Raw genomic sequence first — 72,089 nt, 5'->3', positions numbered from 1 at the left:
AACCTTTAAAATGTCAGGATCCTGCTGGTGAAAGGCAACCCCTGCAGTGTAGGCCTATCCACTACCATGGACTCTTCTTGTGCACCATTCAAACCCTCAACCCATTTCACAGCTGCTGCATATGAAATGCTCTGTACAACCCTGACTTTTGCCACCTCATTCTCGTTCACCCATTCGGAAGATGTAGCTTCATGGTTCGCAACATGTCACATATTCATCACTTTCATAACACATAATAAGATGCTTCATCATCCTTCCCTGCTGCTCATTACTAGTTTATTTATTTATTTTTATTGAAAATGTCTGGGATCTTTTATTACAGCTCATGAAACACTTTACATGTTGCTTTTAAATTTTTTTGTTCAGTATATCTCAATCTCAAAAATAATTCAATATATGGAAAGTTGTAGGTATAAAATCAAGACTTCTCTCAAACCTGTATGGCAGATTGAGGCAAGAGGATGGTCAGTTTGTCAAGGCCGATAATAACCTTTTCACAAAAAAATATTTTATTATCATTATTCATAATACAAAAACCAACTTACATTGCTACATCAAACATGTCTAACGAAACAAAACACAGGTATTAACAAGAAAATACTCAAACCTACAAAAAATATCAATAAAATACAAAAAATCTTATTATAATGATTTAGAAAGATGTTATTCTTGTTGTTATTCACTAGGGTTAATGTTTTAATAAGATAGTTGAATTCAATCAGAAAAATTTGTAATTTTGGTATAGAATTTGGGAATTTTTGTTTGAAGTATTTGACAACAAGAATAAAAACATGTACAATCATTTCAGTGGTCTTGTTATCATCGCAATAGTAACATACTATACATTTTATGTCAAAAACATAGGCAGTGTTCATAATGGTAAATATGTATGTTTCAAGGTTTTCCCAAAATTCTGACACAAATTTACATTCAAAGAACAAATGAGACAGATTCTCACCTTCTTTTTCACAGAAAACGCAGATATCATCAATACCCACAAATTTGGATATCATAGAATTACATGGATATATCTTATGTAAAATGTTGAAGTGCACTTCCTTAACATTGTTTGGTATACAGTATTGCTCACTGCTCGTTACTAGTATTATGCAAGCAGCACAAATGATGACGTCAAGTGGTATGGTAATGATTAAACCTTCAAAATAAAAGCCCGCATTGCTAACTTGCAATGTGGATTTGAAGAAAAAATGTGTTAAGTATCTACTAAAATAAACTGAAGTTACAAAAAAAAAAATATATATATATATATATATATATAAAATTAAGGAGCAACAATAAAATAATAATAGCGAGGCTATATACAAGGGTTACCGCTACATAGTCAATGTGCAGGAGCACCGGTTAGTCGAGGTAACTGAGGTAATATGTACATGTAGGTAGAGTTAAAGTGACTTTGCATAGATAATGAGCAGAGAGTAGCACCAGTTCAGGAGTCTTATGGCTTGGGGGTAGAAGCTCTTAAGAAGCCTTTTGGACCTAGACTTGACTTGGCGCTCCGGAACCGCTTGCCATGCAGTAGCAGAGAGAACAGTCTATGATTGGGGTGGCTGGAGTCTTTGTACATTTTTTGGGCCTTCCTCTGACACCGCCTGGTATAGAGGTCCTGGATGGCAGGAGGCTTGGCCCCAGTGATGTACTGAGCCGTACGCACTACCCTCTGTAGTGCCTTGCAGTCGGAGGCTGAGCAGTTGCCATACCAGGCGGTGATGCAACCATACTCTCGATGGTGCAGCTATATAACTTTTTGAGGATCTGAGGACCCATGCCAAACCTTTTCAGTCTCCTGAGGGGAATAGGCTTTGTGGTGCCCTCTTCACAACTGTCTTGGTGTGTTTGGACCAAAGTAGTTTGTTGGTGATGTGGATACCAAGGAACTTGAAGGGCTCAACCTGCTCCACTACAGTCCGGTAAATGAGAATGGGGGGCGTGCTCAGTCCTCCTTTTCCTGTAGTCCACAATCATCTCTTTTGTCTTGATCACGTTGATGGAGAGGTTGTTATCCTAGCAGCACACGACCAGGTCTCTGACCTCCTCCCTATAGGCTGTCTCATCATTGTCGGTAATCAGGCCTACCACTGTTGTGTCGTCAGCAAACTTAATGACGGTTTTGGAGTCATGCTTGGCCATGCAGTCACGGGTGAACAGGGAGTACAGGAGGGGACTGAGCACGCACCCCTGAGGGGCCCCCGTATTGAGGATCAGCGTGACAGATGTGTTGTTAACTACCCTTACCACCTGGGGGCAGCCCATCAGGAAGTCCAGAATCGAGTATCAGTGAGAGGTGTTTAGTCCCAGGGTCCTTAGCTTAGTGATGAACTTTGAGGGTACTATGGTGTTGAACGCTGAGCTGTAGTCTATGAATAGCATTATCACGTAGGTGTTCCTTTTGTCCAGGTGGGAAAGGGCAGTGTGGAGTGCAATAGAGATTGCATCATCTGTGGATCTGTTAGGGCAGTATGCAAATTGGAGTGAGTCTAGGGTTTCTGCGATAATGGTGTTGATGTGAGCCATGACCAGCCTTTAAAAGCACTTCATGGCTACAGATGTGAGTGCTTCCCAGCGGCAGTCATTTAGGCAGGTTACCTTGGTGTTCTTGGGCACAGGCACTATGGTGGTCTGCTTAAAACATGTTGGTATTACAGACTCAGTCAGGGACGGGTTTAAAATGTCAGTGAAGACACTTGCCAGTTGGTCAGCGCATGCTCGGAGTACACATCATGGTAATCCGTCTGGCCCTGCGGCCTTGTGAATGTTGACCTGTTTAAAGGTCTTACTCACATCGGATATGGAGAGCGTGATCCACAGTCGTCTGGAACAGCTAATGCTCTCATGCATGCTTCAGTGTTGCTTGCCACGAAGCGAGCAAAGAAGTTATTTAGCTTGTTTTATAGGCTGTTGGATTATTAAACTGTTGTTACTTCGACATTGTCTGCATCTGGGTCTTACCTTGAAACGTGATAGTTTAGGCCAATCCAAACCATATACTGGGGTTCACTGGTTGCACAGGATTCTTTTCCTTTGCTCAGTACTGACTTAGAGTTCGGAGATCAGGTTAGATTACCTCTTAAACTGTATGCCTATTTACTATTTACCAGTCCATTCCCATGCAGGCCAATAGTTGCGTACCATTGTCCTCAAACTAAACATACCATAAACCATCCCCATATGGGGAACACAGGATTTGATGAAAACAACACTTTGTAAACCCAAAATTACAATCTTACCAACCACTGGTCAACATGGTAGACCGGTGGTGACAGTACTTAGGAGAGGTGACATCATTGCACAATGTGCTAGCCATCACTGCCTAATCTGATAGTCAGTCAACATGAATCTGTAGCAACTTTTGTCTGAACTGAAAACTGTAATAACGAGCGTAATGGAGTGATGATTGCTTACCGGCAGAAAGCAATAGATCTTTATAATGTTCAATGCAATGCCTAGTTTATGTGAATCAAGGTGGGTCTATAGTCTGCTTTTCAATCCATTCATGCTTTTGGGGGGGGGCTTTGCCTTAATTTTAAGGATACAGTCAGAAACCATGGCAACCGTATCAAATAGAAAATACTTGACTACTTATCTAAAGGCCCTGAGATACATTTAACCTCAAAGAGGAGAACATCAACAAGCATCTATATGCAGTTATATCACAGTAAATAAGGATCACACAAAACAAACACAGTCTCACACACATATACAGCAAATTTACATGCTCACAGTGCCAGACACAAAACTTGCATTCACACACACATATTTTTGGATGTTTGTAGGTAACAATGAAGTGACCTTGATATCAAAACACAATACTGTATGTCATACTACTGATATGAGGACAACATATTCATCATTTTATTTGTCACTGCAATGCTGTGAAATGTGTGCTGTGCAGTTTGATTTTATAACATAGCCATGTACGCACACATGCACTTCAATGGCTATGTTGTAAAATCAAGCTGCACAGCACATGTAGCTTATTAGCTCCGGGCCAATGAGGATGAGGATAGAGTTACATAATAGATATACTTGATATTTTAGTTTTTTTAAATAATTCTACTATGCCAATATTAACCATGTACAACCATCCGGAAGTCTCTTGAGTGTGTGCAATCAGTCTGTTATATGAGACTATATAAATATGGGTGCATTCCATTGCTGACGCATGCTAGATCTTACAACGCCTGGATAGGTATTTTACGTATCAGCTAACCACATTATATGTTATAGCAATCTGGTGCTCGACGGCATAGTTTATGACGTGGCACGCAACCATTGGTTGTTGCATGCAATGTCTGAGCAAGTGAACATGACCAATGATTGCATGCAACTTTGTCGACTGTGCAGTCGGGCACCATTTTGCTATAACATGGTTAGTTTATTACTAAAAATCCAATCCAGTCATTTTAAGATCTAGCATGCGTCAGCAACATCTGAGCAGGGGAACATAACCAAGATGTTAAAGCAATCTAGTGCATGCAAAATTTGAGAAGGAAACACGACCAATGGTTGTGTGACAAATCTAAGCAAGGGAATGCGCCCTTTATCTTTGTTGGAAATGTTTTGGGGCCTAACTGGTGGCAGTTGTGAAAAATGTCAATAGTTGGAAGAGTTGGATGACGTCATTATTGATTCAATGTTTTTTATTTTATTCATGGTCGTCGGCTATTTTCTCCTGAAACATACACTCAATGGTCAGTTTATTAGGTACACCCATATAGTACCAGGTCGGATTCCCCTTGCCTCCAGAACAGAACTGGATGTTTTTTGTTTGTCGCACAATTCTCTGTGAACCCTAGACACTGTCGTGTGTGAAAAGCCCAGGAGGCCGGCTGTTTCTGAGATACTGGAACCGGCACGCCTGGCATCGACGAGCATACCACGCTCACTAGTGTACCGGACACCTCCGCAATGCGGGGGGGGGCCATGAGTTCTGGGGGCCCGTGCGCCTGTCATCGATTAATGCGCCTGGACAGTCAATAAATTGGCAGATGCAAACAAATTATCATCTTCAGCAGAAACAGTCCATGAGGGCTTGAACAAAAACATTTGTTTTCGATTTAGTTTGTGCTGGTGAACAGCCGTTTACAGTCCCTTATCTCTGGTGTATCACGGCATACATCATTCAAGACTAAGTTTAAATTGTGTGCAGTGCAATGGACATATTATGCAAAATTTCTCAGGAAAGACTGTTTGGGTTGGCAATACTCAGTATAGAAAACAGTCGGGCCCGCAACCTGGATGTACACATAGTGATTAATACATTTGCACACAAAAAAAGACTTCAGGACACCAGGGGACTCTCTCAAGTTGGAAAAAATAACATTTACCTTGAATTTTGCTGTCCATTTGTGTAGGCTATTAGCCTGCTGAGTTCAACAATAAATAGTAGCTGAATTTATCTTCAAGCCGACAAATTTTTCCCTCATTTTTAGGCTATTTGATGTGTCATTTTTATAAATTGTTATAAATAGCAGATAAATATGGTATATAGTTACATATAGTACACTGCATAATGAAACAATCTTTTACAAGCTATTTTTTTAGGGTGGGCTGACAGTATTATTTGACATTAATTGACTGGTTTGCGTACACCTTTCCATCCAAGCTGGGAGACAGCGTGAGAACGGCTCATGTCATGCAGGTTCAGGTAGCCTATACAGAACAGTTCTATATTCCCAAAAATTACTCTGACCTTGCCAGAGAAAGAGCTTTACGCCAGTGACCATGCTCAAAGTTGCTTAGGTCACTCGTTTTGCCTATTCTAACGTTCAATCGAACGGTAACAGCATTCAACACCATAGTACCCTCCAAGCTCATCATCAAGCTGGAGGTCCTGGGTCCAAACCCACCCTGCGCAATTGGGTCCTGGACTTTCTGACGGGCCGCCCCCAGGTGGTGAAGGTAGGAAACAACATCTCCACTTCGCTGACCCTCAACACTGGGGCCCCACAAGGGTGCGTGCTCAGCCCCCTCCTGTACTCCCTGTTCACCCACGACTGCGTGGCCATGCACGTCTCCATCATCAATCAATCATCAAGTTTGTAGATGACACAACAGTAGTGGGCTTGATTTTAAATGCATTTATTTAATAATTAGTACATCATATTTAGTACTAACCATTTAAAACATGTTATAATTAGTTAAAACATTTTACTATTAATTTCTTACAGATAAAGGGCCCGGTTATAGGTTTATACACCCGTCCGTTTCCAATTCCCCATGGTCAAGACAGGCTCTCTTGCTCGCTCCAGCATGGTTCCGTAAGTTTTCACTCCATGTATAGATCAATCATTTTGCATGTAGACCCTGGGTATGTCTTAAATGTCTTAAGGATAGAAGTGGCCAGCGACGTAATTGTTCACGATTTGGAAAAGACTGTCCAGATTATTCTTCATGGTTACGAATATATAGAAATCACACCATTTAAAGCTACACACTGGCATAAAATAGTTTACATCTTTGCAAGCTTTGGAAAATACATATGAACTGACAGATTTTGTCGCATTTGTACTATCATATTGTTCACATGCTAAAATTGTCACTTTGGAGTCGGGGCTACACGCCATTGAAGTGATTCTTATGGCTTTCAAATCATCGCGCCCGCACACCATCTCTTCCAAAGCATAGGCGGGTAGGGATGTACCACTCCGGGCCTGTTCAATTTGACATAACGCTAGCCGTATCTTAAGCCATTCTCTCATACGCAGGAGAAGAACTCTCGGGTTTTGCATGATAAAGGGGGTTGGGACCACTGTCTGTGAAAATCTTCACAGTTGAATCCTCAGTTGGAATATGTAAGCCATATGTCCATCACTCGTATCCAAAACTCCTTTAAAACATTCAGGGGCCTCACACAAAAGGTCCTCGAGGCGCACAGTACCCCCAGTCCCTGCCACTGAAAAACATCCCCACAGCATGATGCTGCCACCACTATGTTTCACAGTAGGGATGGTGGCAGGTTTCCTCCAGACGTGATGCTTGTCATTCAGGCCAAAGAGTTCAGTCTTGGTTTCATCAAACCAGAGAATCTTGTTTCTCATGGTTTGAGTGTCCTTTAGGTGCCTTTTGGCAAAACTTTTACTGAGGAGTGGCTTCTGTCTGGCCACTCTACCATAAAGGCCTGATTGGTGGAGTGCTGCAGAGATGGTTGTCCTGGAAGGTTCTCCCGTCTCCCTTGAGGAACTCTGGAGCTTTGTCAGTGGCACCATCGGGTTCTTGGTCTCCTCCCGGACTAAGGCCCTTCTCCCTTGATTGCTTAGTTTGGCCAGGCGGCCAGCTCTAGGAAGAGTGTTGGGTGGTTCCATTTAAGAATGATATTATCCACTGTGTTCTTGGGGACCTTCAATGCTGCAGAAATGTTTTGGTGTCCTTCCCCAGATCTGTGCCTCGACACAATCCTGTCTCGGAGCTCTACGGACAATTCCTTTGCCCTCATGGCTTGGTGTTTTGCTCTGATATGCACTGTCAACTGTGGGACCTTATATAGACAGTTGTGTGCCTTTCCAAATCAGGTGAAATCAATTGAATTTACCACAGTTGGACTCCAATCAAGTTGAAGAAACATCTTAAGTATGCACCTGAGCTCAATTTCGAGTCACATAGCAAAGGGTCTGAATACTTACGTAAATAAGCTAACCCTGTTCTTGCTTTGTCATTATGGGGTATTGTGTGTAGATTGATGAGTAAAACATGTATTTAATCCATTTTAGAGTAAGGCTGTAATGTATCAAAATGTCGAAAAAGTCAAGGGGTCTGAATACTTTCCGAATGCACTGTGTATAGCAAGCCACCGCCACGTTATCCACGGTCAGTGGGAGTTAACCATTTTTGTGTACCTAATAAACTGGCCGCTGAGTGTATCTACTTTAAATCTACTAGAAACTCATGGACAACATGGACACAGATAGAGATATGGGAAAAATCATATATATTTTTTAAGATTATAACAAATGTATTACCATTATTCCATAGATTTCCCAAATGTCTGAAAATGTCAGTAACTTTGATAAATTAGTTTTGCAACCCTATCAATCAAAGTGTTAGTAATGATAGACACTATTTCTATTCATATCATGGATGGATTAAACTCATAGGGTTGTGTACACTTATTTTCCAGCCCAGTACTTATTCATTACCATAATAATGATATCTACTATCTTTATTCATAACATGGATGGATTAAACTCAAAGGGTTGTGTGATATGGTATGGTGTATCGATGATGATTTTGGTAAAAATGTGTGAAATTAACATGTCACACTGCATTAAGATGTGGTAATGGAATATACTGTCAAAGGTGTTTATACCTGTAGCTGTTAGCTGATACAAGGTGTGCTGTTTCCAAAGGGGATTTCTTCACACTCTTTATTGTAAAAGAAGGCTTTGGACTATGACAACTCGTCAACACACTGTTTTTATTGGTCAATAAACGAGATCACCTGAGATCATCTAGTGCTGAGGAATTATGTGATACGCTACCGTAAGATACCTATGATTAATGTTTTCATTTTTATGATGGCACCATCTAGTGTCATTTATGCACTTTTGGGAAACAGATTCTGAGAAACCTTGAGAATTTTTCATTACTTATCTTTCGTAGATTATTAATTGGGAGCGTTTGAAGTGAGATAGCTCCCTGTCATAGTTACTTTGAGTTACTTAAATCTAACTTACCCTTCACAAAATCCTGACCTCAAATTTAGGGAGGAGACAAACTGACCTTAGATCAGTATCTAGGAGCAACTGATTAATACTCAGTCAAAGTTCACCCTGTGCCTCTACAATAACACAGCTGTTTACAGTTAGTGCATTCCTCTGGCGTCGTCAATGGTTAAGCTATGGGAGGGTGCACTACAAATCACGTCCTGTCCTCTGTCACACCCTCCTGTGCTATGCACTTTTCTTCATACCTTCCGTCTGCTTCAAAGGGCACTTGAGGCACTCCCAACAACCAAGCTAACGATGAGTGACGTGCATTCATTTCAACGATCAAGTCTGACTCTGCTTTTCACCTGAATGTGTCTTTCCCATGAAAGTCTAAAAACCACACCTAACAACTTTCATTCCTGTCTGATTGTAAGATCTTTGAACTCATACTGTCCTAACACAACTTGTGTCGTGGAATTAATTTGATATGAGGCACTGGTATTTATGGTGTGACATGGGAGCAGTTTTTAAAAATGTATATCCAAATTATACAGCAGGAGTAAAATAAGTACGCAGCTAGCACTTTCGGTTACTTGGAAGTTGTGGGAATTTTATATTTATATATGATTTATATTTTTTATATTTTTAGGTTGCAGGGACGTTCTGAGAACGTTTTAAAAGTATTACTGGGAGTTTTTATTAAAGCTCTAAGAACAGCTCTATCAAATTGAAATATGGCACCTCACCTAGATTTGAGTTAAAGAGAGGAATTAAGCAAGGTTGTCCTATCTCTCCGTACCTGTATTTATTAAATCAACTTTCTGCTTTTCAATGGCAGGTTTTCTTGTCATGGTACTTAATTCAACGGCTGTTGGAAGGAGAGGACCAAAGCGCAGTGTTGGTATGTGTTCATACTTTATTTGAACTGAACACTGAAATAACAAAAATAACAAAAAGAATGAAAGAAAACCGAAACCATCCTGTCAGGTGCAGAAAGACACAAAACTACCCACAAAAATCATGTGGGAAAAAGCTACCTAAGTATGGTTCTCAATCAAAAACAATAGACAGCTACCACTGATTGAGAACCATCATTTTGACCCCACCGGGGGAGATCTTGCGTAGAGCCCAAGATCGAGGGAGATTATCAGTGGTCTTGTATGTCTTCCATTTCCTAATAATTGCTCCCACAGTTGATTTCTTCAAACCAAGCTGCTTACCTATTGCAGATTCAGTCTTCCCAGCCTGGTGCAGGTCTACAATTTTGTTTCTGGTGTCCTTTGACAGCTCTTTGGTCTTGGCCATAGTGGAGTTTGGAGTGTGACTGTTTGAGGTTGTGGACAGGTGTCTTTTATACTGATAACAAGTTCAAACAGGTGCCATTAATACAGGTAACGAGTGGAGGACAGAGGAGCCTCTTAAAGAAGAAGTTACAGGTCTGTGAGAGACAGAAATCTTGCTTGTTTGTAGGTGACCAAATACTCCACCATAATTTGCAAATAAATTCATTAAAAATCCTACAATGTGATTTTCTGGATTTTTTTTCTCATTTTGTCTGTCATAGTTGAAGTGTACCTATGATGATAATTACAGGCCTCTCTCATCTATTTAAGTGGGAGAACTTGCACAATTGATGGCTGACTAATTATTTTTTGCCCCACTGTATATATATATTTATATTTTTGGCAGTGAAATGAAGCTACTCAGGTGAGAAAAAAACTCACCCCTTTGGAAAATATTAATGGACTGTTTGAAAATGTGAAGAAAAAATACGTTTTTAAAAAGTACAAAATAAAAAAGTTTTACATTTTAATTTTTTATTTTTTATTTGGCGTACCATCGACGGCATTGCACGTACCCCAGTTTGGGAATGCTTATGGCATTTGTAATATAATTTACCACAAACATGGTAGTCGTAGTGGTGCTATGTTTAGGTCTGAATCCTGATTGATTAATATTAAGAATACATTTTACAAATAGAAAATAACACAACTGTTTTATGACCAACGATTCTGGTATTATTGGTAGACAAGGGAGCCTGGAAATAGGTTGTTAATTATCAAGATCCCTTTTAATAAAAAAAAACTTCATTTAACTAGGCAAGTCAGTTAAGAACAAATTCTTATTTTCAATGACGGCCTAGGAACAGTGGGTTAACTGCCTGTTCAGAGGCAGAATGACAGATTTGTACCTTGTCAGCTCAGGGATTTGAACTTGCAACCTTTCAGTAACTAGTCCAACTCTCTAACCACTAGGCTATCCCTGCCATTATGGAGTGGTAGCAAAAAATCTGCTTTCCACACTTTTGTAAGATTTCTTGATGCTAAAAAAAATGAGGTGCGCTGCATATAGAAGCAAAGACTGGTTTCAATTGTCAGCCCCTAACTTCTTGGTGTCAATAGCTAATAAGGCATCAAGAATATCTGTTTCTGTGAGTTGCCAAAAAGGATAATCCTGACTACCATTTCCCAAGTCACATGACGTTGACTGATCATCCATCGAGGCAACTGGAGGCTGTGTGTGGGAAGAACAGTCTGACTGACCAAGACCAGTATGGCCACCATTTCTTTACATTTGAGAACCAGCTGAGGAAAAAAATGCTAATTAAAATTAGCACAAATCTTAACTACAGCCCTATTCATTTGAGCTGGAATACACTGAAGAGGAGTTGAGACAGCGAGAACAAGAATTGTGGACCAGCAAGCAGCCGACCCAGATCCTGGGGAGCCACGGTCAGACTCCGACTGGTGGTGAAAATGCGGGTGCTTTCTAGCCATGCTGACAGAAGAATGTCTGTGCTGCAATTAATTAGATCGGGGTCCGTTGTCACTGGAGAGGGTCACTGCAGACCCCATGGATTGTGTGTGTGACAGACCATCGAAGTTTCGAAGCACATATGGATAGAGGGGTGCTGTAGACGTTCTTCAGAACCTCAACGATCACCTGGCGGCTACAGCTTAGACCCACTGGACCAAGAGGGCAAACTACATACAAGTAAGTGGTTTTGCTGCTGGTAGCTATCTAGTAATATAAGCTGAATATCACAATGAATCAAAATTAATTGATCCAAAACATTTATTGGTTTCTGATGCAGCTGGACTCATTTTGTCACTTGACTCATTTAGTCAGTACACTAAAAAGTATTATATAAAACTCCATTATATACATATGTACAAGAGTTAGCAAGATCTATACCACAGTGCAGTTGCGAGCATACAAGGTATTCTATATTATACTACAACATCTGTTTAACTGAATATGGATGTTGTGTTGGCTGAATGTTCCAGTCAGGGTCCTGAATGTTCTTCAGCCGGTGAATCTCGTCTTGTGTTGAAGGGGTGGGTTTTGGGCTCGTACACTTTCTTCACTACCCACTGCCTTTACCTCTTGTAGAAGGTTTGTTTGTACTGCAAGTCTCCAGGAAAGACTTGAAGACAGACCATAAGGATGTGTAAACATACAAGAAACCATGTTAATGGTTGTGTATGTGTTTTGTTACACTCAAGGGTCAATGATTGAGATGGGCTGTTAGCAAAGGTGTGAAAAGTTTGAGGTTGGCTTAACTTGTAGAGGGTTAGGGTTAACTTGTAGACAGTCTAGTCATGTAGGGGTGGCAGGTAGCCTAGTGGTTAGATCGCTGGACTAGTAACCGCAAGGTTGCAAGATTGAATCCCCGAGTTGACAAGGTAAAAATCTGCCGTTCTGCACCTGACTGTTCCTAGGCCGTCATTGTAACGATTATCTTGGTGTGAAGGAGAGTCGGACCAAAATGCAGCGTTGTGATGATTCATGTTATTTTAATAAAGGAAAACCTATACATGAAAAAACTACCAAAATAATGAAAATGTGAAAACCGAAACAGTCCTATCTGGTGCAAACACAGAGACAGGAACAATCACCCACAAACACACAGTGAAACCCAGGCTACCTAAATATGGTTCCCAATCAGAGACAATGACTAACACCTGCCTCTGATTGAGAACCATATCAGGCCAGACATAGAAATAGACAAACTAGACATGAAACATAGAATGCCCACTCAGCTCACACCCTGACCAACCAAAACATAGAAACATACAAAGCAAACTATGGTCAGGGTGTGACAGTCATTGAAAATAAGAATTTGTTCTTAACTGACTTGCCTAGTTAAATCATGGAAAAATACATGTATTGTTGTGTATGAGCACCTACAGTTGTAATGTTAAGTACCCAAGCACTGCTAACAATAGAAAGAAGGGATCGGGAGACAGGCACAGGAATGCGTAATAGTTTTAAAAATGTCTTTACTTAATTACAGCGTGCCATGTAAAGGCACGGGGACAAAGACCAAACAAATACGTATACAAAACACAGGGTTGAGACCCAAACAAAAGAGCGAGGAGTACCTCGAATAAATACACCGGCCCCGAGGACGATCACAGGAACGCAGTGCGGGTTGATCAGGACCTGATGCAGCTGCTGAAGTTGCATCTTTGTCAGAAGGGCCAGTTGCTGCTGTTGAAGTTGCAGTGCATCACTGCAGTCGCCCGAACAGTGTAATGAAAACCTGAAGCAAGGCACCAGCCCTATGTACTGTATTACATACAGTAGATATAAGTAGTAAGTAGCTTTGCACAAGCCTTGGCTGCCTCCTTTTTCTGTTGCGTGAGGCAGCTTGATGTATACATTCACCACCTGGACAGAACACTAGTCTATCGCAGGGTCTATTACATAGATATAGTAAGAAATTATTATCCTACAAAGAATTGATGCTAGTGCCACTACTAACGCAGAACATATCTGGTATCTGTATTTCTGGCCTCACAAGATGTGAGTGTTCAAATATCTTGTATGATATAAAACATGAAAAATGGCCCATAGACACGCACATCCACTGTAGGGCTGTGCTTCTCATACATTCCTGTTGAAGCAAAAACTGGTGACCTTAGAGGTGTCCCTCCTACTCTACTCCACCTAGCTGATTCCATTCTCTGTGAAACCCCAAACAATACATACAGCAATCAGTGGAGTGCGAAGATGACGAAAGAAAGAGAGAGAGAGAAAGAGAGATGTCTCTGAGGCCACACCCTCGGGTGCCATTGGCCAGTTTGGTGTCCCCTCCCTGGAGGTTAAAAACATGGATAGAGAATAAAGAAAGGCGTAATAACAAGTGACTAAACTAGTGACTGATAGACTTCTAAGAGTACCTAGGCGCTAGTAAAACTTTTGAATATCTGTTGCGTGAGTGGACCAGCTTTCAGCTTCCAGAGGTATGTAGCCTGTCTCTCTGCCAAATCATATACGCAAAGTCAGTGTTTTTGATTTAGTATCATAAGAAGGCTAGAGGTATGTAAAGACAAACTTATGTTTAGTTTTTCGTATTTCTCATATCAGAGAAGATTTGAATGTATGTTGTTCGTTGTAACATAGGCTGTTGTGTTAATTAAGATAATGTGCTGTGAAACAAAAGTATGTTGTATTGAATGAGTAAGAATAGAATGTATTGAATGAATATGTTCACAAAATTATCTGCATGTGTGAATGTATTTGTCAGAGCATTTAAATGGGTTATGAGAATTCTGTCATGAATAGGAACTTATATACTGATTATAAATAATGATATGTACATATTTTTTACATTGACATGAAATTTTAAAATATAGTCTAATTTCTTAAAATCATCTATAGATAATGCCTAAGCTTTAAAAAAAACTCTATATTCATAATGTGAGCTGTTAATTTATTTTTTATTTTTTATTTTACCTTTATTTTACTAGGCAAGTCAGTTAAGAACAAATTCTTATTTTCAATGACGGCCTAGGAACAGTGGGTTAACTGCCTGTTCAAGGGCAGAATGACAGATTTTGTACCTTGTAATCAATCTCAAATCGTAGCAGCAGTCTGCTCTTACCTCATGTAAAATGTAGAATGGGAGGCAACAGGGATATGACAGAGTTAGAGCATTCTTTGTGACCTGGTCCCTGATCTGTCTGTGATACTGTCTTGCCAGGCATGACAATGACCATATGAGTTGGCAACACAGCACACGCAGGATACTTTTTCTGTCTAAAGTTATGAAGCACAGCTGGAATCCTTTGCTAGGAATCAAACTGATTATGCATTAGAAATTAGTAACACAACATGATCTACTCTGGATCTCAGTGCCACCTCTAGATTGACATTAGCTGTATGAGTTACAATAACCAATCCATCAATCACTATTCAATAATAGTAATTCATATATAGAGAATTGTATGGCTCTGGGCAGATACTGTACTTCCCAGCTCAGATACCCAGGCCTGCTAATGAAAGGCTTGCTAATGTTTTGTCAAGGTTGTGCTCGCACCGAATAATGTGGGTGTTAGTGGGAGAGAGTATACTCCTTATCATGAATGGCCTGAAGAATGTTGCTTATGTGCAGCTCTGTGTTCTACTTACAAAGGTGTGTATAGGAAAGGTGTGTCGTTGAGGGTGTGTCTGTTTCTCACTCTTTGGGGGCAGAGCAAGACAGACAGGTTTGCGGGCTTAACTAGTGAGTCAGGGATTAGAGAGCACTGGCAGTTGGCACTGTTGGTACAACAACATAATGTGGACAAGGGTTGTTATCTGAAGAGCAAATTCTGCCTATGTCGACATACTACAGTACAGACAGATAGTTCGGTCTGTCGTGTGTGGGTGTTGTGTCGTTGGGCTGCGTCATGTTACAGCAAAATGAAAAATGTCCATTGTCTCTGGGTCATTCTTGAATTGGAGTGACATTTGCATCCATTTATGAAACTCCTCAGTTAGCAAAAATTTGAAAAAATTACCTTGATCTTGGTTTCCGTTTCCGGTGGCATGCATTGAAACATGTGGCTTGCTCATGGCTTTCTTTTGCAAAATAACAATGAATTAGTAGACCTATTTTAAAATAGTTATCAACATATAACACTATATTAAGTTATTACAAGGAACAACTAGCAGCTCTATTTCGCTCCAGCAGCTAGCATAATCTGTCCATTCACAATTCACCTGTGGGAACATGGCAGCTCTCAACACCCGACAACAGAAAGAGTTGGCTACTACTATTTGAAAGATTGCTACTTCTCTTTCCAAAGTCAAGACAGAACTTAATTTATTGATAAGACAGAGAGCACAATTTGCCACTCAGGACTGCTAATGAAGACTCATCCATTAATTTCACGATAATCGTCCTAGTCGTTTACTGACCAACAAGCTACACAGTAACGATCAATTAGTTGATAAAGCAACCATTGAATCTGAAACAGGAGAATTATTATCCGTTTTTTAATTCTCTGAACAGCATATTGCTAGAATGAACTGAATTCCATCTGGTTTGGGACAGACATGAAGGCCATTTTGGCATTCAGTCATAATCACATCATCAGGGCATCCTTATGGTTAAAATGTTTGTGTTTTCAGAAGCGTGAAAGCATTCTCACCCACCTGGAGATCTGATCTGAGTGTATTATCAGTCGTCACGCTAAGATGTTGGTTTTCCTATCCCTGTTGTTTAAAACTGGGAATGGTAAATGTACTGACCTGGTCCCTGATCTGTCTGTGATACTGTCTTGCCAGGCATGACAATGACCATATGAGTTGTCAACACAGCACAAGCAGGATACTTTTTCTGTCTAAAGTTATGAAGCACAGCTGGAGTCCTTTGCTAGGAATCAAACTGATTATGCATTAGAAATTAGTAACACAACATGATCTACTCTGGATCTCAGTGCCACCTCTAGATTGACATTAGCTGTCTGAGTTACAATAACCAATCCATCAACCACTATTCAATAATTAGTGGTTAAAAAAAGATTTAAAGTATTTTTTATTTTATTTATATTCCTGCTCTATAGGCAGATACAGAGCCATATACAGAGAATTATATGGCTCTGGGCAGATACTGTACTTCCCAGCTCAGATACTCAGGCCTGCTAATGAAAGGCTTGCTAATGTTTTGTCAAGGTTGTGCTCGCACCGAATAATGTGGATGTTAGTGGGAGAGAGTATACTCCTTATCATGAATGGCCCGAGGAATGTTGCTTATGTGCAGCTCTGTGTTCTACTTTCAAAGGTGTGTATAGGAAAGGTGTGTCGTTGAGGGTGTGTCTGTATCTCACTCTTTGGGGGCAGAGCAAGACAGACAGGTTTGCGGGCTTAACTGGTGAGTCAGGGATTAGAGAGCACTGGCAGTTGGCACTGTTGGTACAACAATGTGGACAAGGGTTGTTATCTGAAGAGCAAATTCTGCCTATGTCGACATACTACATACAGTACAGACAGATAGTTTGGTCTGTCGTGTGTGGGTGTTGTGTCGTTGGGCTGCGTCATGTTACAGCAAAATGAAAAATGTCCATTGTCTCTGGGTCATTCTTGAATTGGAGTGACATTTGCATCCATTTGCAACCCGTTTATGAAAATCCTCAATGATCTGAAATGTGACAAAATGACCCTGATCTTGGTAGCTGATTTGCTTGATCCCTTTCTACTGCAGCTTTCTTCCCCCCTCATTGGAGAACCTAGGACGCACATTTTTTATTTAAACATTGCTTCCGGGTCCCTAAGATCTGGAAGGCGGAGCATGTCCTTTACTAAGGTGGGGATCCTTCTGACCTAGATAACTACCGTCCAGTTTCTACACGATCTAGCCTTGCAAAAATCTTACTGGCAAACCTTTTTAACTTCAAATGATATTGTTACCAGTCTGTTTTAGACCTGGACATAGAACCGTTTCAGCTGCTATGCTTGTCTTAAATTTTATATAAAATTGCTTAGATCATAGGAATCACTGTCTTTGATACTGTTGACCATCACCTGGTCATTCAAAGACTGTCTGAAATGGGCCTCGACCAGGCGTCTTGCAAGTGGTTTGGGAACTATTTGTCAGATTGGACACAGTGTGTGCTTTCTGATGGTGTCAAGTCAAATTACCTTGATATTACTAAAGGTGTCCCATGGGGGTTGATTTTGGGACCTGTCCTCTTCACTATTTATATAAATAATATTGGTCTATCTGCAAAAATCTGTTACATTAATCTATATGCAGATGACACTGTTTTGTACGCTATTGCCTCTAAGGCTGACCAGGCTATGTAGAAATAGATAATGCCTCTCCCTGAACAGTAGGAGGCAGATTGTACAGGCAACTTTCCTGTGTTACGTCCGTCATTAGATGAATGAGACCAAAGCGCAGCGTGGAAAGTGTTCATGATTTTTAATACTGAACTCCGACAAAACAACAAAATACAATACCGAACGTAAAGTTCTGCAGGGCTGCCTAAGTATGATCCCCAATCAGAGACAACGATAGACAGCTGCCTCTGATTGGGAACCATACCCAGCCAACAAATAAATAGAAAAACTAGAATGCCCACCCAACTCACACCCTGACCTAACCAAATAGAGAAATAAAAAGGCTCTCTAAGGTCAGGGCGTGACATCCTGCCAGTTCTTGACTACGGGGACACCATTTATTGGAATGAAACAGCCACTACTCTTAAACCTTTGGATGCCATGTACCATAACATCCTTGGCTTTATCACAGATGACAGCTTAATACGCGCCACTGTATCCTGTATCCAAAGGTTGTCTGGTCCTCCACCACACTAGGTAAATCCGCTTTTAGTTTTAACATTCCACGTTTTTGGAATCACTTACAAAATTAATTACATTTGAAATCCCTGTTGCCATTAGGGCAGTTTTAAAACCCTGATGATAAATCAGTTCACCGAGGTGTGAATTGTTTTGATTGATGACTTGAATAGCTTGTTTATGATGCCTGTGATGTTTGTGATGTTCTAATGTAATGTACTTGTTACTTGTTATTGTATCTTGTTATTCTATCTTGTATCATGTAGATTATTTTTCAATTATATGTCCTCAGGGCACCAGTGAAAATGAGACCCTGGTCTTAATAGGTTTCCCTTGATTAAATAGAAGTTAATAAATAAATAAACTACTGAAGCATCCAATGATGTCTCCTGAAAGGACTGATCTCTATAATATATAAACAACTTTTGGAAAGTTAGCCATTAAAAAAGTATGGTCTACAGATCTAATTGAATCTAAACAATCCTTTAACTGGAACAGAATATGGAAAAATATGACCTTGGCATCCCGTAATCCGAATCACCAATTTATATATTTTAAGTTTGTTCACAGACTATTTAACACCAAGGAAATGTTTTACAATGAAATTGGCCCCAACTCCCAACTGTTCACTGTGTCCCCTAAATCAGGTAGGCACATTCCGTCATATGATGTGGGAGTGCCCTGCAGTTGAATGCTTCTGGGGCATAGTTACAAAATTCATTTTGAAGTGCATGAATTTAAATATTCAATGCTTTGCATCTATTATGTTACTTATCGATGATAGCCCCTTGAATCTCTCAATCTATCAACATGGGAAACATGGTTTCCGGGTGGGAAGGGAGGATGGGGACTGAGGGCTAGGCTAATGGTTTTGGTTAACTTAATCTTTGTATGCATTTCTTTGATCGTTTCTGTACCTGTGACCCCCCTCATTGGTGTTACCGTCATTGGTGTTACTACTCCTACATGTGGGACAATGTTATCAAGATGTTTTTATTTATTTAAAGCAAGTCAGCTGTCATAATAGCTGATTTAGGATGGGAAATACATTTAAAAAATATATAACCCTAAAGACTTAGGGTTTTGTGTAGAAGTTGGATATATTTCTCTATAACAACACAGTTGTTACATAAGATGACAGGTGACATGTCCTGGTCACCTCAATGCTATAGTTTCTCTGAATGTATATATTACCCCAGTAGAGTGGCTTACCTTGTTCTTGAACACAGCTCCTTATTGTCATACAGTAACAGTATTGTGACCAATACACCACCCTGTGGATGAATGATGGTTACTGAATTTAGAATATTTCCCTTTTTTCCAGATTCAACAAATGTGACAATATCAACATGTCTTATTCCTACTCCAAGAGGTCTTATTCTACCAGTACCGGTAAGTAACTATGTGCCTAGTGAAAGTCTTACACACCCCTTGCACAGTTTTCACATTTTGCTGCCTTCAATTTTAATATGAAAAGGATTAAATCAATATTTATTAAGTTAACTTAAAAAACTTAACTTAATTTAAAAAAAAATATATATATATATATATATATGTAGCAGAATTCTTGGTTGTGAAATGGCTCATTACTCATTGCTAAGAAGCAATTTTTGTTTATTTTTGACCATATTAATTTAAAACAATCACAATAAGGTACTTAATTGTTACCCAGAAATAATTTGAAATTGAGATCTTAAAAACATCTGCATTGGACCTATGAGCATCATAGTGATATCTCTGAGCAGTTTCCATTCTCCCTCACAGCTCACTTAGGAAGGATGGCCATATCTTTGCAGTGTCTGGGTGATATGATACACCATCCACAGATGAATTACCATACTTGACAAATACTCAAAGGGATATTCGGTGACTTGGAATTATTTCGTAACCTCCCCTGATCTATGCCTGTCTGAAAAATGCAGACATGCTTCTAAAGATCATTGGTGGCTCTGAGGTTAAATCATTGTTTAAAATGCACTATCCAACTGAGGGACTTTACACTTTACAGAGACAGGGGAAGTTAGTCTTAAATAATGAGAACCATTTATTTTACAAACGGATGGACCTCATTCAACAATTTGTGGGATTTACCATTAACATATTTTTACCTGAACTTATTTAGGTGTGCCACAAGGGGTTTGGAGACTTTTGTAATCAAGACTTCTTTGTTTTAAATTTTGTATTAATTGCAGAACATTTCTATAACTGTGGAGTAGGCTGTGGAAAAAAATCCCAATGTATTAACTTTCTAGATTGAAATTTAAAGAAGCAAAATGTGAAAACTGTGCAAGCTGTAGACTTTTGCTAGGCACTGTATACAGAATAACACAGCATATGAGCATTTTCCGTGCCACATAGCTAGAATTTCACATTCCTAACAGCAATGAGGTAGATATGACTTTCACAAAGGCTGTCTGTTTTTACTGTTCTTATACACCCAGTGTTCACTCCTCCATTTGTCCGTTCATTCAGCCATGTTTTGTGTCCCAATCCACCCCTAAGCATTGTTAATGGAGCAAAAGCAGAATGGCCATTGTGTGAGGACTGAACAGCAATGACACTAGTTAAATATTAGGGGTGGTTAAGAGTACCTAACTCCTCGGTGGATTTTGACACAGGGTGCGGTTTCACAGTGTCATAACCTCACAAAGGGGTCAGCATTGTAACCGGTGTTGAGTAACCAGAATGACTGGATCAGGTGAAAGACAAAGACTGTCCCTGAGTTAGATGTACTAATAGGACAACAGTAATAGTTATGCACTTTCAATTGTGATAATTATGTCATTATTATGCAGTACTGCTTTTGTTCAGTCAATTGCAATATTTTATATAAGATGTATAGGTCAGTTTGTCAGTGTTTTGTGTCTGTGTGTGGTGTTGTGATGGTTGTAGCTAAGAGCAGCAGTCCCAGCCAGGCGATTGAGGACCCCAAGAAGAAGACTTCTCTGCTAAAGGACAGAAGTTGGATCAGGAGCAACGCAGATCAGGACGAAGCAGTCGAGTGAGACACTGGCATCACACAACAAACACACCACACGAACAAACATACAAACCACACACACACACACACCTCCACCGATCATCTGAATGGAACATTACTGTAGGGTGTGGTAGAAGTTTAGGATGTGACTAAACATGGCTGCTGTGTCATTACTGTTAAATAAAAAAAATATTAGTAGTGGTTGCACAAATAACAGGAAACTGCCTCTCAACATGTCCTCTTCTTTTCTCTCATTTAGCCAGGATCCAAACTTTGGCAGAGTGGTTCTGAACAAATACCGGTCCAATGAGGCTCTTGACAGGTAAAGATTCTTATTTTCTGATACTGTATCTCCCGAAGTCCCTTCCCTCATATATCTCCTCATCTTGGCTTCAACTTGTATATAGAACCATTAAAACCCAAAGCACTCTAATAATATACCATGTCATGGATCTTTCATGAATACTTACCGAAAAAAAACAGCAGCATCCTTCGAGATAATGAAAGAAAACATCTGATCATTACTGAAAGATTGTGGTCTACTTACTACATCATGAGTGTTATTATCCAAGGTTCAATATAATCATAGTAGCTCACATATTCATTCACAGTGCTGAGCCTGCAGACTCAAAATCCCCTCAAACGACAACCACCAAGACATTGTCCTCCGTAGAGGCACTAAAAAAGAGGTATCAATATCACTGTACAACACACACTGTCATCCTCCTCAGAAACCAATATGTGTCCTATACCTAAAGTGCATATCATAAATATTCACTCCCCTTGGATTTCTTCATATTTTATTTTGTTACAAAGTGAGATTAAAATAGATTTAATTATACGTTTTTGTCAACGATCTACACAAAATACTCTGTAATGTCAAAGTGGAAGAAAATTGCTAAAAAATATGTATTCATGAAAAATAAAACACTAATATATATATATATTGATTAGTAAGTATTCACCCCCCTGAGTCAATACCCCAGCAGCGATTATGGCTGTGAGTCTTTTTGGGTAAGCTTGCATTGTAAAATATTTGGCCATTATTCTTTTTAAAGTTATTTATGCTCTGTCAAGTTGGTTGTTGATCATTGTTAAACAGCCATTTTCAAGTCTTGCCATAGATTTTTACACATATTTAAGTCAAATTTGTGAGGCCACTCTGGAGAATTCACTGTCTTCTTGGTAAGGATCTGCAATATAAACTCAGCAAAAAAAGAAACGTTCTGAACAAAATGGAGGGGGGGATGTCAAAATCAAAAGTAACAGTCAGTATCTGGTGTGGCCACCAGCTGCATTAAGTCCTGCAATGCGTATCCTCCTCATGGAGTGCACCAGATTTGCAAGTTCTTGCTGTGAGATGTTACCCCACTCTTCCACCAAGGCCCCTGCAAGTTCCCGGACATTTCTGGGAGGAATGGCCCTAGCCCTCACCCTCCAATCCAACAGGTCCCAGACGTGCTCAGGTGATTGAGATCCGGGCTCTTCGCTGGCCATGGCAAAACACTGACATTCCTGTCTTGCAGGAAGTCACGCACAGAACGAAAACTATGGCTGGTGGTATTGTCATGCTGGAGGGTCATGCCAGGATGAGCCTGCAGGAAGGGTACCACATGAGGGAGGAGGATGTCTTCCCTGTAACGCACAGCTTGGAGATTGCCTACAATGACAACAAGCTCAATCCGATGATGCTGTGACCCTCCTGCCCCAGACCATGACGGACCCTCCACCTCCAAATCGATCCCACTCCAGAGTACAGGCCTCGGTGTAATGCTCATTCCTTCGACGATAAACGCGAATCCAACCATCACCCCAGGTGAGACAAAACCGCGACTTGTCAGTGAAGATAACTTTTTGCCAGTCCTGTCTGGTCCAGCGACGGTGGGTTTGTGCCCATAGATGACGTTGTTGCCGGTGATGTCTGGTGAGGACCTGCCTTACAACAGGCCTACACACCCTCAGTTGAGCCTCTCTCACCCTATTGTGGACAGTCTGAGCACTGATGGAGGGATTGTACGTTCCTGGTGTACCTCGGGCAGTTGTTGTTGCCATCCTGTACCTGTCCCGCAGGTGTGATGTTCGGATGTACCGATCCTGTGCAGGTGTTGTTACACATGGTCTGCCACTGCGAGGATGATCAGCTGTCAGTCCTGTCTCCCTGTAGCACTGTCTTAGGCATCTCACAGTACGGACATTGCAATTTATTGCCCTGGCCACTTCTGCGGTCCTCATGCCTCCTTGCAGCATGCCTAAGGCACATTCACGCAGATGAGCAGGGACCCTGGGCATCTTTCTTTTGGTGTTTTTCAGAGTCAGTAGAAAGGCCTCTTTAGTGTCCTACGTTTTCATAACTGTGACCTTAATTGCCTACCTTCTGTATGCTGTTAGTGTCTTAATGACCGTTCCACAGGTGCATGTTCATTAATTGTTTATGGTTCATTAAACAAGCATAGGAAACCGTGTTGAAACCCTTTACAATGAAGATAGATTTTTACGAATTATCTTTGAAAGACAGGGTCCTGAAAAAGGGATGTTTCTTTTTTTGCTGAGTTTAGATTTGGCCTTGTGTTTTAGATTATTTTCCTGCTAAAAGGTTCATTTGTCTCCCAGCGTCTGGTAGAAAGCAGACTGAACTAGGTTTCCTCTAGGAGTTTGCCTGTATTTAGCTCCATTTTATCCTGGACAAACTCCCCAGTTCTTGCCAATGAAAGCATTCCCATAACATGGTCTTGTGCATACAGTTGAAGTTGGAAGTTTACATACTCCTTAGCCAAATTCATTTAAACTTAGTATTTCACAATTCCTAACATTTAGTTCAAATAAAAATTTCCTGTCTTAGGTCAGTTAGGATCACCACTTTATTTTAAGAATGTGAAATGTCAGAATAATAGTGGAGAGAATGATTTATTTCAGCTTTTATTTCTTTGATCACATTCCCAGTGGGTCATAAGTTTACATACACTCAATTAGTATTTGGTAGCTTTGCCTTTAAATTGTTTAACTTGGGTCAAACATTTCAGGTAGCTTTCCACAAGCTTCCCACAATAAGTTGGGTGAATTATGGCCCATTCTTCCTGACAGAGCTGGTGTCACTGAGTCAGGTTTCTTGGTCTCCTTGCTCGCACACTCTTTTTCAGTTCTGCCCACAAATTTTTGTGATGGCCACACCAATACCTTGACTTTGCTGTCCTTAAGCCATTTTGTCACAACTTTGGAAGTATGCTTGGGGTCATTGTCCATTTGGAAGACCCATTTGCGACCAAGCTTTAACTTCCTGACTGATGTCTTGAGATGTTGCTTCAATATATCCACATAATTTTCCTACCTCATGATGCCATCTATTTTGTGAAGTGCACCAGTCCCTCCTGCAGCAAAGCACCCCCACAACATGATACTGCCACCACCATGCTTCACGGTTGGGATGGTGTCCTTCGGCTTACAAGCCTCCCCCTTTTTCCTCCAAACATAACAATGGTCATGATGGCCAAACAGTTCTATTTTTGTTTCCTCATTTCTCCAAAAAGTACGATCTTTGTCCCCATGTGCAGTTGCAAACCGTAGTCTGGCTTTTTTATGGCGGTTTTGGAGCAGTGGATTCTTCCTTGTTGATATAGGACTTGTTTTACTGTGGATATAGATATTTTTGTACCTGTTTCCTCCAACATCTTCACAAGGTCCTTTGCTGTTGTTCTGGGATTGATTTGCACTTTTCGCACCCAAGTACGTTAATCTCTAGGAGACAGAACGCATCTCCTTCCTGAGCGGTATGATGGCTGCGTGGTCCCATGGTGTTTATACTGCCATACTATTGCTTGTACAGGTGAACGTAGTATCTTCAGGCATTTGGAAATTGCTCCCAAGGATGAACCAGAGGTTTTAGCTGATTTCTTTTGATTTTCCCATGATGTCATGCATAGGGGCCTGAGTTTGAAGGTAGGCCTTGAAATCCATCCACAGGTACACCTCCAATTGACTCAAATTATGTCAATTAGCCTATCAGAAGCTTCTAAAGTCATGACATCATTTTCTGGAATTTTCCAAGCTGTTTAAAGGCCCAGTCAACTTAGTGTATGTAAACTTCTGACCCACTGGAATTGTGATACAGTGAATTATAAGTGAAATAATCTGTCTGTAAACAATTGTTGGAAAAATGACTTGTGTCATGCACAAAGTAGATGTCGTAACCGACTTGCCAAAACTATAGTCTGTTAATTAACAAGACATTTTTGGAGTGGTTGAAAAACGAGTTTTAATGACTTCAACATAAGTGTATGTAAACTTCCGTCTTGAACTGTAGATTTGCAGATGCTATCACAGGGCCAGTGAAATGGTTGTGTTTCTAGCTCTAACAGGCAGTAATACCCAAAAATACATACATAATCCAAAAAGTAAAAAAAATATAAAGAAATAATAAATGATGCAGCCATAAACATGCTTGAAAATATGTGGAGTGGTACTCAGTGATGTCTTGGAGAATTACTTTAGTGCGTTGTTGCAAACACGATGCATGTTTTGGAATATTTTTTATTCTGTATTGGCTTCCTTCTTTTCACTTAGTCCTTTAGGTTGGTATTGTGGAGTAACTACAATGTTGTTTTTCTCCTATCACAGCCATTAAACTCTGTAACTATTTTAAAATCACCATTGGCCTTATGGTGGAATTCCTGAGCGGTTTCCTTCCTCTGCATCAACTCAGTTAGGAGGAACGCCTGTATCTCTGTATTGACAGGCTGTATTGATACACCATCTAAAGCCTAACTAATACCATGCTCAAAGGGATATTCAGTCTCTGCTTTTTAATTTGTATTTTTTTTTATCGGTGCCCTTCTTTGTGAGGCATTGGAAAAGCTCCCTGGTCTTTGAGGTTGAATCTGTGCTTTAAATACACAGCTCGACCGAGGGACCTTACAGATAATTGTATGTGTGGGGTACAGAGATGAGGTAGTCATTCAAAACTCATGTTAACCCCTTTATTATTATACAGAGTGAGTCCATGCAACTTATTATATGATTTGTTAAGCACATTTTGACTCCTAAACATATTTAGGCTTGCCATAACAAGGGGGTGAATACTTACATAACCAAGACATTTTAGTTCTACATTTTGTATTCATTTGTAAACATTTATATAATTATTTATAGAAATACATCACAAATAAATCCATTTCAATCCCACTTTGTAATGCCAAAAAAAATCCAAGGGGGGTGAATACTTACACTGACTGATGACATGCACTTTAAAAGTCATCTGATTGCAGATTTGGTGGGAGTCAGGATGAATTGAGCAAGGGCAGGTCAGTAGGCTTTTCTCCTCCTTTACAGAACTCACACCTTTACTTGTTGCAGTAATATGTTCCCAGTAGACAAAATTGCATTAAAATACGCAATGGTCAGGTTGTGAACTCGAAAAATATGTCTTTACCTGGTTATAATCAATCTGGTTAGCTGACATCACTTTAACCGGAAAAACAGATCCTAACCAGAAAATTACACAATTATGACACCCATGCACAAATTTTGTCCACTCAGTTAGCAGTTATATTATTGTTAATAAAATGGAATTTCCCCTTTTGATGTAGCACCCTGCCTTCAACTTATGGACGTACTAGCACATCCTACACAAAAAGGTAATGTTCGAATATGAACAGAATTGTTTTGTAAGTGGATATTTAGCTGTTGTGAAAGAGATGATCTCCAAATGCTGTCTTTTGTTTGTTACAGTACCTCACCACCGAAGTCAGATTGTCTCAAGACGTAGGTGACCCTATATGACCATGAATTCCAGTTGTGCTTGTGCACTGAATAGTTTGTGTAATAAAATGTATTGTCCATGAAATGTCTCATATTCAGCCTCTACTAATGTAATTTCATTACAGAACCACTGTCTCTAAAACAACAGTCACAGAGGAACCTAAGAAAACAAGGTAGATCATTAGATCATCATTTTTTTGGAGTGGGGGGGGGCAAGCTAGTCATCTATTATGCAAAGGAGCCGTGGCCAAGTTTATTCACCACTTTTATAAACGTATTGCTATCAAAGGTGACACAGTAACATTTTAATGTTTTGATATTCTGTTTAATTCATTCCTTCAGCACCACAACAACTACCACCACCAAAGGTGGAACAACTACTGAGACTACCATCTCCACAAGCCAGCGTGTGAGCAGGTATGGCATTTACACACACCTGGTTTATCTTTACTATTCCCCATCAAAGGATGTACATAAACATTCTTGGTTCTGTTTACAGATCCCCAGTTGTGAAATCACCCACCACCAACACTGAGAGCTTCACCGACCGAGTCTTCAGCTCCAGAAAAGGGTAAACCGCACCCTTTGAAAATAGGGGTGGCAGATAGTCTAGTGGTTAGAGAGGCGAGCAAGGAACGGGAGGGTTGCCAGTTTGAATCCGGGTCGGAAAACTCTTTCGGGAAGTGAGCTGGCAAAGGCTTGCTGTATCAAAATCCTATATGCAATTTTGTGCCCTTGAGCAAGGCACTTAAACCCCCACAACTACTGCTCCACGGGTACCCAGTGTGGCAGCCCTCTGCTCCAACCTTTTCAACCTGTATATGTGTCGGTGTCTTTCCGAGGGGTTGGGACAAGTCAAAATATGGTTTGACCTTGTGTACAATTGACAATTTAAGTAATCTTAATACAACACCGTATTAAAACATCTATGGCCTGTACTATAAATAACCATGATGCTATATATGATAAGCTTGTGAAAGGCCTGTGAGGGATTGCAGGGAGAATATGTTTACTTGTGTTGGCAGAGGACCCAGACAGGCCCATTGATCATACAATCATGTTCCTGCTGCAGCTTCTCACACAGAGACATATATACGAGCACACATAATTTTCTTTTTACCCCCAGTGGTATTTTCTTTTCCCTGCTGCATCCAAGAGGATGTCTTATCATGTCAGTGGTAGGCAGACTGGTGACATAGCTGGCAGCAGGGCTGTAGACTGACATGCAACTTGTTGAGTGAAGCTTTCAAGTACCATTCTGTAGTGTTTGCGTAATTGCATTTGATGCACGATTTAGTTCTGGGGGGAGATGTGTTAAACAAGCGAAGTAGTGTCCTCTCTAACACTCTAAACAAAAACTCTCAGCCCGTTTTTGGTGAGTCTATGGGCCAAATGCCCCCTTCCGAAATTCAAAAGATGTGAGCACTTGTGAAATCATGATTTGAATTATATAAGACACCCTACTCACCACCTTCAAGGCCATGCTGAGAATGTTGTTGCTGTTAATTTAAATACACATATTTTTGAAATACAAAATACTTGTATTTAAATTAAATAAATATATTTTGTAGTTTATTTTGGTACACTTGATCTGTATATTATTTTGTAATTGTATTTTGTCAAAGAAGTCAAAGTGACCACCCCCAAAGTGTAAGATCAGGCTTGACAAGGCTCATAATGACATAATAATTATCCCCCTTAGAGTCTATTGACGCACCGGTGCTGCAATCTAAATAACATAATAAGAAATTCCCCATCAAAATCCGTCAATTTAATCTAGAGATACTGTATCTGTTTTTTTGCATGGACTGTGTCTCAATCTACCACATCCATCTATGGTGGCCTTTCGCATGTGAGGTGGAAGGTGGCCAAGCTACAGCAGTGTTTGTCAGACCATGAAAATGTGTCTTCTCATGAAACGTCTGTAGCGTCGATGTGCCAACTTCTTTTTGTAGCGTCCAAACCGTTTGGGTTACAAACTACTCGGACCCCACTGTGGAAAGGGGAGATTCTCGCGAACACGATGTGTCATGAAAACACATACGAACGATGGTCAGAACGTGACAGTCATGGGAAACATCTGAAGGTAATCAGTACCGGTAAAAAGTGTAATGCAATTATGGAGGTAGTTTTATGACTAACCCCCCAAAATTAGTCAAATATGTGTAAAACAAAACCATATATATACACACTACCGTTCAAACGTTTGGGGTCACTTAGAAATGTCCTTTTTGCAAATCAAATTGATCAGAAATACAGTGTGGACATTGTTAATGTTGTAAATGACTATTGTAGCTGGAAATTGCAGATTCTTTATGGAATATCTACATAGGCATACAGAGGCCCATTATCAGCAGTCATCACTCCTGTGTTCCAATGGCATGTTGTGTCAGCTAATCCAAGTTGATCATTTTAAAAGGCTAAGTGATCATTAGAAACCCCTTTTGCAATTATGTTAACACAGCTGAAAACTGTTGTTCTGATTAAAGAAGCAATGAAACTGGTCTTCTTTAAACTAGTTGAGTGTGTGGAGCATCAGCATTTGTGGGTTCGATTACAGGCTCAAGATGGCCAGAAACAAAGACTTTTCTTCTGAAACTCGTCAGTCAATTAACCTTTATTTAACATGGCAGGTCAGTTAAGATCAAATTCTTATTTACAATGACGGCCTACCCCGTCCAAACCCGGACGACGCTGGGCCAATTGTATATATATATTTCCAGAGCTTTCTTATATCTCCTAGATATAGGACAGACACTCCAAAACCGTAGTCCTTAAGATGTTTTAGCCATTTATGAATTTGTTATTCAATGCATTATGGTAGTGAAGGCCAAATTCAATATTTTATCAAATCATTTGTTTACTTTTTTTTATACCTAAAGGGGTCCTAGAATTCTAAATCATACAGCTGAATGATCCATTGTATGAACATCTTAAAACCAATCCAAATGTCAGCTTAGAACCCCCCTCCCCAGCTGTAGTAAATCTGGCAGAGATTTAACAGTAACAGTAACAATGCAACAGGAACAGTAATGTAACTGCGATGGTAACGGGTAACGGTAGCGGTAACAGTAACATATATCATACATAGAACACCACCTTCAAAGCCAAAAGTGAGCGAGAAGTCAAAGTGACCAACCCCAATGTGTAAAATCAGGCTTGACAAGTGACACAATAACATAGGATGTGTAACATGTGCTATACTGTATGTCTGTATAATCTCCAAACAATATAATCAATTCAATCCATGCAGTATCTGGTTAATAATAAATGAGTTACTGTTGTCTTGGCAGGACTGAGGATCAGTTAGTCAGTAGTCTGATACCAACATCCGTCAAAACTGAATACTTGATCCCAGACAGGTAAGATCTTTGTTTAACAATTTTTTCATCGATAGATAAACATTCACATTATTTTTAAGATTTTAGAAGGCGATTAAAAAACTTTCTCATACTTGATTTGGTCGTGTCCACATTCACCAATGAACTAGTGTAGGAATATTGATGAATATTGGTCAACATATTAATCCATTGCTTCCATGTTTCTCAAGCACGACAAGTGTCTCCAAAACAGACACTGTGACACTGAAAACCACTAAAAAGGAAAGCACTTCTGGGTGAGTTTGAGCAGCGATATGCACTAAACACAAACACACAATGTGAACGACTTTTGCAAAACCGTAATGAAATGCTATATTTCCCTAAAAACACATTCCTTTTCATTCAGAGATGTCAGCAAGAAACCCCCCACTATCCCAAAGCGGACTTCCTCAAAGTAAGCATACTGACCTTCAATTGAAGGCCTTGGATTGGTCCATTATATTCATATTGTCCCTTCTGTCAAATCCATTTAGCTAACGATAATGACTTCGGTGTTCAAATTGATATAAGGGTGTTGACATTGAACATAATTAATAATGTATCTAATTACAGTATAATTATAATCTTCACAGGACCGAGGATGATCTCTTTGATACTCTCCTGCCGACAACCATGAATGCTCGCTACTCCTCCCCTGACAGGTAAGGTCTCCCTTAGGGAGGTGTTCATGTTATTCCAGATACTGCAGGATACTGCACTCAGTATTGAACTTGAAAGGTTCACTGTTGAATCCAATAAACTTCTACAGTACCTGTGTAATATAATACATGTAATTCAGTACAAGCTAGAATGATCTATATTATTCAATATTGAGACGTGATGCTGCGAAGCAAGGTGGCTGTCTGAAAGGAGCCTCCCGATAAAACACTCCCAATTTCATCAAAGTTCGATAAAATAGTCAATTTAGTATCATTGTTTTTGAGGGGAAAGTTGTTTTTATTTGTTTTATCAAAGTATTTCAACAATGTCTGTGTTGAATTCAGCTTCAGCACGTACACGTAGCACAATCACTAACGCAGCGTCTAAAAGGGCTAGCATGGCTGCTAGCACTTCAGCAAGTATGACCTTGAACAGGCAGAACATAGAACCCAGCTCGTTGTCTGTCGGCCTTGCAATCATCCCTACAGAAGGCCATGGAAGAAATGGGTAGAGTCAGCACCATTCTCAAATCGAATGTTCCTCGGGTCATGCAATCTCAGATGGATATGCAAGAAGATGTATTGGGCGTATTTACAGAGGCTAGATGAAGCAGAGGGTTGGATATCAACGCTGGAAGATGACTGATTAAGAAAGCCGAGAACAACGGCAAACTGTATGAGGATCTCCACAGAAGCGTGCAAGACACAGCTAACTGAGACAGGCGCCTTAATTTGAGTTTTGTCATGTTACAGCAACATAAGGATGAGAAAGGAAATATGTGTGTTGAAGCACTGGTAAATGGTAATAAGGTTAATATGTGTATTAATATTTATGCACCAAAAGAAGGATCCTGGGTTTTTCCATAAGGCCATGGGAAAAATAAATAGTGGCGGGAGACTTTAACCAGGTTCAAGATGGTATCCTTGATGAAACTACTTATTGTAAAACTGTACCAAGGAACAGAGCAGCAATACACCTATTAATGAGGGATCTTGGTCTGGTAGATATATATGGTGATGTGTAAATCCTAGGAAGAAGGAATATACATTTCATTCACATAACCATAAATCTCATTCCAGGATAGATTACTTCCTAATTTCCAAGTATGACTAAAGATGTGATAGATTGTAAAATAGGGGTTATTGCTATGACTGACCACGCAACAGTGGAATTATCTATAGTAGTTTAGGCTGATATGGCTAAGAAAAGCATTAGATGGAGGATGAATACGTCCTTATTCCAAGATGAAACATTTAATATTTCCCTCAAAGATCTCAAGTGTTTTTTTTCAAACAAATATTATTTCCACTGACAAATTGATTACGGTGTTGGAGAATTCTGAAGCTTATGTTTACGGGCAAAATAATAGCACACACCAGTAGAAAGAAAAGGGAAGATAGAGTTGAAATACTTGTCTCAAATTAAAGATTTGGGAAAAATAGTTATCCAAGAAAAATATTGAGTCACTATTGAAAAGTCTGTCATCTGACGATTCAATTACATGAGATCTATAACAAAAAGGCTGAATATGCAATGAGGACAAACTATTATGAAAGTGGTGAAAAAGCAGGTAAATTATTGGTTAGACAATTGAAACAAAAAGATGCCAGTTTTGTAATACCAGCTATCAAAAATGGAAGTGGGGAGGTACTGACTGGTACAAAATATAATAACAATGTGTTTTGTGACTTTTATTCAACTCTTTGTATGTCTGACTGTAACTTAGACCCAGCTAAATTGAATGCCTTTTTTTCAAAGAGAGTTTCCAGGGGTGTCCCCAGAACAAATAAAACATTTGGATGCTCCTATATTAGAATCTGAGATAAGAACAGCCATCATATCAATGAAGTCTGGAACGCCAGGATTAGACGGCTTGCTGGTTGAATATTACAAGAGGAACGTTGACGTATTAGCTCCTATATTAACACGGCAGAAGCTCTGGAACTGGAGCAGCTACCTGACGCTGTTAATAAGGCACTAATTTAATTCATTCTCAAGAAGGATAGAGACCCCACTGACCCAGGGAGTTTTTTGCTTTCAAAAGTACTAGCCAGGCTGGAAAAGGTTTTGCCTCATATTATTCACACAGATCAGGTTTGTAAAATGTAGAACCTCCACAGACAATCTTAGAAATGTGCTTCACCTCATGTCAAAAATAGCACTCAGCCTTTTACCTGGATGCAGAGAAGACATTTGATAGGATGGACTGGGGCTTTTTGACAAATACCCTTAAAGTTTTGCTTTGGCCCTGGATTTATCAAGTGGGTTAAGGTATTGTACTCCAATCCAATATGATCGCTTCCTTTTTTTAATTTGTCGAGGGGAACACAGCAGGGTAGTCCTCTCACCTCTCCTTTTTACTACATTTTTGGAACCCTTGCTAAACATTATCATCCGAACACTCAAGTGGTCCACAGTATATAAAAATTGGTTTCATCATGTGATATTTGTAGATCAACTCAAACTGAGCATATCATTTCCATTGTTTATACTTACAGTACTACAACCATCACCAATAAAGAATTTGTCACTGTGGACAGCCCCAAAGGGTAAGTTTTACTGATTTAATCAAATCGATTTCAGCAAAATACTTCTCAATATCAGTAACGGTTCATTATCTGTGTGTGAGGTGAGTAGCCAAAATGTATCCCATCTTTGTTTCCATTTAGGGATGTCAAAACTGTGAAATCTCCGACCTCTACAACTAGGACCATCACCAGGTAAACATAATAACCTCTAAACAAGAACCAGTAGTTAATGATATATTCTTCTTCAACAATGTTGTATTTACAACTTATATGATCAACAGTTACTGTCCTTCATGCAACTTAACTATAGCTTTCTAGGGATTGCATATTGGACCGATAATTGACATCAAATTATAACATTTCTGTTGTCATTACAGTCAGATTTCACAATAACACAGCCATCTTCCTTAATATCGCGTTCTCTGTCTCCCATTCCAAACTGCTCCTACAGTAGGAGTGACGATGTCTCCTCTACCAGGTCCTCTTCCTACACAATCAGCTCCAAGCCAAGGTAATGGTTGTAGAATAGTGTACTACAAAATGCTCTGTACAATGGCCCCTGACTAATATATGGGCACGTTCGAGAGCATCAAATTTGTGATGTGGGTAAATGGGCGCCGATTTGACGATTTAAAAAAAATATATATATTTTAAAATCTTTATTTTACTAGGCAAGTCAGTTAAGAACACATTCTTATTTTCAATGACGGACTAGGAACAGTGGGTTAACTGCCTTGTTCAGGGGCAGAACGACAGATTTTCACCTTGTCAGCTCGGGGAACCAATCTTGGAACCTTTAACTAGTCCAACGCAATAACGACCTGCTTCTTTCTCGTTGCACTCCACAAGGAGGCTGCCTGTTATGCGAATGCAGTAAGCCAAGGTAAGTTTCTAGCTAGCATTAAACTTATCTTATAAAAAACAATCAATCATAATCACTAGTTAACTACACATGGTTGATGATATTACTAGATATTATCTAGCGTGTCCTACGTTGCATATAATCTGACTGAGCATACAAGTATCTGACTGAGCGGTGGTAGGCAGAATCAGGTGCATAAACATTAATTCAAACAGCACTTTCGTGCGTTTTGCCAGCAGCCCTTCGTTGTGCGTCAAGCATTGCACTGTTTATGACTTCAAGCCTATCAACTCCCGAGATGAGGCTGGTGTAACCAAAGTGAAATGGCTAGCTAGTTAGCACGCACTAATTGTCGATGTGTTCCTGGTTCGAGCCCAGGGTGGAGCGAGGAGAGGGACGGAAGCTATACTGTTACACTGGCAATACTAAAGTGCCTATAAGAACATCCAATAGGCAAAGGTTAATGAAATACAAATGGTATAGAGGGAAATAGTCCTATAATTCCTATAATAACTACAACCAGAAACTTCTTACCTGGGAATATTGAAGACTCATGTTAAAAGGAACCACCAGTTTTCATATGTTCTGAGCAAGGAACTGAAACGTTAGCTTTCTTACATGGCACATATTTTACATGGAACATATTGCACTTTTACTTTCTTCTCCAACACTTTGTTTTTACATTATTTAAACCAAATTGAACATGTTTCATTATTTACTTGAGACTAAATTGATTTTATTGGTGTATTATATTAAGTTAAAATAAGTGTTCATTTCAGTATTGTTGTAATTGTAATTAATTACAAATAAATAAATAAATAAATCGGCCGACTAATCGGTATCGGCTTTTATGGTCCTCCAACAATCGGTATCGGCGTTGAAAAATCATAATCGGTCGACCTCTAGTAAAAACTGGTTCAATCAACACTAATCAACACATCCCATTTCAACCCCCAAAAATCTATATGACAATGAATCCACGAGGAACACTCAATGGATTTGCAAAAATTCATCAGCATAAGGGCATTTAGTTTTCCCCCAATTTGAACCTAAATCCAATGACATGGTGAAATGTTTGTTGAATTCACAACAGTTGACAACCAAATTTCAATCAAAATTAAAAGATGAAGTGACGTCTATGTCCAGTAGGTGGTGTCAGACTGACTGATGTACAGATAATAATGATTCGTTTTTTAGGATGAAAGTTGATGACGTACTGGAAATCAGTAAATCTGCTATCGCAGACTGTAATGCAATCATCTTGAGAACAACCTATTAGAGACGGGTTTCACAGCCCATAAATCCTCACAAGACTTTGAAAATAACCTACAATCCCACCCTATTTCCTCACACACAGTGAGGACTACACCTCAACCAACACCCGTAGAAGCTACTCCAGCAATCCAGACAACAGGTACGTAATGCTCTTTAAATTAATCTGATGAAATGATTAATGGCATCATGCCTGGGATTGTATTTATCTTTATCACTAAACATAGTTTCAAAGCCAATGCCACTCACAAAGCAGGCAGTACGCTTGACCTCATCTTTACTAGAGTCTGTTCGACCACTACTCTCACTACCCTCACTCTCACTACCCTCCAGGTCTATGATCACTATTTTCTTTCCTTTTCTGTCTCCCTTTCCTCCAACCCTAGCCACTCAGCCCCTACCCAGATGCTCATGCGCTGTTGCAATCTTCGCTCTCTCTCTACCACTACTCTCTCCTTTTCTATTTTACCATCTCTCCCTTCTGCTAAATCCTTCTCCCTCCTGTCTCCTGATTCTGCCTCTTCAACCCCACGTTTCTCCTATTCCGTATCCTATGACTCCCTCTGTCTTCCTCCCAGCCTAGTCGGCCCTCCCCTCCGGCTCTGTAGCTGAGTGAGTCATTGTGAGCTTACAGAAAAGTTCTGCGGACAGCTGAGCGAAAATTTGGGAAAACTAAACTTCCCAGAGGACCTATCATCCCTCCTCGTCACACAGGAAGCGGCGCCGGTCCTGATCCAGGCAATTGTCCAGGCATCTCTCGTCTGGATTACTTCAACTGGATGTTGGCTGGACTCCGCTGGACTCCACATCAAACCCCTGAAATTCATACAGAACGCTGCAGCCCACCTGGTGTTCAACCTTCCCAAGTTCTCCAATGTCACCCTGCTCCTCTTCACACTCCACTGGCTTCCAGTCGAAACTAGCATCCACCTCAAGACCGTAGTACTTGTCTACGGAGCAGCAAGAGGAACTGCCCCTCCCTATCTTCAGGCTATGCTCAAACCCTACACCCCAACCCGAGCACTCCCTCTGGTCCCTAGTCTCTTGGCCCTCCCACCCAGATGGGAGGGCAGCTCTCACTTTGCCCAGTCCAAGCTCTTCTCTGTCCTGGCAGCCCAATGGTGGAACCAGCTTCCCCCTCAAGCTAGGATAGCAGAGTACCTGCCCATCTTTTGAAAACTTCTTCAGAGTATTTTAAATAATCCCAGTGCACCCTCTTCTCACCCCAACCCCCCTCACCAAAAAAAGGCTTTTGTGAACTCTCGCACTTGACTTTTTCCCCGCCTTACTATCTTGACTTTTCTGATAGCTACTTTATTGAGAAAACATTTACTATGACTGATATGTGGTTGTCCCACTTAGCTATCTTAAGATGAATGCACTAACTGTATGTCGCTCTGGATAAGAGCGTCTGCTGAATGACAAATGTAAATGGTTGTGATTTTTCTTATGTGCACCTATATGACAATATATATTATGTTACTACACCAGTGTTAGTGTCACCAGCCCCATTGTCTACACCACGTCTACTACCTACAAGGACAGCAGGTACGGTAGTATTAATCGGCTCCTACCTGGCAGTGATTTGCATGCAAATTAACTAGGCCACCTCTAGGCCACCATTGACATCCATTTTGAAAACTACATGTAACAAACTGTATTTAAACGATTCCATTCTCATCTTCAGCCGGGCTGAGGACGATCTGTTCGATTCTCTCATGTCAAAACCCACCAAGACGGTGTATTCTACTCCTGAAAGGTGAGATTGCAGGAATGCATATCATCTCATATGGGATTCCTGAAAGACAAGACAAGCTCTACTTTATGTTGTTGTTGATAAACCAAAGTATTAGCGATTACACCATATAAAGGAACAACCTCCTAATTATTAATTTTTTCATAAAATGATTGTCAACTCTATCAGACACCATAAAAGGTGTTTAAAGGCCTTGATTATGTCATTCTAACATTATATTATTTAAATATGTAATACACATTTTCAAACATATATACTATATATTTGTTTATAGCACAATATAATGCTCCAGGGCTAATTTCATTAGCACAAGGATTGTCCCAACTTTCAAGAATCCTGTCATCTATATGTCATGATCATCATGCTTTCAAACTGTGCTATTTATATCCATGTTTTCCTCTGACTGTGCACATGATTAAGACATCACATGTACAAACAAAAACATGTATTTTATGGTTATTACATATAACAGTTGTAACAGACCAATAACATAGTTACAACATATGACATAGTTATCTAGCCACAAATAAAAAGCTGCTGATGGTTTTGATAAAATAACTCCCCTAGCTGATGCAGTCTGGCCTTACATGAGGTCCATGCATGCTCTCTCATACAGCCATGTGATGATTAGTCCCTCTAGGACTGTTTTGGAGAGAGACCTGTGCTCTTACTGCCGTAAGCCCATGAGTTCCGACCCCAAGATGGTGCTGGAGGATATGAAGATCAACTGCCACACTACCTGCTTTAAGGTAAACTATTGAAATATTATATTCTAGTATCCATGCCTGTGTGTGTGTACAGAGGCCTCTGTCTTCTTATTAGATCTGCAATATTGTGATATAAATATGTTACATTTGCACCACTACATCCAATAATTGATTGATTGGATTACATCCAACCATTTTCTCATTGAGATTATCGGACTCTGTGTCTGCCTTGAGATGTAACAATCAATACACATGCATCATGATCTTCTTCTTTGCCTAATGAGAGTATCTGACATTGTGTGTCTCTGTGTTCTCAGTGTGAGGTGTGTAGCAGTGACCTGGGCCATCTCAAGGCAGGGGACAGTATGTGGGTCTACAGACGCACTGTCCACTGCGAGCGCTGCTTCGAAGTCACCAGAGGTAAGCCCATTTAGAAACATGCACAACTAGAGCTCATACTGATGATTTACTGTATCAATATTTCACAAACGATGGGTCAAAATTTACTGGCTTTCAATTGATTTGCTTAATTTTAGGGGCATAACATCTCCAAACCTATGTTGGGTCACTGTGAGGTAACACATATTTTATTTTACAGAAAAATGGCATCGTTGAACCTCAAGTTCACGTGGATGAAGATATTCTATGGCCGTTTAAATAGATTGAAGTTTTGAATTACATTTTGGTGACATGGGTCCTCCTTATATAGGTACAGAAATGTATAGAGGTTGAAAAATAGCATATTTTTCAGAATTGGGTATGAATTCTTGTGTTTATAAAATGGAGAGGATATTAATATTTTACATAACCCTTGACAGTTAATGTTTTCATATGCATGAATATACTATATGGGATATGTAATCATGGTTATTATCTCTGTTATTTTTACTTTTAGTAACCTATAATTACTTGACTGTTTCTGAATCATGATAGGTTAAACATCCACAGTAAAATGCATGTAAGCCAAACATATATTTTTTTCATACCTGTCTCAGCCAGCTGTTTGTCTCCATAATCAACATATTTCACAGGCATTCACCAAAATAGGCTTCCATAAGATATCCATATGGTGCAATAATTAGGGCCGGGGGTTGGTTGTGTGTGCAATACAAAACTATTAAGCATTCTTCATTAAAATTTTGACAGAAGTTACACAAAACAGTTTGTTTTCTTTAAAGTACGGTATTTGTATGCATTTCGAGTAAACATACCGCTCAGTACTCAGTACAAAGCGTAATGCAATCTAGCAAACGCTCAAGCGAACTGAACGCACCCCAATGTAAGGCTCGACTCTGGAGACAGGAAGCACGTACATGGAGTAGACATTTAACTAAACCAACGGACATGGAACAGGACAGGAACACACAAGGACATTATACGGGGAACACACAGAGGCAACAGACATATAAAGGGGAGGCAATCAAATCATGGGTTCAGGTGAGTCCAATGATTCCCTGCTGCGCGATAGTAACCAGCGATGAAGCGCAGGTGCGCCTAACGATGTGCGTAGTGAAGACAGTTTGGCGCCAGAGAGGGAGAGCGGGAGCAGGCGTGACACCCAAAAAATGCGCCAAATATCCCCTCCCCTTCCGAAATTTAAAGAAAAGAGATTGGTTGCGTTGCACTGCTTCGATGTTGATCTTGCAACGCCTGGACAGGTATTTTACAACATACAGTATGTTATAGTAATCTGTCAACCAATGACACAGTCAATGACATGGCACGCAACCATTGGTTGCATACAACGTCTAAGCAGTGGAATGCTTAAATAATGATTTGTCCAAATGATCAGGGACAAAAAAATCTGTGCACTGGGACAACATTCTTTGTTAGTCGTCACATCCCACAGCCTGTTGACAGACATTACCATACCATCCTATGTTAAGTGCGTCTCTCCACGAAAGATTAATTCAACCCCTAATGCTGTGGTTTATATGGAACAGAGGAGGATTCGAGGGGACTGCTGCTTGCTGGTCACGCACTGTTTTGAAGCAGCAAGACATTTTAGAAGCTAAAGAAATGCATAATTAATGCCTACATTTGTTTTTGCCAAGTGTATTTTATTAAAGAATGCATACTTAATATATTATGCGAACAAAACATTGATATATTTACAGTTGAAGTTGGAAGTTTACATACTCCTTAGCCAAATACATTTAAACGCAGTTTTTCCTGTTTTAGGTCAGTTAGTTAGGATCACCACTTTATTTTAAGAATGGGAAATGTCAGAATAATACGAGAGAGAATGATTTATTTCAGCTTTTATTTCTTTCATCACATTCCCAGTGGGTCAGAAGTTTACATACACTAAATTAGTATTTGGTAGCATTGCCTTTAAATTGTTTAACTTGGGTCAAACGTTTCGAGTAGCCTTCTACAAGCTTCCCACAATAAGTTGGATGAATTCTGGCCCATTCTTCCTGACAGAGCTGGTGAAACTGAGTCAGGTTTGTAGACCTCCTTGCTCGCACACGCTTTTTCAGTTCTGCCCACACATTTTCTATTGGATTGAGATCAGGGCTTTGTGATGGCCACACCAATACCTTGACTTTGCTGTCCTTAAGCCATTTTGCCACAACTTTGGAAGTATGTTTGGGGGCATTGTCCATTTGGAAGACCCATTTACGATTAAGCTTCAACTGATGTCTTGAGATGTTGCTTCAATATATCCACATCATTTTCCTGTCTCATGATAACATGTATTTTGTGAAGTGCACCAGTCCCTCCTGCAGCAAAGCACCCCCACAACATGATGCTGCCACCCCCGTGCTTCACGGTTGGGATGGTGTTCTTCAGCTTGCAATCATCCCTCTTTTCCTCCAAACATAACGATGGTCTTTATGGCCAAACAGTTCTATTTTTGTTTCATCAGACCACAGGCCATTTCTCCAATTGACTCAAATGATGCCAATTAGCCTATCAGAAGCTTCTGAAATCATGACATCCATTTCTGAATTTTTCCAAGCTGTTTAAAGGCACATTCAACTTAGTGTAGGTTAACTTCTGACCCACTGGAATTGAGATACAGTGAAATAATCTGTCTGTACAATTGTTGGGAAAATTACTTGCGTCACGCACAAAGTAGATGTCCTAACCGACTTGCCAAAACTATAGTTTTTTTAACAAGAAATTTGTGGAGTGGTTGAAAAATGAGGTTTAATGACTCTACCCTAAGTGTATGTAAACTTCCGACTTCAACTGTATATATATATGTGTGTATATATATATATATATATATATATATATATATATATATATATATATATATATATATATATATATATATATATATATACAGTACCAGTCAAACGTTTGGACACAACTACTCATTCCTACTCATTTTTCTTTATTTTTTACTATTTTCTACATTGTAGAATAATAGTGAAGACATCAACTTTAAATAACACAATCCTGTACTAACCAAAAAAACTGTTAAACAAATCAAGTTCTTCAAAGTAGCCACCCTTTTCCTTGATGACAGCTTTGCATACTGTTGGCATTCTCTCAACTTGCTTCATGAGGTAGTCACCTGGAATGCATTTCAATTAACAGGTGTGCCTTGGTAAAAGTTCATTTGTGGAATTTCTTTCCTTCTTTTTGCGTTTGAGCCAATCAGTTGTGTTGTGACAAGGTAGGGGTGGTATGTAGAAGAAAGCCCTATTTGTTAAAATACCAAGTCCGTTTTATGGCAAGAACAGCTAAAATAAGCAACAAAAAAAATGAAGGTCAGTCAATTAGGAAAATGTGAAGAATTTAACACATGCGAGGCCATGTGTTAAACAGAGTGAGTATGGTAGTATACTTAACAACCAAAGATTTATAGAGTAAAGGCTGGTTTATATTACGTCTATCGAAATGTCTGTAGACAGTTGTCATAGTGACATCATGAACATTCTATTGTCGTCCGACATCAAACTTGTCATTTTAGTTATGAATATATACATTTGTATGAACACAAAAACGACAGGCTGCATGACATCAGCAGCCTGGTGGTCCAACATAGCATAACTGGTGTATTTTAACACAAATTATCCCATCCTTTTAAAAGTTAATGTCAATCTAGCAAAAAGCATATGTCAAAAAGCAACATTCTAAACAATGTTTGCTGGCTAGCCAGTTCAAATAATGCCATATCATAGCTAACAACGTCTTAATTTGTATTAATTATTACAGGAAAATAAACTCACAACAATATAATTATTTACAAGTTAATGGTGAGCTAATTACAGAAAATAGCTTGTGGTTGTGAGTGTGATTAAATAAAAGCAGGGCATTCTGATGGATAATGTTTTTATTTGGACTCTCTCCAGTTGGCCTAAAGTTATATCCTATCGACTTTGGTGCAGGTCATGATGTTCTTCACATTACCGTCTCTGGTAAACACACACTATATCAAGTACAATTGTATTTGTCACATGCACAGGATACAGAAGGTGTAAATGGTACAGTGAAATGATTACTTGCATAGCATTTTGTTTAGACATGTACAGTAGCTAGGTAACCCTAACCCTAGCTAAACAATGAATCATAATCCCAACTCAATGTTACTACCATGCATGAATCTGCATGTAGCTAATGCTAACCAACTAGGTCCAATGTTAGCTAGCTAGCTAACATTAGGCTATAACTAGCAATGCAAATGGCTTTCTGAGATATAAATTATATTACTACACAGATCATACAAACAGCACAGAAATGAAATCACCAACATGTATTGATCAAATCTTTACTAATGCTGCATAGATTTGCTTTAAAGCAGTATCCATATACATTGGATGTAGTGATCACAATATAGTACCATAACTAGGAAAACTAAAGTTCCAAAGGCTGGGCCTAATATAGTGTATAATAGGTCAAACAAAGTTTTGTAGTAATTCCTATGTTGATGATGATAAGAATATTTGCAGGTCTGTGGTGTGTAATGAGGAGCAACCAGAAGCTGCACTTGACATATGAAAGTGCTTATTCCAGTTACTAATAAGCATGCACCCATTAAGAAAATTACTGTAAAAAGTGTTAAATTCCAGTGGATTGGTGAGGAATTTAAAAATTGTATGGTTGAGGTGGATGAGGCAAAAGGAATGGCAAATAAGTCTGGCTGCATAACCGATTGGCAAACATACTGAAAATTGAGAAATCCTTTGACTAAACTGAATGAAAAGAAGAAGAAACTATACTATGAAACAAAGATAAATGACATAAAGAATGATAGTAAAAAGCTTTGAGCACCTTAAATGAAATTTGGGGCAAAAACACAAACTCATCATTCATTGAAAAGATGGCTCATCCATCACAAAGCCCACTGATATTGCCAATTACTTTAATTATGTTTTCATTGGCAAGATTAGCTCATTTTAGCCATGACATACCAGCAACAAACACGAACACTAAACATACAAGTATAACTGACCAAAATATGAAGGACAATAATTGTAATTTTGAATTCTGTAAAGTGAGTGTGGAAGAGGGGATACATTTTTTGTTGTAGTCTATCAACAATGACAAGCCATTGGGGTCTGACAACTTGGGTGGAAAATTACTGAGGATAATAGTGGACGATATTGCCATATTTGCCTTATCTTCAATCTAAGTCTACTAGAAAGTGTGTGCCCTCTGGCCTGGAGGGAATCAAAAGTCATTACAGTACCCAAGAATAGTAAAGCCCTCTTTACTGGCTCAAATAGCCAACCATTCAGCTTCTTACCAACCCTTAGTAAATCTTTGGGAAAAATTGTGTTTGACCAGATACAATGCTATTTTAGTGTAAAATTGACAACAGACTTTCAGTACGCTTATAGGGAAGGATATTCAACAAGCACTGCACTTACACAAATGACTGATGATTGGATGAGAGCAAATTATGATAAAAAGATTGTGGGAAGCCGTTTTGTTAGACTTCAGTAGATCATAGTCTGCTGCTGGAAAAACGTACTGTATGTGTTATGGCTTTACACCCCCTGCTTTGAGTAAAGCCAGTGTGTCTATGTATGTGAATGACTCAATATATACATCAGCTACTATAGCGAGTGAAATCACTGCAATCTTAACACAGAGCTGCATTTATTTTCAGAATGGAATAAGTTAGTCCTAAATATTTAAAAAACTTAAAGCATTGTATTTGGGACAAATCCTTCACTAAACCTTAGACCTCAACCAAATCTTGTAAATGAATAATGTGGAAATTGAGCAAGTCATTAAACTGCTTGGAGTAATCCTGGATTGTAAAACTGTCATGGTCAAAACATATTGATACAGCAGTAGCTAAGATTGGGAGAAGTCTGTCCATATTAAATCGCTGCTCTGCCTTCAACCTCTTAGAGCCACTGAGACGCCAGCGTCTCACCTAGCCAACAGGAAATGGTAATGCGCAACGCCAAATGCTAATAGTACTCGATAAAACTCAAACTTTCATTAAAACACACATGCAGGGTACTCAATTAAAGCTACACTCGTTGTGAATCTAGCCAACATGTCAGATTTTTAAAATGCTTTTCGGTGAAAGCATGAGAAGCTATTATCTGATAGCATGCACCCCCCCGAAATACCGGAACGAGATGTAAACAAAAGAATTAGCGTAGCCGGTGCTACACAAAACGCAGAAATAAAATATGAAACATTCATTACCTTTGACGAGCTTCTTTGTTGGCACTCCAATATGTCCCATAAACATCACAATTGGGTCTTTTTTCCGATTAATTCCGTCCATGTATACCCAAAATGTCCATTTATGAAGCCCGTCTTTGATCCAGAAAAAAACAGCTTTCCAAAACGCAACGTCCATTTTTTTAAATAAAAAAAGTTGCCTATAAACTTTGCCAAAACACTTCAAACTACTTTTGTAAATCCAACTTTAGGTATTTGTAAACGTTAATAATCGATCAAATTGATCACGGGGCGATCTGTATTCAATAGCAGCAAGTCTTGAAATCATGGTCGATATTCTCTCTTTCATAACTTCCCACGGTGTACCCTCTGACAGGAAGTGCCTATTTCTCATTTCACCAAGGATTAACTTCAACCCAATTCCCAACACTGGCGACATCGTGTGGAAGCTGTAGGAACTGTAAACTGGGCGCTATCTATTTTCCCTTGCCATAGACAATACAGGGACCTCGCGGAGGGACATATATATATTTTTTGTGAACAGTTTTTCCTTGGGGTTTTGCCTGCTACACACGTTCTGTTATATTCACAGACATGATTTAACCAGTTTTGGTTCAGAGTGTTTTTTAACCACACATACTAATCATATGCATATACTATATTCCTGGCATGAGTAGCAGGCCGTTGAAATTTTGCACGATTTTTAACAAAAAGTTGAAGAAATGCACCCGATCTTTAAGAGGATTTATTAACAACATTATCAACAAGGCAGGTCTTACAGGCTCTAGTTTTGTCGCACCTGGACTACTGTTCAGGTGCAACAAAGATGGACTTAGAAAAATTACAATTGGCTCAGAACAGGGCAGCACGGCTGGCCATTAAATGTACACAGAGAGCTAACGTTAATAATACGCATGAAAATCTCTCATGGCTCAAAGTGGAGGAGAGACTGACTTCATAACTACTTGTTTTTGTTGAAATGCTGAATTCACTAAGGTGTCTGTTTAAACTACTACTACACAGCTCGGACACCCATGCATACCCCACAAAACATGCCACCAGTGGTCTCTTCACAACAACCAAGTCCAGAACAGACTATGGGAGGCACACAGTACTACATAGAGCCATGACTACATGGAACTCTATTCCACATCAGGTAAATGATGCCACCTGTAGAATCAGATTCCAAATACAGATAAAAATGCACCTTATAGATACACACACGCACACATGCTAGCACACAAACTCTACACACACATACAGTGTAATATTGTTGTGTGGTGATATTAAACATTTTGTATTGTAGATATAGTGGTGTAATGATGTTATATGATGTACTGTTTTATCTTTAGTTTTATGTGTGATTCAAGTGCCTTAAAACCTCTTAAAGGAGGTTAAAATGAGGAAACACTTAGAAGTTTATGGAAATGTGAAAGGAATGTAGTATAATATAACACAATAGATCAGGTAATAGAATATATAATGAAAAAAAACAACCGTTCTTTTGTATTTTTTTGTACCATCACATTTGAAATACAAGAGAAAGGCCATAATCTATTACTCCAGCCCGGGTGCAATTTAGATTTTGGCCACTAGATGGCATCAGTGTGTGTGCAACGTTTTAGACTGATCCAATGAACCATTGCATTTCTGTTCAAAATGTTGTATCAAGACTGCTCAAATGTGCATAATTTGTTTATTAATAACTTTTCATGTTCAAAATTGTGCACTCTCCTCAAACAATGGTATTATTTCACTGTAATAGCTTCTGTAAATTGGACAGTGCATTAGATTAACAAGAATTTAAGTTTCTGACAATATCAGTAATGTCTATGTCCTGGGAAATGTTCTTGTTACTTACAACCTCATGCTAATCACATTAGCCTACGTTAGCTCAACCGTCCCATGGAAGAGACACCGATCCCGAAGAAGACTCCAGGAAGAGAAGCTGCTAATGCGGATCCCTAATAAATACATATAAATACAAAGTAACGTTAGCTAGCGAGCTAGCCAGATAAAATTAGCTAGCTAACAATACTCTTTAACTTGCAATAAAAATTACTTCCTGAGAAAATTACAAAGTATAATATCTGAAAATGTAGCTAGCCAGTCTCTCTTTCCTGTATACATGGATCAATGTTTCTCTCGCTCTGTCAGGGATGCCATGGTTGCCCTTAGTTTTTAGATGTAATCCCGAGACAGGTGTTTTATACAACAGCCTTCTGATGCTCCTGAGCTCAATTTTGAGTTTCACAGCAAAGAGTCTGAATATTTAGTTAAATATGGTATTTCTGTTTTTATGTTTAATACATTTGCTGACATCTGTTTTCGCTTTGTCATTATTATTGTGTGTAATGTCATGAGGGGAAAAAAGAATAATACATTTTAGAATAATGCTGTAACATAACAAAATGTGTAAAAAGTCAAGCAGTCTGAATTCTTTCCAAATGCACTGTATTACTTTCACAATGCAACTTGTTTATTATAATATTATTAATAATAATAATAGGCCTTTAAACTTTTACATTCACTGATAAAATATCTTGCCGGTCAAATTTAGTGAATTTTATGTAAACAATATCTGAGACTCTGTGGATGGTGGTCATGGAGCTTTAGATGGTAATTTGATGGTCCCCGGAACAGAAAAGGTTTGGAAACGTTGCTCTTAGGTGATTCATGTACTGTAGTAGTTCACCAAAATCCAAGTTGGATTATGCATCAAGAAAATGTTGGCTAGCTCTTCTAATATCAATTTATTTATGCCAAAGAGCATCTCTACCAAATTTGATGTTTTTATCTGGCGTGTAATGGTTTCATAAATTTGTCGGTAAGACCCAACTTATTTCTTTTACTTTCTAGCTTACTTACAGTGTAGGTAGCTAGCGTGCCAGCGAGCATTGTTTCTATGGATTGTGCACCTTACATTGTTTCGCTAAGTAGCTAAACAACTAGCTGCTGGTTGATGTTTTCCTTTTTTCAACCAGGGCAGACAAAACATTCACCTGCACAAACTTTCCACTTAATTTAAAGGAGATATGTTCCTTAAAATGTTTTGTGTAACTGACTTAAAGTTAAGGAATCTTAAGATGTTTTATGCAACCAGGCGCAGGAATACATGGTGTTTTATTGAATTACAGTTTAACATTGAAAACTGTAATACAAGTGTCTAAGTAAGTATGGATTTATAGGAATTTATATTATAAAAGAAGAAGTCTATAGAAGTGTAGGAATCAATTTTATTAACTGTATTTATCAGAACGAATGGCACTTATTTCTAGTACTGTTATTGTTACAGACAAATGATCAGAATTATTTCAGAATGTGTTGCATTCATAATAGCTCAAATGTAGCTCTGCACCCCTTTCTCTTCATTATCATTACTGTTTACAGTGCAGCTCTTTTAATGTTCATACTGAGTAACATTTGCACATATAGGGGAGTTGAGTCCTTTTCTACAACACACTGTGTTGAAAAGGAATGACTGCATTTTACAATGTAAATGAAAGCTTTACAAAATAATGCCCATTGTCCTACACATTTAAAGGAATTGAATGCGTTCCGTCATGTCTCTATCCATCATTTGTGAAAACCCTTATTGCTGAAACAAAATAATTATTTTGTTCTATGCTGGAAATCAACAGCAGGGTTGTTTTATATAAAATAAAAGATAGAGAAGAACAGTAATATATTTGAAACAACAGTGGGCTGACATGAAACACGTATGTTTCATTTTAAATTCAATATTTCCCAACTCTAGTTCATATTGTGATAGTTTTGCTCTATATCTTGGCTGTTGGTACTGATCTAATCTGAGTGAACCTCTGCTTACAGTAGTTTACATGGTAGGAGGCCCAATTCTCTGAAATTAATAAGGTGGAACAGAGTCACTGAGGCTAAAAAGCTTAATTTTTAACAGGATTGTATGTTGCTGATGAATCTCTAAGGCAACATTCCCATTGAACAGCTATGAGGTGAGAGAGCCTTTTCAGTTTTATTTTAGATTGTTATTTTCCAGAAATGTCTCAAAAATAGGCTAGTAGCTATTGTTGACTTGGTTGAAAGTACGAAAAAACAGCAAAACAGATAAGCTGGTGAAGACTGAGTAGATATTATTGTTGTATCTTTCTTTTGGGAAAATAGCCCAATAATTTAAGAGCATTCTTTGAAATTGTATTGGCAAATCAACGAAAGTGTGGCTGCTGTGCCTTGTGTGGAGCCGAGACGTCACAATGCCAAGTAAAGCACAAGAGGTAAGTCAATGAGCAAGTTGGAAAGTTTGTTGAGAAAAGCAAAATAGCAGGAAGTTCACTGTACCTGTGTAATGTGGTTTAGAAATGATGCATGTAAATGCTTTTGTAAAAAGCCATGAGCTATTACAAGTCCTTTATAGTCTCATAATGCACAACATGTAATACAAATATTTATTAAGTAATAGTCTACTTGGAAATGCATTTTTTTCCTCCAGGTCATCTTCATTAAAGTTGTTTGATGTGGTTTACCAGCACACTTTGTTTTACTACCAGTGCCGACAGGTTCAGGTTCATCATTACATTCTTTACCAGAAAGTAGGCCGAGCCTTTTTGAAGTAACTTACTGTAGATCAATTCATTGCTCTCTTTTTTTTTAAACAAAAATATAAACGCAACATGCAACAATTTCAAAGATTTTACTCAGTTACAGTTCATATAAGGAAATCAGAAATACATGCCCTAATCTATGGATTTCACATGACTGGGAATACATATTTGCGTCTGTTGGTCACAGATACCTTTAAAAAAATAGGTAGGGCCATGGATAAAAAAAACAGTCAGTATCTGGTGTGACTGCAACACATCCCCTTCGCATAGACTTGATCAGCCTGTTGATTGTGGCCTGTGGAATGTTGTCCCACTCCTCTTCAATGGCTGTGTGAAGATGCTGGATATTGATGGGAATTAGAACTAGTTGATCCAGAGCATCCCAGACATGCTCAATGGGTGAAATGTCTGGAGAGTAATGCAGGCCATGGAAGAACTGGGACATTTTTAGCTTCCAGGAATTGTGTACAGATCCTTACATCATGGGGCCATGCATTATCATGCTGAAACATGACTGATGGCGACGGATGAATGGCATGACAATGGGCCTCAGGATCTAATCACTGTATCTCTGTGCATTCAAATTGCCATCAAAAAAATGCAATTGTGTTTATTGTTCATAGCTTATGCTATCGCCACCATGGGGCACTCTTTTCACAATGTTGACATCAGCAAACTGCTCGCCCACATGACGCAATTTGCGTTGACTGCGGTTGTGAGGCCGTTTGGACGTACTGCCAAATTCTTTAAAATATGTTGGAGACGGCTTATGGTACAGAAATTAACATTAAATTCTCTGGCAGGAGCTTTGGTGGACATTCCTGTAGTCAGCCTGCTAATTGCATGCTCCCTCAAAACTTGAGACATCTTTGGCATTGTGTTGTGTGACAAAACTGCATATTTTAAAGTAGCCGTTTATTGCCCCCAACACAATGTGTAACGGTCATGCTGTTTAATCAGCTTCTTGATATGCCACAGCTGTCAGGTGGATGGATGGATTATCTTGGCAAAGGAGAAATGCTCACTAACTGGGACAAAATTTGAGATAAATAAGCTTTCGTGCATTTTTCAGCTCATGAAGCATGGGCCCAACACTTTACAAGTTGCGTTTATATTTTAGTTTTAGTGTATTTATAAAGCTCTTTTACAAAAACTGCCGCTGACCTAACATCAATTATTAACCTTTAGACATACGAGTTACCATACCCAGTCGCAGGGATGGCCAACTCTAGAAATCCCTTCAATCTCCTCAGAGTTAGGTAAATCAGCTTTTAGTTTCTTTGCACCCCATATATGGAACAATCTACAGAGTTTCCGACAACTGGATGTATTGGTGCCTTTCTGGCAGATTAAAATGATGAATGGGGACCTCTGCTGAGGAATTGATCGTTTTGAATTTTGTGTATTTGTATTATTTTGTAAATTGTGTGCATGCAGGGCTCCCTTGCGACAGGGATCCCTCAATGGGACTGACAAAGGTAAATAATAATCAAACAAAGGTAATTCATCACATATGTAGCCTTCACTTAGTTTTTGTCTTTGGCACACCGTAGCAAAACTTTTTGCAACGAAAAACAGCCGTTTGAACAATTTTAGATTTCGGTCCCTCAATTTCAGTCCACCTGTGTTTTCTAGGATGCTGTGATTAACCTGAAGTCTGTCCAGGAGATGTCCAGGGAGCTGGGGTTTGAGTGGACTGTTCTGGCCTACGAGCTGGGCTTCTCCAGGACTGAGGTTCATCAGTTCCATACCACATCCACAGAGAAGACGGTCCAGGCCAGAAGCATGCTAGAGTGCTGGTGAGTGAATGGCCCCCGATTGAATAGCTTTCCAATGCATCCTTCTTTCCTCCTGTCCTTGATATAATCACAGATATAAGACGACTGGATTGGTTGCTTTGACCTATGCATATCTCGTACAGATCTGTGACTAGGAAAGGAATGGTCAAGGGGATGCATTTTTGGAGGGTTCGAATAGGGCCTCTGTCATGGAATGATTCCCTAATGTAATGTGGAAGAAATGTCTTGTAAAGATCTGACATGAATATTTATTCTATGTCAGAGGGGCATTGTCTTTGTTCTACACACAGGTAATACCATAATAGGTTTATATCATAATGTACCCTGTTTAACTCAGCCTATGTCTCAATAGAGGGCTGCAGTGTGTGTGTATAAGAGAGACAGATGATTACTGATCATTCTTGTGCTATTAACGCATGATTGGATTTATTCTGTAAAACAGATGTATTTATGATCAACAGCATAGATACTAACATCACAAGAACAACACTTGAAATGTACATAGTCATAACATTAATTGATTATAGAAAATATTAATTTCCAATGCAGAGACATAATGTTAAACCCTCTTCCCCTCGCTCTATTCCTCTATCAATCTATTCCTGTATCTCCCTCCCATCCCAGGTATGAGAGATCTTGGGACAAGTCCAACAAGACCAAGTTGCTGCAGAACGGTTTGGAGCGTGCCGGGCGCCGCGACCTGGCTGAGAGGCTGCGTTGCCTCCACTGGGGCCACCAGAAATTGAGCCGCAGAGTGGAGCTGCCCTCCGCCTTCCCCTTCCTCATCACTGTCCACAGGACCATCGAGAACCGTGACGGCCTCCGCCGGATCAATGACCTCAGCCGCAGATTCACCTGAGGCATGAGAAAAATATGCCTTGATACACCTGAAAACACATGGACATACAGATATACACATTCTCTAAGCACATGCAAACACACACAGGTAGACATCTATTGATCTATCACTGATGAGATGGATGATTGGATTCACATTCAAAACAGTCTGAAAAATATAGACAAATAAACAGATTTTAGATAATGGATTTCAGTGCGTCTTCTTTTTTGAAAACACTGCACTGTCACTACATACCATAAAAAAGTTCAATCAAATTCAGAAAACCAGCAACATGCAGTATTACTGTAAATAGCCAGTAATAAATAGCCAGTAATAAATAGCCAGTAATAAATAGTCAGTAATAAATAGCCAGTAATAAATAGCCAGTAATAAATAGTCAGTAATAAATAGCCAGTAATAAATAGCCAGTAATAAATAGCCAGTAATAAATAGTCAGTAATAAATAGCCAGTAATAAATAGCCAGTAATAAATAGTCAGTAATAAATAGCCAGTAATAAATAGCCAGTAATAAATAGCCAGTAATAAATAGCCAGTAATAAATAGTCAGTAATAAATAGCCAGTAATAAATAGCCAGCCCTCCATATCGAGGTCAGAGGTAGTTTCTCTGGGTTCAAGTAGTGAACTTCAAAGTATCCTTTCCTCCTGAGGATGTGAAATTAACTCAATTATTTTGAGTTAGCGATCTAGCTAACGACTTCCTCAGGTGTTGAATGAGCACCAAATTAATTTAGCCCATTTGATATTAGTGCCCAAAAAGATGTAGACAAATACAAAAGTTCAGGAACCCTATTTTGACAGTAAATAAAAGGAACAATTGCCTGACTGTCTAACCCAAAATTCATGAAAATAACTGGTTTAGTTTCCACATCCAAATATCTGGAATCATGTATTCCTGCTTAGACAATTTATTTCTAGAATCATAACATCCACTACACTTAATGGAGCACTTTGAATTACTTTATAAGATGATTAGGACACTCATATTTTCCAATGTCTGACCGCAACAAAATGTTGGTGCAACCAAATCATTGGCTCGTGCCCCAAATTAAATGTTAGTATGGAGCCCATTGACTATGGTTTCAGACATAGGCTATAATTCACATAATCTATATTATATTTAGGACCATTATGCTCTCACACAATTCTCAATTTGGAAATAGTTCTCATGACACAAGGCGAGACCCAGAGGCAGACACAGGGCGAGACCCAGAGGCAGACACAGGAGGCAGATGGTTGGAGTCTTACAATATATAATAATCCAAAGATCTAGGCAAGAGAATGGTCGTGGACAGGCAAAAGGTCAAATCCAGATCAGAGTCCAGGAGGTACAGAGTGGCAGACAGGCTCGTGGTTAAGGCAGGCAGAATGGTCAAGGAAGACGGGTACCATGTCCAGAAACAGGCAAGGGTCAAAACCGGGAGGACTAGAAAAAGGAGAATAGCAAAAAGGAGTACGGGAAAACCGCTGGTGACTTGACTAAACATACAAGACGAACTGGCACAGAGAGACAGGAAACACAGGGATAAATACACTGGGGAAAATCAGCGACACCTGGAGGGGGTGGAGATAATCACAGGGACAGGTGAAACAGATCAGGCCATGACAAATAGTAATGTTACTAAATTAAATAATGCTATATAAGAACACGTTTTAAAAACTTTTTACAATATGTCTGCGAGTTAGAAGTGAAAGTAATCAAAAAGTAATCAGATTACATTATTCCACAGGATTAGGTTACTGATTTGTCTACTTTATTCATCAAGTAGGCTAACTGTAATCAGTAACATCAGCAAACTGCTCGCCCACATGACGCCATCTGCCATCTGCCCGGTACAGTTGAAAATGGGATTCATCTGTGAAGAGCATACTTCTCCAGCGTGCCATTGGCCATCAAAGGTGAGTTATGATTCCAAACTGCAGTCAGGTCAAGATCCTGGTGAGGACGATGAGCAAGCAGATGAGACGGTTTCTGACAGTTTGTGCAGAAGTTCTTCAGTTGTGCAAACACAGACTTTCAACAGCTGTCCAAGTGGCTGATCTCAGACGATCCCGTAGGTGAAGAAGCCAGATGGAGGTCCAGGCTGGCATGGTTACATGTGGCCTGCGGTTGTGAGGCCAGTTGGACGTACTGCCAAATTCTCTAAAACGTGTGGTGGCTTATGGTAGAGAAATTAACATACATTTTCTCTGGCAACAGCTCTGGTGGACATTCCTGCAGTCAGCATGCCAATTTCATGCTCCCTCAAAACGTGAAATATCTGTGGCATTGTGTTGTGCTGCACATTTGTCTGTCTTGAACTATCACTAGCGAAATTGTATCAACTGGGTCCAGCTCGCTAGCGAGCTTGCAACACTGATTCAACTGGGATCTGGAATCAGGAGGAGACACACAGTTCCAAGAGGAAACCACGAACAAGCTACTTGTTACATCTTCGGTCATTGTGGGAAAACATTTGTAACTGCTGCTTGCAGTTCTGAGCCAAACTAGATACTAAGGAGATCCTGAGGGATATCGACGAGCATTAACAGCTTTATGTTAAGTAGGAAATCGTACTCCATCGTGGAAAGATCCGGCTACCTCACAAAATAACACTAAACCGACAAAAATAATAAAGACAGATTCATCTACACACAAGGACAATTTACTTACCATTGAGGTAGAGGGTAGGGCTCTAGCTGGAATCCATGAAAAACTTGAAAAGTTGTGTGAGGAGGTAGCAGGGCAGAGGGGGAGCTTGGAATTTAGCCAGAGTGAAATTCTCACGCTTCAAGGAGAGAACAAGGCACTCACAGCCAAAGTAAAAACCCTCGATTCCAACATGGATTGTCTACTCAGGTAAAACAGGGTGATGAGGGAGTCGATACTAGATATACAAACCCGAAGCGTCTAATTATCCAGAGGGGAGACTGTAAAGAAGGTTGCATTCCACCGAGTGCACAGAGTTGGAGCTCGGAGTGACAAATCAAATCAAACGTTATTTGTCACATGCGCCGAATACAACAGGTGTAGACCTTACAGTGAAATGCTTAGTTACAAGCCCTTAACCAACAACGCTTAAAAAAAATAAGTGTTAAGGTCCTTGTGTAAATGTAATGTGATATTGTACCCCCTAGCTCGATTGTCCATTAGAAGTTAATACTATCAAGAATATCCTACCAACGGGACATCAAAAACTGTAACATCTTATGTTTCATGGAATCGTGGCTGAATGATGACATGGATATTCAACTAGCGGGATATACGCTGCACCGGCAGGATGGAACAGCATACTCTGGTGAGACAGATATTTGTAAACAACAGCTAGTGCACGAAATCTAAGGAAGTCTCTAGATTTTGCTGGCCTGATGTATAATCTTTTTTTTCTATTGGAGGTATTGTATCGAATCTTTTCCATATGTATTATATTCCCTAAATCCCGTAACCACATTTCAAAGGTAGGTACAGTCTCCAATTTCCAAAATTGCAATATGAGGCAAAAGGCAAATAGAGTACAAAGAGAGACAGCTTTCCCTTCCTGGTTATTCCCATCAACTGTACCAAACAGAGCAATGGCTCTAGATAAGTATTCAAAAACGAGAGCCCATTAAACATGTAACTTAGGACATGTCCAGAATAAGTGGGTCAACGTCCCCTCATCCTGCTTGCACCTCTCACACAGTGGTGAGGTGTCCGGGAATATTTTATGCAGTTTTACTTTTGAGTAATGTAACCTGTGTATCACCTTAAACTGAACATGGTTGTGTCTGGCATTCACTGAACTGTGGTTTATATTCCTGAGAGCTTCTACCAGTCCTCATCTGAGATTTCTGAACCGAGTTCTTGTTCCCAAGCCCTTTTAGTGGTGTCTATGTATAAATGACCAATTGTTGTGAGCCCCTTCTTCCTCCACTGTGAAAACACCACATCATCCAATGCAGCGTGGAAAGCATGATTCAGGCAAATTGGGCTGTCTATGTAAACAGTGGGTATGTTAAGAAAATAACTCATCTGTTTCCAGATCCTAAGCGTATGACAAATGACTGGGTTAGAGTCATAAGTGGATTTTTTTTAGATGGGCTATTAACAAGTGCAGGGAGTGAGGAATGTTGACAGGAGGCCTGCTCAATCAAAAGCCATGAAGGCATATCCTTCTGTCTCATCGCAGGTAAACTTTCCCTCCAGAAAGACACAATGTTCAGATTAGCATCCCAATAATACAGTTTAAAGTGAGGAAGGCCAAAGCCCCCCTCTATCTTGTACTTGCATAAATGCTTCTTTGAAATTTTGGCTGCCTTGTTATCCCATAAAAATGGAGTTACTATTGAATCCAGTTTCTTAAAATAGCTTTGTGGTATGAAATTGGGTAGACATTGGAAGTGGTAAAGAAACCTGGGTAGGACAACCACTTTAATAGCATTTATACGATCAACCAAGGAGATAGGCAGAGTTTTAAAAAATCTTTATTTTGTTTAAGCTGATATATTTTCATGTCCCAATTCGCTTTCAATAGCTGATCAAGGTCTCTTGTCACTACAATGCCAAGGCTTGTGAACTTGTCCATCACTGTTCTAAACGGGGTAGATTGCAGACATTGCATATACACAGGCCGTGATATTGGCATCTACTCACTTTTTTGCCAGTTTATCTTGTAGGCAGAGAAGGAGCCAAATGTGTTTATCAAGTTAAGTAAGGGTGGAATATAAGTTTTAGGCTTGGACAAAAACAAAAGAACATTGTCTGTGTGTCCTTTATTTTAACGAAGCTATATCGGCACATGCCCGAATGCGAGTAGCAAGGGGTTCCATGGCTATAGTGAAGAGAGCAGGCAAAATAGGTCACCCCTGTTGGCGGAATGACTGCGACATTTCATTTCTTTCTAACTATGAGGATTTCAGGTTTTCGATCATCCACCTGAAGGGAGAGCGGCGGGGGAAAGCTTGTTTCATCTCAGACAGGGGATGAGGAGCGCACAAGACTTTGCACTGGACTTTTGAACTCTGGCCGCCGGTTCGGGATGGAATGAACGGGCCCTGATCGACCACTACAGGTGTAGTCTACTCGAGGACGTTCATTGGGAGCTAGCCTGCAGGGACACCGCCCTTACATTTGACCAGCTGGTGGACCTATCCATCCGGCTGGATAACCTGTTGGCCTCCCGGGAACGTCCGGATCGGGAACCGTCAGTTCCATCCCCCAGCACCTCCGATCCAACACCTATGGATCAAGGAGGTGCTGCTATGAGGGGGACCGGAGGGGGGGCCATTCCTTGCACCACCTGTGGCAGCAGAGGGCACACTGCTGGACAGTGCTGGGGAGGTTCCCCAGGGAGTCGAGGTAGCAGGCAGAGCACTGGTGGATCATCCCAGGTGAGTAGGCAGCCGACTCACATGTTTGTGTTTATAGAATTTCCTGAGTTTTCCCCGCATCCCCAGCATAAGGCGCTAGTAGATTCAGGCGCAGCTGGGAACTTTATTGATCGTTCATTTGCACATAGTTTAGGGATCCCTATTGTTCCTGTTGATATGCCCTTCCCTGTGCACACCTTAGATAGTCGATTAGGGTCAGGGCTGATTAGGGAATCCACCGCTCCCCTATGCATAATAACGCAGGAGGGTCATGAGGAGAGAATTAAACTCTTCCTTATTGATTCTCCTGCATTTCCCGTGGTGCTGGGCCTACCCTGGTTGGCCTATCATGAATCCACTATTTCGTGGCAACAGAGGGCTCTCAAGGGATGGCCACGTAAGTGCTTGGAAGGTGTGTAGGTGTTTCAATCGGTGCAACTACGGTGGAAAGTCCAAACCAGGTCTCCACCGTGCACATCCCCTCTGAATATGCCGATTTGGCTCTCGCTTTCTGTAAAAATAAGGTGACTCAATTACCACCCCATCGATGGGGGGATTGTGCGATAAATCTCATGGTAGACGCAGCACTTCCCAGGAGTCATGTGTATCCTCTGTCACAGGAGGAGACCGTGGCTATGGAAACATATGTCTCCAAATCTCTGGGGCAGGGATACATTCGGCCTTCCACTTCACCTGCCTCGTGGTGTATATTGATGACATTTTGATATACTCCGCTACATGCGCCGAGCATGTGTCCCTGGTGCGCAGGGTGCTTGGTCGACTGTTGGAGCATGACCTGTACGTCAAGGCTGAGAAATGTCTGTTCTTTCAACAGTCCGTCTCTTTCCTAGGGTACCGCCTTTCTGAGTCAGGGGTGGAGATGGAAAGTGACCGCATTTCAGCCGTGCATAATTGACTGACTCCCACCACGGTAAAGGAGGTGCAGCGGTTCTTAGGGTTTGCCAACTACTACCGGAGGTTTATCCAGGGCTTTGGTCAAGTAGCGGCTCCCATTACCTCATTGCTGAAGGGGGGACCGGTGCGACTGCTGTGGTCAGCTGGGGCGGACGGCGTTTGGTCACCCGAGGGCTCTGTTTACCTCGGCTCCCGTGCTGGCTCATCCTGATCCCTCCTTGGCATTTATAGTGGAGGTGGACGCATCTGAGGCTGGGATAGGAGCTATGCTGTCTCAGCGCTCGGGTACGCCTCCAAAACTCCGCCCATGTGCTTTCTTTTCGAAGAAGCTCAGCTACGCGGAGCGTAACTATGATGTGGGGGACCAGGAGGTGGGCCATGTTTTTCACCTGTTTTGTTTTCACCCTATCTTACAGACCAGGTTCCCAGAACGCTAAGGCGGACGCACTTCCCTGGATGTATGACACGGAGGAGCGGTCCACGGATCCCAATCCCATAATTCCGGCTTCTTGCCTGGTGGCACCGGTGGTGTGGGAGGTTGATGCGGACATCGAGCGGGCGTTGAGTACAGAGCCAACTCCCCCCCAGTGTCCAGTTGGACGTCTGTACGTACCGTCTGCTGTCCGTGACCGTTTAATCTGTTGGGCTCACACGTCACCGGTGGTGGCTGGTCCGCTCCAGCAGTCTGAGGTGCGGGAGGTTCCTCCGCCCCCTCTGGACATCGAGGGGGCCCCGGCGTATACTGTGCGAGCCATCATGGACTCAAGGCGTCGGGCGAGGGGCCTTCAGTACCTCGTGAAGTGGGAGGGGGATGGTCCGGAGGAGAGATCCTGGGTGCCGGTGGAGGACATCCTGGACCCTTACTTACTGTTGGAATTTCACCGTCTCCACCCAGATCGCCCTGCGCATCGTCCTTGAGGCCGGTGTCGGCGCGTCGGGGGAGGTACTGTCACGACTTCCACCGAAGTTGGTGCCTCTCCTTGTTCGGACGGCGTTCGGCGGTTGTCGTCACCCCGCTTTTTAGCTGCCACCGATATACGTTCTTTTTCCATTTGTTTTGTCTTGATTGTACACACCTGGTTCCCATTACGTTATAATTATTTCCCTATTTAACCCTCAGGTTCCCATGATGTTTTGTGCGTGATTGTTCCTTGTTGAGTGTTAGTCTTCTGTGTCATGGTGTGTTTTTCCCTGCATGGAATTTATGATTGTTTATTTTTCGAGTAAAGTACGTTATTTTACTCACTTCTGTGTCCTGCGCCTGACTCCGTCCTCACCTCTGCACACTGACACTTGACAAGTTGGGTCTACTCTTCATTATAAAACTATTTGTTGAATGGTTTAAAATCCATCAGAAGCTGCTATCAATTCATGGTGACTCTGAATAAGTCTTGACGGAGACAGAGCTTGTTTTGCCAAGGAAAGTGAAAAGGACTGAGGGAAAGTCAAATGGAAATACATGGAAAGGAACATGGAAGAACCTCAAAGAACATTGCATTTTCAAGATCATGTAACATCAAACATAACATCAAAATGGATCTCATATTCCTACCCTGACAGAAAAACCACATGATTTCAACTTACATTTTATGTGAAATCATGTGAAAACATGTTTTGGAACACAACGTGATCACATTTTCACATGTGTAGTTTAATGTAATCACATGTTGCTTTACATGTTATCACATTATCTTCACATAAGATTACATGAAAACATGTTCACATGTGAAATTCATGTGGCTTTTGCATGAACGCCCTGCAGTTCCACACTCAAGGTTCTTAATAATGCTTTAAAATGCACATGTACGATTGTGCATGTGTAATGGGTTGAAAACAAAGTCACTGAAAACAGACACCCATTTATTATTTATCCCCCCCCCACAATGGTTATTTTTACTATTACAGGTATGTAACAGCACTTCAAACATTCAAATATATACTGTAGAGAAATGCTATTTCTTATGCAGGTGACCAAACTATTGTTAATAAAGGGCTACAACTCAAAGTAAAGCCTGTGGGGTCCCCTACAGGATAGCTCCCGCATTACACTAATTGCCAAAACCAGCGCGCACACACATAATCTCCGTTGTAGCTGAACATTGTGTGCCCGAAGAGGATTCTACGATGACGGACAGACAACTGAGCCAATGGCGGAAGACTACAGACTACACCCCCAGCTGAACCAATCCAAAGATCCGATCTTCCAGAATCAACCTACTTTCTGTTCTATATATAAGTGGTGTACTGATTGTATCGGCCTCTTTGTCTGCAGTTCCGTACGAACCAGCGGGAGAGCCGTAATTACCCTGTTCTAGATATCTTCACTCTGAATAAACTGTTGCTTGTCATACAATTTACCACCTTGTCTGAATCGATCCTTGACCGACTCGCCCGTCTACATATCCAATTTCTAACAGAAATGGTAGGCAGAGGATAGTTTACTAACGATCCAGTCGAAGTGAGTTGATTTGGGTGTGGGGGGGGGCGAGTTGGTGAAAGGACGGTTCAAAAAAAAAAGAGGAAAAAAAAGACGGGTGAAGACTTTCGGGGGAGGACAACAATTCTGCTCAACTCGGAAAACTGATTTCAAGGTGCACCATAAAATAAGAGGTAAGCAAAAGCCTGTTAAATCAAATTTTGCATATTGTCGTATAGTCTGTCCAAATTTTGATCCGTTTTTCCGAGTAAGTATGAATTCTTGTGTAAATTTATAATTTGCTGACGAGTCGAAATAACAGTGTATGTGAACATATGTAGTAACGAACCGGCGACGGCCGGTGTGATATAAATCATTGATGAGATATCAGTAAGGGGATAGCTAATTACTATTCATTAAATCTGGCGCCGAGGGGACAAATTGTAATTTTGGGACCCGTGACCCGGTCAGCACAGTCTGCTAGCTTTCAATGATGAGTGATCACTGTTTTGTCTGGATAGTTGCGATAGGGGTCGGGAATAGAGATCAGTAAGGGGGTAGTTAATTACTATTCATTAAATCTGGCGCCGAGGGGATAAATTGTAATTTTATCCCGTGACCCGGTACGGCTCAGTCTGATAGAGATTCACCGATAGGGGTCGGACATGTGTAATAATTCTGATAGGGGTCAGCTCGATAGGGATCAGGAATAGAGATCAGTAAGGGGGTAGTTAATTACTATTCATTAAATCTGGCGCCGAGGGGATAAATTGTAATTTTATCCCGTGACCCGGTACGGCTCAGTCTGATATAAATTCACTGATAAGGATCGGCTTTCAGGGGTCAGAGATATAACGTGTTGTTTTGTCTTGTTTTGTCTATTTGTAACTGTTTATGTTATGTTAAAATGCAATGTGGTTGTAATTGTTTCCATTAAGATTGTTGGTGGTTAGATAGAGGGAGAGAGATAGAATTATAATAAGGGATATTGGATAAATCCGAAACTTCTATATTGTATGTACCTATGTTAATAGGTACATGTATAAATGTATAATCAGGAACGAAATGACTGATGTATAATTGAAATAATATCTGAATATAATATTTAAATATTGAGACTAAATAGTCGAATAGATCCCTTGGTTGTGCGCTCCATAATGCTATACAAACCCATGCGTTTTTTCTCAACCTGAATATACGAAGGAGAAGCTTTGAGATAAGGCAGAGTACGAGCAATAGTGTCTCTTCGAATACATTGTGGGTATTAATCAACGTCGGGCGAAGTATATGCTAACTATATTCAGATAGAAGGAGAGAATTTCGATTAAAACTACGATTAAATTCCGATTGAATTAAATTAAATTACGTTTAAAGCAAATTCACAATGGCGACCCCCAATACTCCAAAGCTGAGGTTTAATGAGTTCCTAGAACAAAAAATTGAATATAGATCAGGGGGAAAGGAACGATGGACGCCTATAAAGAAAGTTTGGGAGGGATTGAAGTTAAGATGGACACAAGCAGGTTATCTAGGGGGGGGGCCGCCAACAGGGGCCCAGCTGAAAACAATGGAATGTGAGTTGAGAGGGACGTAGCAGGAGGCCAGAGACAAGGAAGTTGAAAGAAATAAAAGCCATGTATTTAAGAACCAAGGGACCAAACAGAGAATGAACAGAAGGCGGGGCCATTGCGTCTCCCACTGGTCTGCTTACTGGCGTAAATGAAGATTTGTGAGAATCAAATCCTGTGCATGAAACACGCTTGATATTCAGTCGGGGACTAATATCGATATGAATGAGGTCGGGGACAAAGCGAGTGTGGTACATTAGGTATTTCAGTTGGAGCTGGAACCGGTGAGAATGTTGAAAAAGTCGCAGGCTTGCTGATGAGAGTTATATCATAGAATATTGAGGGGGGTGCATGACTGTTGGAAAAAGTGTTAATCTCTATTAACGCAAAATTATTTTTGCGGATTTATATTATGAGGTTTGAACTATACTAATGTTGTAGAATTACATAATCAACATCTGAACATACTTACGTTAAACATTAATTGAGCCACTGAGTAATAGATAAGCTGTACACTAGGTACGGGGCGAAGGGTGTGGTCGATGTAAGACGGGAGTGGTGTTCTAACCAAGTGCTGAGAAATAAGGTAGATTTATTTAGTTATTTTAATTCATTTACACAAGTACTTCCCAGGTATTGATTTTGGTTTGATTGTTCAGATAACATCATTGAAATTAAACAGGAGGTCAAGTATTACTAAAATTAGAATCTGTTTTCATTATGGAGAACAATGAAAGGCCCGCAGAGTGGATTGCAGGCTGAGGTTTTTATGTTAAAGGGACAGTGCACATTTATCACAGTTGTGTGTGTCTGTCTAATGGCTGGGTATTTAAGAAGTATTTTGGGGAGACAATTTGGAGAAACACGAATAAGACATGAAACATCGAGACAAATTATTTGAGTTTGAGGGGATTATCATAATTATTAGGTTTTGTTTTTGTAGTAAATGTTTGGGTTAAGGGGATTTCCATGTTCCCAGAGACATGATATTTTAAAGAGGCACGCTCACATATGGAACCTTTATGAGTTTTTTATTTTATGAGTTTTAATTACACAAGTGATTGTTATTTTATTTTAAGGATAAAGGGTTCTTTAATATGTCTAATATGGTATGGAACACGAATGTGGGGGGATGGTGTAACCCGTGACCGGATTTCATGGCTCTCTCGGGTGGTCTGATCAGCCACAAGGGGGTGCCATTTGAATAATACATTTGTGGTCATGGGTAATACTGTTTAAAAAATAAATACAAAGATTTTAAAAGTTTTTTGAAATTTAATTTGTTTTTTAAGGTAACTTAATTATAGTGGAGTTTACTTAACCTATATAAAGACTTTAGAAATTGCCACCATAGACATGTTTTTCTAAAAATAAAAATCCATGAGTTTAGATAAAGCCAAACAGTGAGACATTTAGTTAAAATGTGGAAACATGGGAAAAGGCAGACAGATGAGCCCTCCCCCGCACTGCAGAGACCTTGACGGTTGGAGAGCAGAGAGGAGAAGTTTTAGAAGGGAGCCAGGACGAGCAAAGATAACAGAGTGTGTAGATAACAGTCACTGAGTGGAGACAAAAGGGAGAATTGGACATGTGGAAAATTAAAGGGGCGCTCCTACATGATAATGTCAGAACAGAAGGATAATATACTAATCTTACCTAAGTCATTATTTAGAGTAGGTAAGGTTGTTACCTGGGCAAAGCCAGGTATCAAAAGGGGGATAGGTAAATTGTGGTCTAGGATAGGATGGGGCCTATTGGATAAGAAACTAATATTTTTAAAAATGTAGCTAACAAATGGGCATAGAAGTTAAAGATAGAATCAGATAAAACATAAGAAACTGTTTGTTAACCAAGCCTGTATGTCCAGCATTTTATGCATTATAGGTGAACTGCAGGTGAAGTCACTCAATCCAGTCCCAGAGGCTTGTTGGGGGGACCATACCAAGGTCTCCTGGTGACAGCTAGCTGAAAGAGCTACCCGGATTCATATCGCACGGTGGGAGGGTAAGACACACTGACACTATCGAACAATAAACAGTGTTCGAGAGGAGAACTGGAATTAACAGAATTCCGGGGGCCATCTCTCGAATGAAGAAAATCCTCCCTGTCCTGTCACCCCTGTTTTTGTTCATAGAAGTGAAGATGTGTCTGGCTCTTGCTAAGTGATGTGTTCTCGGGGAAAGGGTGGGGCTTCACATGGAAGCTGTTTGTCTGAGCTGTCTTATCGTGGGTGACATCCCAAATAACACAGCTCCGGACGAATCAGTGCCCGAAGCCTCAGCTGGTTTGACCACCCTGGCTCACGGGTTGACAGAAAACTCTGGGGTGGATACTTCTCTGATTAATTGGGTTTGATAGTATATTCAGAAAATGGGGAAAATATTATGATCACTGTATTATGGGCTACATTCACCTGTGTGACTGTTTAGTTTTATGGGGCTGTTGTCTAATTCCCTGTGTATGAGGCCTTATTTCCAGGACTCTGGAGAAATCGATGGAAATAGATGGTGATGTACCAGCGGATTCCAGGTTCTGACCCGTGGAGTGCTGAATGTATGTCTACAGAACAAGTAGACGAAAATGATAAATGAAATTATATTAAATTGGGAGGGTGTCCGAATGGGGATTACAGGATAACCGACTTGGGACAGTTCTGGGATTGGAAGAGAGGGTATCCTTATAGCATAGGGGATCCCACAAAGGTGGATAGGTTTTCCATGATATGGGAAAACCTGGGAGCACTGTTGAACTTTGTAAAGGTGATGAAATCCTACTAACCATCAAAACTATTAAGCTCTCTGATGCAGGCACTTACACCCTCGGACTACAAAGGACCGGGACAGACACGATGGGTGTGTTTTCCATTAAGGTGCTGCCAAAACCAGAGGTCCCAGATGAACCAGGGCCAGACACACTCCTCTACCACCCCTGGACCGAACCTGCCACCACTGTGTTAAAAATCCCATTCAGGTAATTCATGTTAGAGACTATTCAGCTATTGATCAATTAGGCACTGAGACTGGTGTTATTGGTAGGGACAATTTGTGGCTTTCTTATATGAGGTATACAGTTAAGACCCTGAAAAGAAAGGACTGCATGAGTTACATGAAACATTGGTCATGATAGACCTGTTCTGGCTACACACCCATTTGCTATAGGAGAAGGAGAGGGGTGGTTGTGTATTCTGAGAGGTTTTTACCTGGTTGAGGCCAATTCAACTCTCTGTTCCTCTTTGAGCCTTGTGTTTCCTACAGTACCTCCTCATCGGGCCCCTTGGGGTGTTAGAGCATATGGGGGCAATTACAGTTGCATCACGGGTACAGGTAATGGCATTGATTATGGGAGATTGCCTGAAGCTGATTGCAGTAGTAACATAACCATTAATTCCACTTGGCCAGTTACAGGCCTAAACCAAACTAGTGGTCTGGCTGATGTGTGGTGGATCTGTGGACCCAAAAGAGTGCTGAGACCCATTCTTAGAGGAGACTGGCAAGGTATGTGTGCTCTGACCAGTTTGATAATTCCACTGACCATTGTTGATGTTACTGCTGAACAGCTGTTGGGTTCTGTATCCAGGGGACCTGAAAACATTCCATCCCATGGGAGACATAGAAGTAGTGCTCCATGGACAGAGGATGTAGTTGACTTACACACTAACCTGTTGGGAGTGCCGGTGGGGGTTCCTCATGAGCTTCATGCCTTGGGCAGGAATGATGGATTATAGGTCCAGCCATAGTGGATGCAAGACAGACTGCATGGATTCATTACATCTACTATGATCAACAGCGTTTTGTTAATTACCCCCGTGATGCACTCACTGGTATGTCTGAACAGTTTGAGGCCACATCTAGGGTTGCCAGACAGAATAGACTTGCTTTGGATATGCTTCTTGCCAGTCAGGGGGGCGTATGCAAGATGTTCGGTGAACAATGTTGCACGTATACTCCTAATAACACCAGTCCAGATGGTAGTATATCTAAGGCCCTTAGTGGGCTTGATGCACTATCTGCTGAGATGAGGACCATGGCGGGGGTGGACGAGTCTGGCCTGTTCTCTTGGGTGGGAGCCTGGTTTTGGTAAGTACACTAGAATGGTGGTTACTGGATTTCTGACCCTAATTTTTGTATTTTTGTTATTTTTATGTGTTGTGCTGCTTGCATCATACCGTGTTTCAAGAAGTCTGTTACAGATGTGGTGAAGGCTTCAGGCATGATGATGCCTTTGCTTGATGCTCCAGTTGGAGATGCTGATACTGAAGCATGCTTTCAGGGGAGGATGAGACTGACTGAGGATGACCCATGGTATGCTGTGGGTGAGGTAGTAGAATAAATCTTACACCACCACAGTTCCTTATTATACATCTTTATGATGGGTTTTCTTTCCAGTATGTTTGTTCTCCCTGTTGTGAAGGTTTCGAGTCCCTGGGTGGCATGAAGCCCAACTGGTGCAGGATAGGAGTAGCTGAGAGGACCAGATGGTTTATAATAATGCTTTGCTTTGCTTTACTCTGTTTTCCATGACCAAAGTTTTATCCTGTATCTTACATGTCAATAAACAATAAAGTGTTATCCTGTTTTTGCTAAGGGACACCCTTGTGGGTGTCAAAAGGGGGACTTAAATTTCACACCATTTTCTTTTGTTCTGTTTTTGAATGAGCTGTTCTCTTTTGACATGAAGGTATTTTAAACTCTGTGACTGTTATACGATTCATTGCTGAATTTTTGTTCACACCCTTGGGGGTGTGAAAAAGAGGGATTATTGGATCCTGTGTTTTACATTATAGCCATTACCATATATATGATTGAATATTATCTGCTGTTGGCTTGTGTTGATGTATGCAAGTGTTATGCAACATAGCTGACTTGAAACATTGTTAAAAGTGTCAGGGCCAGGGGACTTTCTCATGCTGGAAAAAATACAGAAGGGAGGGCACATTCAGAGCGTGGGGTTGCGAGAACAAGCGGTCTTTTGTTAGATAACAGGAGCCAGGTGCGTGATAACGGTATGGAGCATGAGAGCCTGGCTGCAACTTCTCTTATGACATTCCAGAATCGCATTGCAGTGGATGTGCTACTGGCGGAGAAAGGTGGAGCTTGTACTATGTTTGGTGAACAGTGTTGTACTTTCATCCCTAATAACACAGCCTCCGATGGTAGCTTGACCATGGCCCTAGAAGGGTTGAGGACGCTTAATGGTAAAATGAAATCTCATTCTGGGATAGATACCTCGATGTGGGACTCCTGGATGAGTGCGTTTGGTAAATATAAAACCCTGATGTCCTCCATTTTGGTATCCATTTCGGTGTTCGCTGCCATTTTAGTTCTCTGTGGATGCTGTTGCATTCCATGCATCCGTTCCCTTACCACTAGGGTTATCTCTAGAGCCATTGACCCTTCCTCCCCTTCCCAGATGTTTCCTCTGCTGGATAAAGACCTACTTGAATTCGAGGATGAGGAGGAGAGTGCCTATTTAGGTTTACATTATATCTGCTGTTGCCTTATGGGGATGTATGTATGTGTTATGCAAGTGGATCATTCCGCCTGACTTGCATAGTTTAAGTCACATCTCTTTGGAGATGTGAAGAGAGGGAATCACAACTTTTTCCTGCGGGAAAAAAGTTGGCTTATGTAGACAAGCATTTTACTTTTATTTTGAGATGTTGTTCTCCGCTCTGTTAAAAGAGGGTTGTAAGTTCCTAGGTGGCTGGTAGCCAACTTAGTACATAGTGGGATTGAATGGAGAACATGATGTTATACATATATATCTATTTCTGTTTAATACCGTGCCTTATTTCATAGTCCCCTTGGGAGAAGTTTCTCTTTGTGTCTGGATCCAGTTAGGTTGTGTCACGTCTCTGGTGAGACGTGAAGAGAGGGTTTTGTAGAGAAATGCTATTTCTTATGCAGGTGACCAAACTATTGTTAATAAAGGGCTACAACTCAAAGTAAAGCCTGTGGGGTCCCCTACAGGATAGCTCCCGCATTACACTAATTGCCAAAACCAGCGCGCACACACATAATCTCCGTTGTAGCTGAACGTTGTGTGCCCGAAGAGGATTCTACGATGACGGACAGACAACTGAGCCAATGGCGGAAGACTACAGACTACACCCCCAGCTGAACCAATCCAAAGATCCGATCTTCCAGAATCAACCTACTTTCTGTTCTATATATAAGTGGTGTACTGATTGTATCGGCCTCTGTGTCTGCAGTTCCGTACGAACCAGCGGGAGAGCCGTAATTACGCTGTTCTAGATATCTTCACTCTGAATAAACTGTTGCTTGTCATACAATTTACCACCTTGTCTGAATCGATCCTTGACCGACTCGCCCGTCTACATATCCAATTTCTAACAATACACAATATGTAATAACATGCTATTTAACAACTTTGTCCAGATATTATCACGTTAGGAAAGGTTTTGTTTTGGCTTTGTGTTGAACTGAGTGAGAGAAGAACGTGATTTACATTGAGTGAGAGTATATGTTAGCTTGATGCTACCTGAGGTAAAAAAACATTTACGAGTCACAGAGACTATGTTTACTGAGGAGTTGACATGTACTGGATGTTGTCTAGGAGATTTTTTTATAAAGAATCAATTTGTTAGGGATTTCTGAGTTGGTTTCACATGTTATTGGTTGTTTTGTGTAAAATTGTGCTCACTAGCTGGTAAACTGGCCGAGCACGCTCAGTCTGGTGGACTTTTAGTGCATACAGTGAGAGACGATTTTCTGGAGGTGCCCCTATCTTAAAGCTGAATGTATTGTTGTCACTTTTCTATAGAGGTAGCGGTATATAGAAAAACATTCAGTTATTTATGGTTTCATATATAGGTGTTTCTATTGTATGAATGTGAAATACATTGGGGTTTTCATGTGAAACCATACGCTAAGACAGGGTTATTTGTGGAACATTTTTGAATACTACTTTAGGTAAAGTGCATTTATGTTGTGTAATTTAAATTGTGCACTTGTTTGATGTGAATATTTTCAAAGTACGAACAAGAAAATAAACAATTGAACAAGAGAAAAAAAACATTCAGAATAAAGAAAGCGCCAGAACTTTGCAGACTTAAACTTGTGTCTGTTCTTTTTACTATTGCAGGCTTACCTCAGCTACACATGTACTCTGTCTGCACACGCATCCACGCATGCACATACACACGGACAAACACACACTAATGTTCTGTCTCTCGTGTTTGTCAGCAGTTCATCGTGGCCACTTTGACATGTCCAGCTCTCTCATCGGACTCATAGACGGTAGCTTTGAGATGGGTATCAACAATAGCATTGAGTTGCTTGAGAATTCATGTAGTAAGATACAGACTACAGTATGATCCATTTTTTTGTGGTTCAATCAGAGTCTGCTCTCAATACTGTCCAGTTTTATAGTTGTTCCTATTAATTGATTGACTGACGTTTGTCCATGACTCTACTGTCAAACCCCTAACATTGTTTAATGTGATGCTATGTTGTTGCAGCCTGGTATGCAAACTGATATGCCATTTTTTGTTTAAAAAAATGGTGTTTATAATTTGCGATTCCTGACTACTGTAGTGTTGTGGTTTCTTGCAGGTAACCTGCTGTTCCTGGCTGTGGTCAGCCATTTTGGGGTGAAGCTGCACCATCCCAGGCTCATTGCTATGGGCTGTTTCCTCATGGCTGTAGGATCCTTCCTCACAGGCCTGCCACACTTCTTCATGGGACGGTAAAACAACTGAAATACTGGTTAAACTTGTACTTGTAGAGATACTCCAATGCGGAGGATAGCTTCACTTTAGAAATAAAGAAATGTATCCAGTTGTTGATTAATCTCAGTTAACTTAGAACTAAAGTCTTGCGTAATTAGTCATCTGCTTGATTATGTTTTGGGGCCATACATGTTAAGAGAAGGGATTAAGAGATGCTATAACTGTGACGTGGTAAGGTTGGACCCAGGTGCAGAGAAGAGACCAGAAGATAGGAAATCGTTTATTTACCTGGTAGCAGCCAAGCGTCACGTCCACAGACGTCTCGTGGCGGAGGTGAGACGCATAGTGAGTCACCCTGCCAGCCACACGCTGACAGAGAGAGAATACATGTTAAGGCCAAATGGAATAAGTGAAGAAAAGCCTAATCTACTACTATTTCAGTAGTATTTACGTCTTACCTGGATCCAAGTGATGGACTGCACTTTGGTGGCACAGTAAGGGATGCCCTCTGGACTAAGCCTGGCTGTCTCCTTGGAGATGGCCCACACCAGTTGAACCTAATCAGAATCAACTGCCAATTGCCAGTGGCCTCCTAAAGCAGAAAGCAGACAAGAGATTTGTTTCATGTCAAAGAGACACAACTTGAATATTTGGGATATTTTTCAAACATAAAACCCCAAACGTTCAGAAAATTGTACGTCAAGGATAGTCTGCACATCTGGCACATCCTCAAGGATGATAGCAGCATTCTGGACATCAAGGAGGACTGGCAGCTGTGGAACATCTGGCACATCATCCAATGGCACATCCAACTGGACCTCATCCAGGACAGTTGTTTCTAAAATGAACATTGGAATATAAAATAAACTATTGTTAGGACATAAGACATAGCAAGATTGCTAATACTAGCTAGCTAGGAAGCAAAAGTCGATCACTTAGCAACAGTTACTTAAGTTAATGTTAGCTAGCAAGCTGGCTAGCTACAACATCTCTAGCACAAGCATTTTTGCTAAGTCCGAATGATAGAAATACACAACATTTCGCAAATTATAATGACATTGTTAAATGTCGTCAAATAAGAGTTTTAAACTTCACATACCCTCTTCGAAGTCGCTGTCGCTGTCCACCTGTCGACGATCACGAACCCTGCAAAACAGAAAAAGACAAGAAAAACAAGCCACAAATGAATTTGAACAACCTGTCGACGCAGTAGGCCGCCGACGTCCACGCACTCTCTCCGCCAGTCTTGAAAAGCACCCAGGCATTTTCCAGTCGATTGTTCTATCTCAGGTCTCAAAAATCAAACAAGTTTGTTGTCAGCAGCAAACTGAAGTTGTTGTTTTCGCACAGAAAACGTTCCATAGAACATCGGTTAGATGTCTCTTGGCAACCCACGTTCGAAAATGATTGTTTACTAAATTGACAACTGTGTTGCCATAGAAATGAGTTTGGAATTCTATGATTCCCTTTAGAATACGTTAAAATTGCTTGTCATCATTCTAGTGACGTCGACGTGCTCCTTCGTAGCTCAGTTGATAGAGCACGACGTGTTGCAAACATTGCTAAGAAGATAGATAATAATTTCAGGGATTTTTGTGATGATGAGTTATCTGAAATTGAGATAAAAGACTGTATTAAAAGCCTTAAGGACAATAGGTCCCCTGGAAATTATGGTTTAATAAGCAAGTTTTATAAAGCATTCAATGATAAATTGATTCCTTTCATTCTTGCTATGTTTCACGAATCAATAGAAAAAGGGGAGTTACCGGCGTCCTTAAAGCAAGATGTAATTACTTTGATTCCCAAACTTAACTTCTTCGAAATAGGGGCGCTCTTTTAATTTTTGGATTAAAAAAACGTTCCCGTTTTAAACAAGATATTTTGTCACGAAAAGATGCTCGACTATGCATATAATTGACAGCTTTGGAAAGAAAACACTCTGACGTTTCCAAAACTGCAAAGATATTATCTGTGAGTGCCACAGAACTGATGCTACAGGCGAAACCAAGATGAAATTTCAAACAGGAAATGCCCCAGATTTTGAAGGCGCTGTGTTCCAATGTCTCCTTATATGGCTGTGAATGGCCAGGAATGAGCATACACTTTCTGTCGTTTCCCCAAGGTGTCTGCAGCATTGTGACGTATTTGTAGGCATATCATTGGAAGATTGACCATTTTACACTACATCTACCAGGTGCTCGCTTGGTGTCCTCCATCGCAATTATTG

General features: G+C 40.3%; 2 protein-coding genes across 3 annotated transcripts; both read left to right on the top strand.

The window, feature by feature from the left end:
• The first annotated feature begins 13,622 nt into the window (after positions 1 to 13,622).
• Positions 13,623 to 39,267, top strand: scel (sciellin). The gene is made up of 24 exons (XM_020462326.2): positions 13,623 to 13,912; positions 19,558 to 19,625; positions 21,126 to 21,234; positions 21,473 to 21,535; positions 21,825 to 21,902; positions 26,472 to 26,507; positions 26,793 to 26,840; positions 26,935 to 26,967; positions 27,090 to 27,137; positions 27,307 to 27,381; positions 27,464 to 27,535; positions 30,258 to 30,326; positions 30,515 to 30,580; positions 30,691 to 30,738; positions 30,917 to 30,985; positions 33,482 to 33,532; positions 33,653 to 33,703; positions 33,963 to 34,022; positions 35,731 to 35,787; positions 37,137 to 37,193; positions 37,333 to 37,404; positions 38,033 to 38,150; positions 38,426 to 38,528; positions 38,707 to 39,267. The coding sequence occupies exons 2-24, from the start codon at positions 19,583 to 19,585 to the stop codon at positions 38,721 to 38,723; spliced, it is 1,443 nt and encodes a 480-aa protein (XP_020317915.1). The 5' UTR covers positions 13,623 to 13,912; positions 19,558 to 19,582; the 3' UTR covers positions 38,724 to 39,267.
• An 8,181-nt stretch (positions 39,268 to 47,448) lies between these two features.
• On the top strand, positions 47,449 to 52,133 carry wu:fc50b12 (Death domain-containing protein). 2 transcript variants are annotated; one of them, XM_031805626.1, is made up of 3 exons: positions 47,449 to 47,538; positions 50,924 to 51,087; positions 51,712 to 52,133. In XM_031805626.1, exons 2-3 carry the CDS (start codon positions 50,957 to 50,959, stop codon positions 51,944 to 51,946), a joined length of 366 nt encoding a protein of 121 aa, XP_031661486.1. In that variant the 5' UTR covers positions 47,449 to 47,538; positions 50,924 to 50,956; the 3' UTR covers positions 51,947 to 52,133. The 2 variants fall into 2 exon arrangements, with proteins under 2 accessions (XP_031661486.1, XP_020317719.1); XM_020462130.1 differs by lacking the exon at positions 47,449 to 47,538 and adding an exon at positions 48,644 to 48,961.
• The last annotated feature ends 19,956 nt before the right edge of the window (positions 52,134 to 72,089 follow it).

The sequence above is a fragment of the Oncorhynchus kisutch genome, linkage group LG26 (assembly GCF_002021735.2).
Source record: "Oncorhynchus kisutch isolate 150728-3 linkage group LG26, Okis_V2, whole genome shotgun sequence".
In the NCBI taxonomy this organism is placed as follows: Eukaryota; Metazoa; Chordata; class Actinopteri; order Salmoniformes; family Salmonidae; genus Oncorhynchus; species Oncorhynchus kisutch.
The sequence above is the reverse complement of the archived record's forward strand: the minus strand, read 5'-3'. Positions and strand labels throughout refer to the sequence as shown.

Bases quoted from the DNA above. Each gene is read 5' to 3' on its own strand.
- scel (XM_020462326.2), top strand. From the start codon at position 19,583: ATGTCTTATTCCTACTCCAAGAGGTCTTATTCTACCAGTACCG. The intron at 37,405-38,032 runs GTGAGATTGCAG...TGTGATGATTAG, and splicing joins GTGTATTCTACTCCTGAAAG to TCCCTCTAGGACTGTTTTGG. The intron at 38,151-38,425 runs GTAAACTATTGA...CTGTGTTCTCAG, and splicing joins GCCACACTACCTGCTTTAAG to TGTGAGGTGTGTAGCAGTGA.
- wu:fc50b12 (XM_020462130.1), top strand. From the start codon at position 48,941: ATGCCAAGTAAAGCACAAGAG. The intron at 48,962-50,923 runs GTAAGTCAATGA...TGTGTTTTCTAG, and splicing joins TGCCAAGTAAAGCACAAGAG to GATGCTGTGATTAACCTGAA. The intron at 51,088-51,711 runs GTGAGTGAATGG...CTCCCATCCCAG, and splicing joins AGAAGCATGCTAGAGTGCTG to GTATGAGAGATCTTGGGACA.